Source organism: Megachile rotundata, unplaced genomic scaffold (genome assembly GCF_050947335.1).
Source record: "Megachile rotundata isolate GNS110a unplaced genomic scaffold, iyMegRotu1 scaffold0730, whole genome shotgun sequence".
NCBI classification, from domain to species: domain Eukaryota; kingdom Metazoa; phylum Arthropoda; class Insecta; order Hymenoptera; family Megachilidae; genus Megachile; species Megachile rotundata.
Window position 1 is genome coordinate 19,839 of NW_027474027.1, and position 72,089 is coordinate 91,927.

Below are 72,089 nucleotides of genomic sequence, written 5' to 3' on the forward strand. Positions count from 1 at the left end.
ATGAGTTAGATTGATAATAATAAGAGTAATAAGTATAGTAATTGTCGTTCTGTCGATCATAGAAGCATAATATGGCTAATAATATGAGTTAGATTGATAATAATAAGAGTAATAAGGATAGTAATTGTCGTTCTATCGATCATATCTGCATAACATGGTTAATAATATGAGTTAGATTGATAATTGTGAGCGTAATAAGTATAGTAATTGTCGTTCTATCGATCATATAAGCATAATATGGCTAATAATATGAGGTAGATTGATAATAAGAAATGTAATAAGTATAGTAATTGTCGTTCTATCGATCATATAAGCATAATATGGCTAATAATATGAGTTAGATTGATAATAATAAGAGTAATAAGTATAGTAGTTGTCGTTCTATCAATCATATATGCACAATATGGCCAATAATATGAGTTAGATTGATAATAATAAGAGTAATAAGTATAGTAATTGTCGTTCTATCGGTCATATAACCATAATATGGCTAATAATATGAGTTAGATTGATAATAATAAATGTAATAAGTATAGTAATTGTCGTTCTATCGAACATGTCTGCATAACATGGTTAATAATATGAGTTTGATTGATAATAATAAGAGTAATGAGTATAGTAATTGTCGTTCTATCGATCATATAAGCATAATATGGCTAATAATATGAGTTAGATTGATAATAATAGGAGTAATAAGTATGGTAATTGTCGTTCTATCGGTCATATAACAATAATAGGGCTAATAATATGAGTTAGATTGATAATAATAAGAGTAATAAGTATAGTAATTGTCGTTCTATCGGTCATATAACCATAATATGGCTAATAATATGAGTTAGATTGATAATAATAAATGTAATAAGTATAGTAATTGTCGTTCTATCGAACATGTCTGCATAACATGGCTAATAATATGAGTTAGATTGATAATAATAGGAGTAATAAGTATGGTAATTGTCGTTCTATCGGTCATATAACCATAATATGGCTAATAATATGAGTTAGATTGATAATAGTGAGTGTAATAAGTATAGTAATTGTCGTTCTATCGGTCATATAACCATAATATGGCTAATAATATGAGTTAGATTGATAACAGTGAGTGTAATAAGTATAGCAATTGTCGTTCTATCGATCATATAAGCATAATATGGCTAATAATATGAGTTAGATTGATAATAATAAGAGTAATAAGTATAGTAATTGTCGTTCTATCGGTCATATAACCACAATATGGCCAATAATATGAGTTAGATTGATAATAATAAATGTAATAAGTATAGTAATTGTCGTTCTATCGATCATATAAGCATAATATGGCTAATAATATGAGTTAGATTGATAATAATAAGAGTAATGAGTATAGTAATTGTCGTTCTATCGATCATATAAGCATAATATGGCTAATAATATGAGTTAGATTGATAATAATAAGAGTAATAAGTATAGTAATTGTCGTTCTATCGGTCATATAACCATAATATGGCTAATAATATGAGTTAGATTGATAATAATAAATGTAATAAGTACAGTAATTGTCGTTCTATCGATCATATAAGCATAATATGGCTAATAATATGAGTTAGATTGATAACAGTGAGTGTAATAAGTATAGTAATTGTCGTTCTATCGATCATATAAGCATAATATGGGTAATAATATCAGTTAGATTGATAACAGTGAGTGTAATAAGTATAGTAATTGTCGTTCTATCGATCATATAAGCATAATATGGCTAATAATGTGAGTTAGATTGATAATAATAAGAGTAATAAGTATAGTAGTTGTCGCTCTATCGATCATATAAGCATAATATGACTAATAATATCAGTTAGATTGATAATAATAAGAGTAATAAGGATAGTAATTGTCGTTCTATCGATCATATCTGCATAACATGGTCAATAATATTAGTTAGATTGATAATTGTGTGTGTAATAAGTATAGTAATTGCCGTTCTATCGATCATATAATCATAATATGGCTAATAATATGAGTTAGGTTGATAATAGTAAAAGTAATGAGTATAGTAATTGTCGTTCTATCGATCATATAAGCATAATATGGCTAATAATATGAGGTAGATTGATAATAATAAATGTAATAAGTATAGTAATTGTCGTTCTATCGGTCATATAACAATAATATGGCTAATAATATGAGTTAGATTGATAATAATAAGAGTAATAAGTATAGTAATTGTCGTTCTATCGGTCATATAACCATAATATGGCTAATAATATGAGTTAGATTGATAATAATAAATGTAATAAGTATAGTAATTGTCGTTCTATCGAACATGTCTGCATAACATCGTTAATAATATGAGTTAGATTGATAATAGTGAGTGTAATAAGTATAGTAATTGTCGTTCTATCGGTCATATAACCATAATATGGCTAATAATATGAGTTAGATTGATAATAGTGAGTGAAATAAGTATAGTAATTGTCGTTCTATCGGTCATATAACCATAATATGGCTAATAATATGAGTTAGATTGATAACAGTGAGTGCAATAAGTATAGCAATTGTCGTTCTATCGATCATATAAGCATAATATGGCTAATAATATGAGTTAGATTGATAATAATAAGAGTAATAAGTATAGTAATTTTCGTTCTATCGGTCATATAACCACAATATGGCCAATAATATGAGTTAGATTGATAATAATAAGAGTAATAAGTATAGTAATTGTCGTTCTATCGATCATATCTGCATAACATGGTTAATAATATGAGTTAGATTGATAATAATAAGAGTAATGAGGATAGCAATTGTCGTTCTATCGATCATATCTGCATAACATGGTTAATAATATGAGTTAGATTGATAATTGTGAGTGTAATAAGTATAGTAATTGTCGTTCTATCGGTCATATAACCATAATATGGCTAATGATACGAGTTAGATTGATAATAGTAAGAGTAATGAGTATAGTAATTGTCGTTCTATCGATCATATAAGCATAATATGGCTAATAATATGAGTTAGATTGATAATAGTAAGCGTAATGAGTATAGTAATTGTCGTTCTATCGATCATATAAGCATAATATGGCTAATAATATGAGTTAGATTGATAATAATAAGAGTGATAAGTATAGTAATTGTCGTTCTATCGATCATATAAGCATAATGTGGCTATTAATATGAGTTAGATTAATAATAATAAGAGTAATAAGTATAGTAATTGTCGTTCTATCGGCCATATAACCATAATAAGGCTAATAATATGAGTTAGATTGCTAATAATAAATGTAATAAGTATAGTAATTGTCGTTCTATCGATCATATATGCATAATATGGCTAATAATATTAGTTAGATTGATAATAATAAGAGTAATAAGTATAGTAATTGTCGTTCTATCGGTCATATAACCACGATATGGCCAATAATATGAGTTAGATTGATAATAATAAGAGTAATAAGTATAGTAATTGTCGTTCTATCGATCATATAAGCATAATATGGCTAATGATATGAGTTAGATTGATAATAATAAGAGTAATGAGTATAGTAATTGTCGTTCTATCGGTCATATAACCACAATATGGCCAATAATATGAGTTAGATTGATAATAATAAGAGTAATGAGTATAGTAATTGTCGTTCTATCGATCATATCTGCATAACATGGTTAATAATATGAGTTAGATTGATAATTGTGAGTGTAATAAGTATAGTAATTGTCGTTCTATCGGTCATATAACCATAATATGGCTAATAATATGAGTTAGATTGATAATAATAAATGTAATAAGTATAGTAATTGTCGTTCTATCGAACATGTCTGCATAACATGGTTAATAATATGAGTTAGATTGATAATAGTGAGTGTAATAAGTATAGTAATTGTCGTTCTATCGGTCATATAACCATAATATGGCTAATAATATGAGTTAGATTGATAATAGTGAGTGTAATAAGTATAGTAATTGTCGTTCTATCGGTCATATAACCATAATATGGCTAATAATATGAGCTAGATTGATAACAGTGAGTGTGATAAGTATAGCAATTGTCGTTCTATCGATCATATAAGCATAATATGGCTAATAATATGAGTTAGATTGATAATAATAAGAGTACTAAGTATAGTAATTGTCGTTCTATCGGTCATATAACCACAATATGGCCAATAATATGAGTTAGATTGATAATAATAAGAGTAATGAGGATAGTAATTGTCGTTCTATCGATCATATCTGCATAACATGGTTAATAATATGAGTTAGATTGATAATTGTGAGTGTAATAAGTATAGTAATTGTCGTTCTATCGATCATATAAGCATAATATGGCTAATAATATGAGTTAGATTGATAATAATAAGAGTGATAAGTATAGTAATTGTCGTTCTATCGATCATATAAGCATAATGTGGCTATTAATATGAGTTAGATTGATAATAATAAGAGTAATAAGTATAGTAATTGTCGTTCTATCGGCCATATAACCATAATAAGGCTAATAATATGAGTTAGATTGCTAATAATAAATGTAATAAGTATAGTAATTGTCGTTCTATCGATCATATAAGCATAATATGGCTAATAATATGAGTTAGATTGATAATAATAAGAGTAATGAGTATAGTAATTGTCGTTCTATCGATCATATAAGCATAATATGGCTAATAATATGAGTTAGATTGATAATAATAAGAGTAATAAGTATAGTAATTGTCGTTCTATCGGTCATATAACCATAATATGGCTAATAATATGAGTTAGATTGATAACAGTGAGTGTAATAAGTATAGTAATTGTCGTTCTATCGATCATATAAGCGTAATATGGCTAATAATATGAGTTAGACTGATAATAATAAGAGTAATAAGTATGGTAGTTGTCGCTCTATCGATCATATAAGCATAATATGGCTAATAATATCAGTTAGATTGATAATAATAAGAGTAATAAGGATAGTAATTGTCGTTCTATCGATCGTATCTGCATAACATGGTCAATAATATTAGTTAGATTGATAATTGTGTGTGTAATAAGTATAGTAATTGCCGTTCTATCGATCATATAATCATAATATGGCTAATAATATGAGTTAGGTTCATAATAGTAAGAGTAATGAGTATAGTAATTGTCGTTCTATCGATCATATAAGCATAATATGGCTAATAATATGAGGTAGATTGATAATAATAAATGTAGTAAGTATAGTAATTGTCGTTCTATCGGTCATATAAGAATAATATGGCTAATAATATGAGTTAGATTGATAATAATAAGAGTAATAAGTATAGTAATTGTCGTTCTATCGGTCATATAACCATAATATGGCTAATAATATGAGTTAGATTGATAATAATAAATGTAATAAGTATAGTAATTGTCGTTCTATCGAACATGTCTGCATAACGTCGTTAATAATATGAGTTAGATTGATAATAGTGAGTGTAATAAGTATAGTAATTGTCGTTCTATCGGTCATATAACCATAATATGGCTAATAATATGAGTTAGATTGATAATAGTGAGTGTAATAAGTATAGTAATTGTCGTTCTATCGGTCATATAACCATAATATGGCTAATAATATGAGTTAGATTGATAACAGTGAGTGTAATAAGTATAGCAATTGTCGTTCTATCGATCATATAAGCATAATATGGCTAATAATATGAGTTAGATTGATAATAATAAGAGTAATAAGTATAGTAATTGTCGTTCTATCGGTCATATAACCACAATATGGCCAATAATATGAGTTAGATTGATAATAATAAGAGTAATAAGTATAGTAATTGTCGTTCTATCGATGATATAAGCATAATATGGCTAATAATATGAGTTAGATTGATAATAATAAGAGTAATAAGTATAGTAATTGTCGTTCTATCGGTCATATAACCATAATATGGCTAATGATACGAGTTAGATTGATAATAATAAGAGTAATGAGGATAGTAATTGTCGTTCTATCGATCATATCTGCATAACATGGTTAATAAAATGAGTTGGATTGATAATTGTGAGTGTAATAAGTATAGTAATTGTCGTTCTATCGATCATATAAGCATAATATGGCTAATAATATGAGTTAGATTGATAATAATAAGAGTAATAAGTATAGTAGTTGTCGTTCTATCGATCATATAAGCATAATATGGCTAATGATATGAGTTAGATTGATAATAATAAGAGAAATGAGTATAGGAATTGTCGTACTATCGATCATATAAGCATAATATGGCTAATAATATGAGTTAGATTGATAATAATAAGAGTAATAAGGATAGTAATTGTCGTTCTATCGATCATATCTGCATAACATGGTTAATAATATGAGTTAGATTGATAATTCAGAGTGTAATAAGTATAGTAATTGTCGTTCTATCGATCATATAAGCATAATATGGCTAAAAATATGAGTTAGATTGATAATAGTAAGAGTAATGAGTATAGTAATTGTCGTTCTATCGATCATATAACCATAATATGGCTAATAATATGAGTTAGATTGGTAATAATAAGAGTAATAAGTATAGTAATTGTCGTTCTATCAGTCATATAAGCATAATGTGGCTATTAACATGAGCTAGATTGATAATAATAAGAGTAATAAGTATAGTAATTGTCGTTCTAACGGTCATATAACCATAATATGGCTAATGATACGAGTTAGATTGATAATAATAAGAGTAATGAGGATAGCAATTGTCGTTCTATCGATCATATCTGCATAACATGGTTAATAATATGAGTTAGATTGATAATTGTGAGTGTAATAAGTATAGTAATTGTCGTTCTATCGATCATATAAGCATAATATGGCTAATAATATGAGTTAGATTGATAATAGTAAGAGTAATGAGTATAGTAATTGTCGTTCTATCGATCATATAAGCATAATATGGCTAATAATATGAGTTAGATTGATAATAATAAGAGTGATAAGTATAGTAATTGTCGTTCTATCGATCATATAAGCATAATGTGGCTATTAATATGAGTTAGATTGATAATAATAAGAGTAATAAGTATAGTAATTGTCGTTCTATCGGCCATATAACCATAATAAGGCTAATAATATGAGTTAGATTGCTAATAATAAATGTAATAAGTATAGTAATTGTTGTTCTATCGATCATATATGCATAATATGGCTAATAATATTAGTTAGATTGATAATAATAAGAGTAATAAGTATAGTAATTGTCGTTCTATCGGTCATATAACCACAATATGGCCAATAATATGAGTTAGATTGATAATAATAAGAGTAATAAGTATAGTAATTGTCGTTCTATCGATCATATAAGCATAATATGGCTAATAATATGAGTTAGATTAATAATAATAAGAGTAATAAGTATAGTAATTGTCGTTCTATCGGTCATATAACCATAATATGGCTAATGATACGAGTTAGATTGATAATAATAAGAGTAATGAGGATAGTAATTGTCGTTCTATCGATCATATCTGCATAACATGGTTAATAATATGAGTTAGATTGATAATTGTGAGTGTAATAAGTATAGTAATTGTCGTTCTATCGATCATATAAGCATAATATGGCTAATAATATGAGTTAGATTGATAATAATAAGAGTAATAAGTATAGTAGTTGTCGTTCTATCGATCATATAAGCATAATATGGCTAATGATATGAGTTAGATTGATAATAATAAGAGAAATGAGTATAGGAATTGTCGTACTATCGATCATATAAGCATAATATGGCTAATAATATGAGTTAGATTGATAATAATAAGAGTAATAAGGATAGTAATTGTCGTTCTATCGATCATATCTGCATAACATGGTTAATAATATGAGTTAGATTGATAATTCAGAGTGTAATAAGTATAGTAATTGTCGTTCTATCGATCATATAAGCATAATATGGCTAAAAATATGAGTTAGATTGATAACAGTAAGAGTAATGAGTATAGTAATTGTCGTTCTATCGATCATATAAGCATAATATGGCTAATAATATGAGTTAGATTGGTAATAATAAGAGTAATAAGTATAGTAATTGTCGTTCTATCGGCCATATAACCATAATAAGGCTAATAATATGAGTTAGATTGCTAATAATAAATGTAATAAGTATAGTAATTGTCGTTCTATCGATCATATAAGCATAATATGGCTAATAATATGAGTTAGATTGATAATAATAAGAGTAATGAGTATAGTAATTGTCGTTCTATCGATCATATAAGCATAATATGGCTAATAATATGAGTTAGATTGATAATAATAAGAGTAATAAGTATAGTAATTGTCGTTCTATCGGTCATATAACCATAATATGGCTAATAATATGAGTTAGATTGATAATAATAAATGTAATAAGTATAGTAATTGTCGTTCTATCGATCATATAAGCATAATATGGCTAATAATATGAGCTAGATTGATAACAGTGAGTGTAATAAGTATAGTAATTGTCGTTCTATCGGTCATATAACCATAATATGGCTAATAATATGAGTTAGATTGATAATAGTGAGTGTAATAAGTATAGTAATTGTCGTTCTATCGGTCATATAACCATAATATGGCTAATAATATGAGTTAGATTGATAACAGTGAGTGTAGTAAGTATAGCAGTTGTCGTTCTATCGATCATATAAGCATAATATGGCTAATAATATGAGTTAGATTGATAATAATAAGAGTAATGAGTATAGTAATTGTCGTTCTATCGGTCATATAACCACAATATGGCCAATAATATGAGTTAGATTGATAATAATAAGAGTAATAAGTATAGTAATTGTCGTTCTATCGATCATATAAGCATAATATGGCTAATAATATGAGTTAGATTGATAATAATAAGAGTAATAAGTATAGTAATTGTCGTTCTATCGGTCATATAACCATAATATGGCTAATGATACGAGTTAGATTGATAATAATAAGAGTAATGAGGATAGTAATTGTCGTTCTATCGATCATATCTGCATAACATGGTTAATAATATGAGTTAGATTGATAATTGTGAGTGTAATAAGTATAGTAATTGTCGTTCTATCGATCATATAAGCATAATATGGCTAATAATATGAGTTAGATTGATAATAATAAGAGTAATAAGTATAGTAGTTGTCGTTCTATCGATCATATAAGCATAATATGGCTAATGATATGAGTTAGATTGATAATAATAAGAGAAATGGGTATAGGAATTGTCGTACTATCGATCATATAAGCATAATATGGCTAATAATATGAGTTAGATTGATAATAATAAGAGTAATAAGGATAGTAATTGTCGTTCTATCGATCATATCTGCATAACATGGTTAATAATATGAGTTAGATTGATAATTCAGAGTGTAATAAGTATAGTAATTGTCGTTCTATCGATCATATAAGCATAATATGGCTAAAAATATGAGTTAGATTGATAATAGTAAGAGTAATGAGTATAGTAATTGTCGTTCTATCGATCATATAAGCATAATATGGCTAATAATATGAGTTAGATTGGTAATAATAAGAGTAATAAGTATAGTAATTGTCGTTCTATCGATCATATAAGCATAATGTGGCTATTAATATGAGTTAGATTGATAATAATAAGAGTAATAAGTATAGTAATTGTCGTTCTAACGGTCATATAACCATAATATGGCTAATGATACGAGTTAGATTGATAATAATAAGAGTAATGAGGATAGCAATTGGCGTTCTATCGATCATATCTGCATAACATGGTTAATAATATGAGTTAGATTGATAATTGTGAGTGTAATAAGTATAGTAATTGTCGTTCTATCGATCATATAAGCATAATATGGCTAATAATATGAGTTAGATTGATAATAGTAAGAGTAATGAGTATAGTAATTGTCGTTCTATCGATCATATAAGCATAATATGGCTAATAATATGAGTTAGATTGATAATAATAAGAGTGATAAGTATAGTAATTGTCGTTCTATCGATCATATAAGCATAATGTGGCTATTAATATGAGTTAGATTGATAATAATAAGAGTAATAAGTATAGTAATTGTCGTTCTATCGGCCATATAACCATAATAAGGCTAATAATATGAGTTAGATTGCTAATAATAAATGTAATAAGTATAGTAATTGCCGTTCTATCGATCATATATGCATAATATGGCTAATAATATGAGTTAGATTGATAATAATAAGAGTAATAAGTATAGTAATTGTCGTTCTATCGGTCATATAACCATAATATGGCTTATAATATGAGTTAGATTGATAACAGTGAGTCTAATAAGTATAGTAATTGTCGTTCTATCGATCATATAAGCATAATATGGCTAATGATATGAGTTAGATTGATAATAATAAGAGTAATGAGTATAGTAATTGACGTTCTATCGATCATATAAGCATAATATGGCTAATAATATGAGTTAGATTGATAATAATAAGAGTAATAAGTATAGTAATTGTCGTTCTATCGGTCATATAACCATAATATGGCTAATGATACGAGTTAGATTGATAATAATAAGAGTAATGAGGATAGTAATTGTCGTTCTATCGATCATATCTGCATAACATGGTTAATAATATGAGTTAGATTGATAATTGTGAGTGTAATAAGTATAGTAATTGTCGTTCTATCGATCATATAAGCATAATATGGCTAATAATATGAGTTAGATTGATAATAATAAGAGTAATAAGTATAGTAGTTGTCGTTCTATCGATCATATAAGCATAATATGGCTAATGATATGAGTTAGATTGATAATAATAAGAGAAATGGGTATAGGAATTGTCGTACTATCGATCATATAAGCATAATATGGCTAATAATATGAGTTAGATTGATAATAATAAGAGTAATAAGGATAGTAATTGTCGTTCTATCGATCATATCTGCATAACATGGTTAATAATATGAGTTAGATTGATAATTCAGAGTGTAATAAGTATAGTAATTGTCGTTCTATCGATCATATAAGCATAATATGGCTAAAAATATGAGTTAGATTGATAATAGTAAGAGTACTGAGTATAGTAATTGTCGTTCTATCGATCATATAAGCATAATATGGCTAATAATATGAGTTAGATTGGTAATAATAAGAGTAATAAGTATAGTAATTGTCGTTCTATCGATCATATAAGCATAATGTGGCTATTAATATGAGTTAGATTGATAATAATAAGAGTAATAAGTATAGTAATTGTCGTTCTAACGGTCATATAACCATAATATGGCTAATGATACGAGTTAGATTGATAATAATAAGAGTAATGAGGATAGCAATTGTCGTTCTATCGATCATATCTGCATAACATGGTTAATAATATGAGTTAGATTGATAATTGTGAGTGTAATAAGTATAGTAATTGTCGTTCTATCGATCATATAAGCATAATATGGCTAATAATATGAGTTAGATTGATAATAGTAAGAGTAATGAGTATAGTAATTGTCGTTCTATCGATCATATAAGCATAATATGGCTAATAATATGAGTTAGATTGATAATAATAAGAGTGATAAGTATAGTAATTGTCGTTCTATCGATCATATAAGCATAATGTGGCTATTAATATGAGTTAGATTGATAATAGTAAGAGTAATAAGTATAGTAATTGTCGTTCTATCGGCCATATAACCATAATAAGGCTAATAATATGAGTTAGATTGCTAATAATAAATGTAATAAGTATAGTAATTGCCGTTCTATCGATCATATATGCATAATATGGCTAATAATATGAGTTAGATTGATAATAATAAGAGCAATAAGTATAGTAATTGTCGTTCTATCGGTCATATAACCATAATATGGCTTATAATATGAGTTAGATTGATAACAGTGAGTCTAATAAGTATGGTAATTGTCGTTCTATCGATCATATAAGCATAATATGGCTAATGATATGAGTTAGATTGATAATAATAAGAGTAATGAGTATAGTAATTGTCGTTCTATCGATCATATCTGCATAACATGGCTAATAATATGAGTTAGATTGATAATTGTGAGTGTAATAGGTATAGTAATTGTCGTTCTATCGATCATATAATCATAATATGGCTAATAATATGAGTTAGGTTGATAATAGTAAGAGTAATGAGTATAGTAATTGTCGTTCTATCGATCATATAAGCATAATATGGCTAATAATATGAGGTAGATTGATAATAATAAATGTAATAAGTATAGTAATTGTCGTTCTATCGATCATATCTGCATAATATGGTTAATAATATGAGTTTGATTGATAATAGTGAGTGTAATAAGTATAGTAATTGTCGTTCTGTCGATCATATGAGCATAATATGGCTAAGAATATGAGTTAGATTGATAATAATAAGAGTAATAAGTATAGCAGTTGTCGTTCTATCGATCATATAAGCATAATATGGCTAATGATATGAGTTAGATTGATAATAATAAGAGTAATAAGTATAGTAATTGTCGTTCTATCGGTCATATAACCATAATATGGCTAATGATACGAGTTAGATTGATAATAATAGGAGTAATGAGGATAGTAATTGTCGTTCTATCGATCATATCTGCATAACATGGTTAATAATATGAGTTAGATTGATAATTGTGAGTGTAATAAGTATAGTAATTGTCGTTCTATCGATCATATAAGCTTAATATGGCTAATAATATGAGTTAGATTGATAATAATAAGAGTAATAAGTATAGTAGTTGTCGTTCTATCGATCATATAAGCATAATATGGCTAATGATATGAGTTAGATTGATAATAATAAGAGAAATGAGTATAGGAATTGTCGTACTATCGATCATATAAGCATAATATGGCTAATAATATGAGTTAGATTGATAATAATAAGAGTAATAAGGATAGTAATTGTCGTTCTATCGATCATATCTGCATAACATGGTTAATAATATGAGTTAGATTGATAATTTAGAGTGTAATAAGTATAGTAATTGTCGTTCTATCGATCATATAAGCATAATATGGCTAAAAATATAAGTTAGATTGATAATAGTAAGAGTAATGAGTATAGTAATTGTCGTTCTATCGATCATATAAGCATAATATGGCTAATAATATGTGTTAGATTGGTAATAATAAGAGTAATAAGTATAGTAATTGTCGTTCTATCGATCATATAAGCATAATGTGGCTGTTAATATGAGTTAGATTGATAATAATAAGAGTAATAAGTATAGTAATTGTCGTTCTAACGGTCATATAACCATAATATGGCTAATGATACGAGTTAGATTGATAATAATAAGAGTAATGAGGATAGCAATTGTCGTTCTATCGATCATATCTGCATAACATGGTTAATAATATGAGTTAGATTGATAATTGTGAGTGTAATAAGTATAGTAATTGTCGTTCTATCGATCATATAAGCATAATATGGCTAATAATATGAGTTAGATTGATAATAGTAAGAGTAATGAGTATAGTAATTGTCGTTCTATCGATCATATAAGCATAATATGGCTAATAATATGAGTTAGATTGATAATAATAAGAGTGATAAGTATAGTAATTGTCGTTCTATCGATCATATAAGCATAATGTGGCTATTAATATGAGTTAGATTGATAATAATAAGAGTAATAAGTATAGTAATTGTCGTTCTATCGGCCATATGACCATAATAAGGCTAATAATATGAGTTAGATTGCTAATAATAAATGTAATAAGTATAGTAATTGTCGTTCTATCGATCATATATGCATAATATGGCTAATAATATTAGTTAGATTGATAATAATAAGAGTAATAAGTATAGTAATTGTCGTTCTATCGGTCATATAACCACAATATGGCCGATACTATGAGTTAGATTGATAATAATAAGAGTAGTGAGTATAGTAATTCTCGTTCTATCGATCATATAAGCATAATATGGCTAATAATATGAGTTAGATTGATAATAATAAGAGTAATAAGTATAGTAATTGTCGTTCTATCGGTCATATAACCATAATATGGCTAATAATATGAGTCAGATTGATAATAATAATAGTAATAAGTATAGTAATTGTCGTTCTATCGATAATATAAGCATAATATGGCTAATAATATGAGTTAGATTGATAATACTAAGAGTAGTGAGTATAGTAATTCTCGTTCTATCGATCATATAATCATAATATGGCTAATAATATGAGTTAGATTGATAATAATAAGAGTAATGAGTATAGTAATTGTAGTTCTATCGATCATATCTGCATAATATCGTTAATAATATGAGTTAGATTGATAATAGTGAGTGTAATAAGTATAGTAATTGTCGTTCTATCGGTCATATAACCATAATATGGCTAATAATATGAGTTAGATTGATAATAGTGAGTGTAATAAGTATAGTAATTGTCGTTCTATCGGTCATATAACCATAATATGGCTAATAATATGAGCTAGATTGATAACAGTGAGTGTAATAAGTATAGCAATTGTCGTTCTATCGATCATATAAGCATAATATGGCTAATAATATGAGTTAGATTGATAATAATAAGAGTACTAAGTATAGTAATTGTCGTTCTATCGGTCATATAACCACAATATGGCCAATAATATGAGTTAGATTGATAATAATAAGAGTAATGAGGATAGTAATTGTCGTTCTATCGATCATATCTGCATAACATGGTTAATAATATGAGTCAGATTGATAATTGTGAGTGTAATAAGTATAGTAATTGTCGTTCTATCGATCATATAAGCATAATATGGCTAATAATATGAGTTAGATTGATAATAATAAGAGTGATAAGTATAGTAATTGTCGTTCTATCGATCATATAAGCATAATGTGGCTATTAATATGAGTTAGATTGATAATAATAAGAGTAATAAGTATAGTAATTGTCGTTCTATCGGCCATATAACCATAATAAGGCTAATAATATGAGTTAGATTGCTAATAATAAATGTAATAAGTATAGTAATTGTCGTTCTATCGATCATATAGGCATAATATGGCTAATAATATGAGTTAGATTGATAATAATAAGAGTAATGAGTATAGTAATTGTCGTTCTATCGATCATATAAGCATAATATGGCTAATAATATGAGTTAGATTGATAATAATAAGAGTAATAAGTATAGTAATTGTCGTTCTATCGGTCATATAACCATAATATGGCTAATAATATGAGTTAGATTGATAATAATAAATGTAATAAGTATAGTAATTGTCGTTCTATCGATCATATAAGCATAATATGGCTAATGATATGAGTTAGATTGATAATAATAAGAGTAATGAGTATAGTAATTGTCGTTCTATCGATCATATCTGCATAACATGGTTAATAATATGAGTTAGATTGATAATTGTGAGTGTAATAGGTATAGTAATTGTCGTTCTATCGATCATATAATCATAATATGGCTAATAATATGAGTTAGGTTGATAATAGTAAGAGAAATGAGTATAGGAATTGTCGTACTATCGATCATATAAGCATAATATGGCTAATAATATGAGTTAGATTGATAATAGTAAGAGTAATAAGGATAGTAATTGTTGTTCTATCGATCATATCTGCATAACATGGTTAATAATATGAGTTAGATTGATAATTCAGAGTGTAATAAGTATAGTAATTGTCGTTCTATCGATCATATAAGCATAATATGGCTAAAAATATGAGTTAGATTGATAATAGTAAGAGTAATAAGTATAGTAATTGTCGTTCTATCGATCATATAAGCATAATATGGCTAATAATATGAGTTAGATTGATAATAATAAGAGTAATAAGTATAGTAATTGTCGTTCTATCGGTCATATAACCATAATATGGCTAATGATACGAGTTAGATTGATAATAATAAGAGTAATGAGGATAGTAATTGTCGTTCTATCGATCATATCTGCATAACATGGTTAATAATATGAGTTAGATTGATAATTGTGAGTGTAATAAGTATAGTAATTGTCGTTCTATCGATCATATAAGCATAATATGGCTAATAATATGAGTTAGATTGGTAATAATAAGAGTAATAAGTATAGTAATTGTCGTTCTATCGATCATATAAGCATAATGTGGCTGTTAATATGAGTTAGATTGATAATAATAAGAGTAATAAGTATAGTAATTGTCGTTCTAACGGTCATATAACCATAATATGGCTAATGATACGAGTTAGATTGATAATAATAAGAGTAATGAGGATAGCAATTGTCGTTCTATCGATCATATCTGCATAACATGGTTAATAATATGAGTTAGATTGATAATTGTGAGTGTAATAAGTATAGTAATTGTCGTTCTATCGATCATATAAGCATAATATGGCTAATAATATGAGTTAGATTGATAATAGTAAGAGTAATGAGTATAGTAATTGTCGTTCTATCGATCATATAAGCATAATATGGCTAATAATATGAGTTAGATTGATAATAATAAGAGTGATAAGTATAGTAATTGTCGTTCTATCGATCATATAAGCATAATGTGGCTATTAATATGAGTTAGATTGATAATAATAAGAGTAATAAGTATAGTAATTGTCGTTCTATCGGCCATATAACCATAATAAGGCTAATAATATGAGTTAGATTGCTAATAATAAATATAATAAGTATAGTAATTGTCGTTCTATCGATCATATATGCATAATATGGCTAATAATATTAGTTAGATTGATAATAATAAGAGTAATAAGTATAGTAATTGTCGTTCTATCGGTCATATAACCACAATATGGCCGATAATATGAGTTAGATTGATAATAATAAGAGTAGTGAGTATAGTAATTCTCGTTCTATCGATCATATAAGCATAATATGGCTAATAATATGAGTTAGATTGATAATAATAAGAGTAATAAGTATAGTAATTGTCGTTCTATCGGTCATATAACCATAATATGGCTAATAATATGAGTCAGATTGATAATAATAATAGTAATAAGTATAGTAATTGTCGTTCTATCGATAATATAAGCATAATATGGCTAATAATATGAGTTAGATTGATAATACTAAGAGTAGTGAGTATAGTAATTCTCGTTCTATCGATCATATAATCATAATATGGCTAATAATATGAGTTAGATTGATAATAATAAGAGTAATGAGTATAGTAATTGTAGTTCTATCGATCATATCTGCATAATATGGTTAATAATATGAGTTTGATTGATAATAGTGAGTGTAATAAGTATAGTAATTGTCGTTCTATCGGTCATATAACCATAATATGGCTAATAATATGAGTTAGATTGATAATAGTGAGTGTAATAAGTATAGTAATTGTCGTTCTATCGGTCATATAACCATAATATGGCTAATAATATGAGCTAGATTGATAACAGTGAGTGTAATAAGTATAGCAATTGTCGTTCTATCGATCATATAAGCATAATATGGCTAATAATATGAGTTAGATTGATAATAATAAGAGTACTAAGTATAGTAATTGTCGTTCTATCGGTCATATAACCACAATATGGCCAATAATATGAGTTAGATTGATAATAATAAGAGTAATGAGGATAGTAATTGTCGTTCTATCGATCATATCTGCATAACATGGTTAATAATATGAGTTAGATTGATAATTGTGAGTGTAATAAGTATAGTAATTGTCGTTCTATCGATCATATAAGCATAATATGGCTAATAATATGAGTTAGATTGATAATAATAAGAGTGATAAGTATAGTAATTGTCGTTCTATCGATCATATAAGCATAATGTGGCTATTAATATGAGTTAGATTGATAATAATAAGAGTAATAAGTATAGTAATTGTCGTTCTATCGGCCATATAACCATAATAAGGCTAATAATATGAGTTAGATTGCTAATAATAAATGTAATAAGTATAGTAATTGTCGTTCTATCGATCATATAAGCATAATATGGCTAATAATATGAGTTAGATTGATAATAATAAGAGTAATGAGTATAGTAATTGTCGTTCTATCGATCATATAAGCATAATATGGCTAATAATATGAGTTAGATTGATAATAATAAGAGTAATAAGTATAGTAATTGTCGTTCTATCGGTCATATAACCATAATATGGCTAATAATATGAGTTAGATTGATAATAATAAATGTAATAAGTATAGTAATTGTCGTTCTATCGATCATATAAGCATAATATGGCTAATGATATGAGTTAGATTGATAATAATAAGAGTAATGAGTACAGTAATTGTCGTTCTATCGATCAAATCTGCATAACATGGTTAATAATATGAGTTAGATTGATAATTGTGAGTGTAATAGGTATAGTAATTGTCGTTCTATCGATCATATAATCATAATATGGCTAATAATATGAGTTAGGTTGATAATAGTAAGAGAAATGAGTATAGGAATTGTCGTACTATCGATCATATAAGCATAATATGGCTAATAATATGAGTTAGATTGATAATAGTAAGAGTAATAAGGATAGTAATTGTCGTTCTATCGATCATATCTGCATAACATGGTTAATAATATGAGTTAGATTGATAATTCAGAGTGTAATAAGTATAGTAATTGTCGTTCTATCGATCATATAAGCATAATATGGCTAAAAATATGAGTTAGATTGATAATAGTAAGAGTAATAAGTATAGTAATTGTCGTTCTATCGATCATATAAGCATAATATGGCTAATAATATGAGTTAGATTGATAATAATAAGAGTAATAAGTATAGTAATTGTCGTTCTATCGGTCATATAACCATAATATGGCTAATGATACGAGTTAGATTGATAATAATAAGAGTAATGAGGATAGTAATTGTCGTTCTATCGATCATATCTGCATAACATGGTTAATAATATGAGTTAGATTGATAATTGTGAGTGTAATAAGTATAGTAATTGTCGTTCTATCGATCATATAAGCATAATATGGCTAATAATATGAGTTAGATTGATAATAATAAGAGTAATAAGTATAGTAGTTGTCGTTCTATCGATCATATAAGCATAATATGGCTAAAGATATGAGTTAGATTGATAATAATAAGAGAAATGAGTATAGGAATTGCCGTACTATCGATCATATAAGCATAATATGGCTAATAATATGAGTTAGATTGATAATAATAAGAGTAATAAGGATAGTAATTGTCGTTCTATCGATCATATCTGCATAACATGGTTAATAATATGAGTTAGATTGATAATTCAGAGTGTAATAAGTATAGTAATTGTCGTTCTATCGATCATATAAGCATAATATGGCTAAAAATATGAGTTAGATTGATAATAGTAAGAGTAATGAGTATAGTAATTGTCGTTCTATCGATCATATAAGCATAATATGGCTAATAATATGAGGTAGATTGATAATAATAAATGTAATAAGTATAGTAATTGTCGTTCTATCGATCATATCTGCATAATATGGTTAATAATATGAGTTTGATTGATAATAATAAGAGTAATAAGTATAGTAATTGTCGTTCTATCGGCCATATAACCATAATAAGGCTAATAATATGAGTTAGATTGCTAATAATAAATGTAATAAGTATAGTAATTGGCGTTCTATCGATCATATATGCATAATATGGCTAATAATATTAGTTAGATTGATAATAATAAGAGTAATAAGTATAGTAATTGTCGTTCTATCGGTCATATAACCACAACATGGCCAATAATATGAGTTAGATTGATAATAATAAGAGTAATAAGTATAGTAATTGTCGTTCTATCGATCATATAAGCATAATATGGCTAATAATATGAGTTAGATTGATAATAATAAGAGTAATAAGTATAGTAATTGTCGTTCTATCGGTCATATAACCATAATATGGCTTATAATATGAGTTAGATTGATAACAGTGAGTCTAATAAGTATAGTAATTGTCGTTCTATCGATCATATAAGCATAATATGGCTAATGATATGAGTTAGATTGATAATAATAAGAGTAATGAGTATAGTAATTGTCGTTCTATCGATCATATAAGCATAATATGGCTAATAATATGAGGTAGATTGATAATAATAAATGTAATAAGTATAGTAATTGTCGTTCTATCGATCATATCTGCATAATATGGTTAATAATATGAGTTTGATTGATAATAGTGAGTGTAATAAGTATAGTAATTGTCGTTCTGTCGATCATATGAGCATAATATGGCTAATAATATGAGTTAGATTGATAATAATAAGAGTAATAAGTATAGTAATAGTCGTTATATCGATCACATAAGCATAATATGGCTAATAATATGAGTTAGATTGATAATAATAAGAGTAATGAGTATAGTAATTGTCGTTCTGTCGATCATATAAGCATAATATGGCTAATAATATGAGTTAGATTGATAATAATAAGAGTAATAAGTATAGTAATTGTCGTTCTATCGATCATATAAGCATAATATGGCTAATAATATGAGTTAGATTGATAATAATAAGAGCAATGAGTATAGTAATTGTCGTTCTATCGATCATATAAGCATAATATGGCTAATAATATGAGTTAGATTGATAATAATAAGAGTAATAAGTATAGTAATTGTCGTTCTATCGAACATGTCTGCATAACATGGTTAATAATATGAGTTAGATTGATAATAGTGAGTGTAATAAATATAGTAATTGTCGTTCTATCGATCATATAAGCATAATATGGCTAATAATATGAGTTAGATTGATAATAATAAGAGTAATAAGGATAGTAATTGTCATTATATCGATCATATCTGCATAACATGGTTAATAATATGAGTTAGATTGATAATTGTGAGTGTAATAAGTATAGTAATTGTCGTTCTATCGATCATATAAGCATAATATGGCTAATAATATGAGGTAGATTGATAATAATAAATGTAATAAGTATAGTAATTGTCGTTCTATCGATCATATAGGCATAATATGGCTAATAATATTAGTTAGATTGATAATAATAAGAGTAATAAGTATAGTAATTGTCGTTCTATCGGTCATATAACCACAATATGGCCAATAATATGAGTTAGATTGATAATAATAAGAGTAATAAGTATAGTAATTGTCGTTCTATCGATCATATAAGCATAATATGGCTAATAATATGAGTTAGATTGATAATAATAAGAGTAATAAGTATAGTAATTGTCGTTCTATCGGTCATATAACCATAATATGGCTTATAATATGAGTTAGATTGATAACAGTGAGTCTAATAAGTATAGTAATTGTCGTTCTATCGATCATATAAGCATAATATGGCTAATGATATGAGTTAGATTGATAATAATAAGAGAAATGAGTATAGGAATTGTCGTACTATCGATCATATAAGCATAATATGGCTAATAATATGAGTTAGATTGATAATAATAAGAGTAATAAGGATAGTAATTGTCGTTCTATCGATCATATCTGCATAACATGGTTAATAATATGAGTTAGATTGATAATTCTGAGTGTAATAAGTATAGTAATTGTCGTTCTATCGATCATATAAGCATAATATGGCTAATAATATGAGTTAGATTGATAATAGTAAGAGTAATGGGTATAGTAATTGTCGTTCTATCGATCATATAAGCATAATATGGCTAATAATATGAGTTAGATTGATAATAATAAGAGTGATAAGTATAGTAATTGTCGTTCTATCGATCATATAAGCATAATGTGGCTATTAATATGAGTAAGATTGATAATAATAAGAGTACTAAGTATAGTAATTGTCGTTCTATCGGCCATATAACCATAATAAGGCTAATAATATGAGTTAGATTGCTAATAATAAATGTAATAAGTATGGTAATTGTCGTTCTATCGATCATATAAGCATAATATGGCTAATAATATTAGTTAGATTGATAATAATAAGAGTAATAAGTATAGTAATTGTCGTTCTATCGGTCACATAACCACAATATGGCCAATAATATGAGTTAGATTGATAATAATAAGAGTAATAAGTATAGTAGTTGTCGTTCTATCGATCATATAAGCATAATATGGCTAATAATATGAGTTAGATTGATAATAATAAGAGTGATAAGTATAGTAATTGTCGTTCTATCGATCATATAAGCATAATGTGGCTATTAATATGAGTAAGATTGATAATAATAAGAGTACTAAGTATAGTAATTGTCGTTCTATCGGCCATATAACCATAATAAGGCTAATAATATGAGTTAGATTGCTAATAATAAATGTAATAAGTATAGTAATTGTCGTTCTATCGATCATATAAGCATAATATGGCTAATAATATTAGTTAGATTGATAATAATAAGAGTAATAAGTATAGTAATTGTCGTTCTATCGGTCACATAACCACAATATGGCCAATAATATGAGTTAGATTGATAATAATAAGAGTAATAAGTATAGTAGTTGTCGTTCTATCGATCATATCTGCATAACATGGTTAATAATATGAGTTAGATTGATAATTGTGAGTGTAATAGGTATAGTAATTGTCGTTCTATCGATCATATAATCATAATATGGCTAATAATATGAGTTAGGTTGATAATAGTAAGAGAAATGAGTATAGGAATTGTCGTACTATCGATCATATAAGCATAATATGGCTAATAATATGAGTTAGATTGATAATAGTAAGAGTAATAAGGATAGTAATTGTCGTTCTATCGATCATATCTGCATAACATGGTTAATAATATGAGTTAGATTGATAATTCAGAGTGTAATAAGTATAGTAATTGTCGTTCTATCGATCATATAAGCATAATATGGCTAAAAATATGAGTTAGATTGATAATAGTAAGAGTAATAAGTATAGTAATTGTCGTTCTATCGATCATATAAGCATAATGTGGCTATTAATATGAGTTAGATTGATAATAATAAGAGTAATAAGTATAGTAATTGTCGTTCTAACGGTCATATAACCATAATATGGCTAATGATACGAGTTAGATTGATAATAATAAGAGTAATGAGGATAGCAATTGTCGTTCTATCGATCATATCTGCATAACATGGTTAATAATATGAGTTAGATTGATAATTGTGAGTGTAATAAGTATAGTAATTGTCGTTCTATCGATCATATAAGCATAATATGGCTAATAATATGAGTTAGATTGATAATAGTAAGAGTAATGAGTATAGTAATTGTCGTTCTATCGATCATATAAGCATAATATGGCTAATAATATGAGTTAGATTGATAATAATAAGAGTGATAAGTATAGTAATTGTCGTTCTATCGATCATATAAGCATAATGTGGCTAATAATATGAGTTAGATTGATAATAATAAGAGTAATAAGGATAGTAATTGTCATTATATCGATCATATCTGCATAACATGGTTAATAATATGAGTTAGATTGATAATTGTGAGTGTAATAAGTATAGTAATTGTCGTTCTATCGATCATATAAGCATAATATGGCTAATAATATGAGGTAGATTGATAATAATAAATGTAATAAGTATAGTAATTGTCGTTCTATCGATCATATAGGCATAATATGGCTAATAATATTAGTTAGATTGATAATAATAAGAGTAATAAGTATAGTACTTGTCGTTCTATCGGTCATATAACCACAATATGGCCAATAATATGAGTTAGATTGATAATAATAAGAGTAATAAGTATAGTAATTGTCGTTCTATCGATCATATAAGCATAATATGGCTAATAATATGAGTTAGATTGATAATAATAAGAGTAATAAGTATAGTAATTGTCGTTCTATCGGTCATATAACCATAATATGGCTTATAATATGAGTTAGATTGATAACAGTGAGTCTAATAAGTATAGTAATTGTCGTTCTATCGATCATATAAGCATAATATGGCTAATGATATGAGTTAGATTGATAATAATAAGAGAAATGAGTATAGGAATTGTCGTACTATCGATCATATAAGCATAATATGGCTAATAATATGAGTTAGATTGATAATAATAAGAGTAATAAGGATAGTAATTGTCGTTCTATCGATCATATCTGCATAACATGGTTAATAATATGAGTTAGATTGATAATTCTGAGTGTAATAAGTATAGTAATTGTCGTTCTATCGATCATATAAGCATAATATGGCTAATAATATGAGTTAGATTGATAATAGTAAGAGTAATGAGTATAGTAATTGTCGTTCTATCGATCATATAAGCATAATATGGCTAATAATACGAGTTAGATTGATAATAATAAGAGTAATGAGGATAGCAATTGTCGTTCTATCGATCATATCTGCATAACATGGTTAATAATATGAGTTAGATTGATAATTGTGAGTGTAATAAGTATAGTAATTGTCGTTCTATCGATCATATAAGCATAATATGGCTAATAATATGAGTTAGATTGATAATAGTAAGAGTAATGAGTATAGTAATTGTCGTTCTATCGATCATATAAGCATAATATGGCTAATAATATGAGTTAGATTGATAATAATAAGAGTGATAAGTATAGTAATTGTCGTTCTATCGATCATATAAGCATAATGTGGCTATTAATATGAGTTAGATTGATAATAATAAGAGTAATAAGTATAGTAATTGTCGTTCTATCGGCCATATAACCATAATAAGGCTAATAATATGAGTTAGATTGCTAATAATAAATGTAATAAGTATAGTAATTGTCGTTCTATCGATCATATATGCATAATATGGCTAATAATATTAGTTAGATTGATAATAATAAGAGTAATAAGTATAGTAATTGTCGTTCTATCGGTCATATAACCACAACATGGCCAATAATATGAGTTAGATTGATAATAATAAGAGTAATAAGTATAGTAATTGTCGTTCTATCGATCATATAAGCATAATATGGCTAATAATATGAGTTAGATTGATAATAATAAGAGTAATAAGTATAGTAATTGTCGTTCTATCGGTCATATAACCATAATATGGCTTATAATATGAGTTAGATTGATAACAGTGAGTCTAATAAGTATAGTAATTGTCGTTCTATCGATCATATAAGCATAATATGGCTAATGATATGAGTTAGATTGATAATAATAAGAGTAATGAGTATAGTAATTGTCGTTCTATCGATCATATCTGCATAACATGGTTAATAATATGAGTTAGATTGATAATTGTGAGTGTAATAGGTATAGTAATTGTCGTTCTATCGATCATATGATCATAATATGGCTAATAATATGAGTTAGGTTGATAATAGTAAGAGTAATGAGTATAGTAATTGTCGTTCTATCGATCATATAAGCATAATATGGCTAATAATATGAGGTAGATTGATAATAATAAATGTAATAAGTATAGTAATTGTCGTTCTATCGATCATATCTGCATAATATGGTTAATAATATGAGTTTGATTGATAATAGTGAGTGTAATAAGTATAGTAATTGTCGTTCTGTCGATCATATGAGCATAATATGGCTAATAATATGAGTTAGATTGATAATAATAAGAGTAATAAGTATAGTAATAGTCGTTATATCGATCACATAAGCATAATATGGCTAATAATATGAGTTAGATTGATAATAATAAGAGTAATGAGTATAGTAATTGTCGTTCTGTCGATCATATAAGCATAATATGGCTAATAATATGAGTTAGATTGATAATAATAAGAGTAATAAGGATAGTAATTGTCATTATATCGATCATATCTGCATAACATGGTTAATAATATGAGTTAGATTGATAATTGTGAGTGTAATAAGTATAGTAATTGTCGTTCTATCGATCATATAAGCATAATATGGCTAATAATATGAGGTAGATTGATAATAATAAATGTAATAAGTATAGTAATTGTCGTTCTATCGATCATATAGGCATAATATGGCTAATAATATTAGTTAGATTGATAATAATAAGAGCAATAAGTATAGTAATTGTCGTTCTATCGGTCATATAACCACAATATGGCCAATAATATGAGTTAGATTGATAATAATAAGAGTAATAAGTATAGTAATTGTCGTTCTATCGGTCACATAACCACAATATGGCCAATAATATGAGTTAGATTGATAATAATAAGAGTAATAAGTATAGTAGTTGTCGTTCTATCGATCATATAAGCATAATATGGCTAATAATATGAGTTAGATTGATAATAATAAGAGTGATAAGTATAGTAATTGTCGTTCTATCGATCATATAAGCATAATGTGGCTATTAATATGAGTAAGATTGATAATAATAAGAGTACTAAGTATAGTAATTGTCGTTCTATCGGCCATATAACCATAATAAGGCTAATAATATGAGTTAGATTGATAATAGTAAGAGTAATGGGTATAGTAATTGTCGTTCTATCGATCATATAAGCATAATATGGCTAATAATATGAGTTAGATTGATAATAATAAGAGTGATAAGTATAGTAATTGTCGTTCTATCGATCATATCTGCATAATATGGTTAATAATATGAGTTTGATTGATAATAGTGAGTGTAATAAGTATAGTAATTGTCGTTCTGTCGATCATATGAGCATCATATGGCTAATAATATGAGTTAGATTGATAATAATAAGAGTAATAAGTATAGTAATTGTCGTTCTATCGATCATATCTGCATAACATGGTTAATAATATGAGTTAGATTGATAATTGTGAGTGTAATAAGTATAGTAATTGTCGTTCTATCGATCATATAATTATAATATAGCTAATAATATGAGTTAGGTTGATAATAGTAAGAGTAATGAGTATAGTAATTGTCGTTCTATCGATCATATAAGCATAATATGGCTAATAATATGAGGTAGATTGATAATAATAAATGTAATAAGTATAGTAATTGTCGTTCTATCGATCATATAGGCATAATATGGCTAATAATATTAGTTAGATTGATAATAATAAGAGTAATAAGTATAGTAATTGTCGTTCTATCGGTCATATAACCACAATATGGCCAATAATATGAGTTAGATTGATAATAATAAGAGTAATAAGTATAGTAATTGTCGTTCTATCGATCATATAAGCATAATATGGCTAATAATATGAGTTAGATTGATAATAATAAGAGTAATAAGTATAGTAATTGTCGTTCTATCGGTCATATAAGCATAATATGGCTAATAATATGAGTTAGATTGATAATAATAAGAGTAATAAGGATAGTAATTGTCGTTCTATCGATCATATCTGCATAACATGGTTAATAATATGAGTTAGATTGATAATTGTGAGTGTAATAAGTATAGTAATTGTCGTTCTATCGATCATATAATTATAATATAGCTAATAATATGAGTTAGGTTGATAATAGTAAGAGTAATGAGTATAGTAATTGTCGTTCTATCGATCATATAAGCATAATATGGCTAATAATATGAGGTAGATTGATAATAATAAATGTAATAAGTATAGTAATTGTCGTTCTATCGATCATATCTGCATAATATGGTTAATAATATGAGTTTGATTGATAATAGTGAGTGTAATAAGTATAGTAATTGTCGTTCTGTCGATCATATGAGCATCATATGGCTAATAATATGAGTTAGATTGATAATAATAAGAGTAATAAGTATAGTAATTGTCGTTCTATCGGCCATATAACCATAATAAGGCTAATAATATGGGTTAGATTGCTAATAATAAATGTAATAAGTATAGTAATTGTCGTTCCATCGATCATATATGCATAATATGGCTAATAATATTAGTTAGATTGGTAATAATAAGAGTAATAAGTATAGTAATTGTCGTTCTATCGATCATATAAGCATAATATGGCTGATAATATGAGTTAGATTGATAATAATAAGAGTAATAAGTATAGTAATTGTCGTTCTATCGATCATATAAGCATAATATGGCTAATAATATTAGTTAGATTGATAATAATAAGAGTAATAAGTATAGTAATTGTCGTTCTATCGGTCATATAACCACAATATGGCCAATAATATGAGTTAGATTGATAATAATAAGAGTAATAAGTATAGTAATTGTCGTTCTATCGATCATATAAGCATAATATGGCTAATAATATGAGTTAGATTGATAATAGTGAGTGTAATAAGTATAGTAATTGTCGTTCTATCGGTCATATAACCATAATATGGCTAATAATATGAGTTAGATTGATAATAGTGAGTGTAATACGTATAGTAATTGTCGTTCTATCGGTCATATAACCATAATATGGCTAATAATATGAGCTAGATTGATAACAGTGAGTGTAATAAGTATAGCAATTGTCGTTCTATCGATCATATAAGCATAATATGGCTAATAATATGAGTTAGATTGATAATAATAAGAGTACTAAGTATAGTAATTGTCGTTCTATCGGTCATATAACCACAATATGGCCAATAATATGAGTTAGATTGATAATAATAAGAGTAATGAGGATAGTAATTGTCGTTCTATCGATCATATCTGCATAACATGGTTAATAATATGAGTTAGATTGATAATTGTGAGTGTAATAAGTATAGTAATTGTCGTTCTATCGATCATATAAGCATAATATGGCTAATGATATGAGTTAGATTGATAATAATAAGAGTAATGAGTATAGTAATTGTCGTTCTATCGATCATATCTGCATAACATGGTTAATAATATGAGTTAGATTGATAATTGTGAGTGTAATAGTTATAGTAATTGTCGTTCTATCGATCATATGATCATAATATGGCTAATAATATGAGTTAGGTTGATAATAATAAGAGTAATAAGTATAGTAATTGTCGTTCTATCGATCATATAAGCATAATATGGCTAATAATATGAGTTAGATTGATAATAATAAGAGTAATGAGTATAGTAATTGTCGTTCTATCGATCATATAAGCATAATATGGCTAATAATATGAGTTAGATTGATAATAATAAGAGTAATAAGTATAGTAATTGTCGTTCTATCGAACATGTCTGCATAACATGGTTAATAATATGAGTTAGATTGATAATAGTGAGTGTAATAAATATAGTAATTGTCGTTCTATCGATCATATAAGCATAATATGGCTAATAATATGAGTTAGATTGATAATAATAAGAGTAATAAGTATAGTAATTGTCGTTCTATCGATCATATAAGCATAATATGGCTAATGATATGAGTTAGATTGATAATAATAAGAGAAATGAGTATAGGAATTGTCGTACTATCGATCATATAAGCATAATATGGCTAATAATATGAGTTAGATTGATAATAATAAGAGTAATAAGGATAGTAATTGTCATTATATCGATCATATCTGCATAACATGGTTAATAATATGAGTTAGATTGATAATTGTGAGTGTAATAAGTATAGTAATTGTCGTTCTATCGATCATATAAGCATAATATGGCTAATAATATGAGGTAGATTGATAATAATAAATGTAATAAGTATAGTAATTGTCGTTCTATCGATCATATAGGCATAATATGGCTAATAATATTAGTTAGATTGATAATAATAAGAGTAATAAGTATAGTAATTGTCGTTCTATCGGTCATATAACCACAATATGGCCAATAATATGAGTTAGATTGATAATAATAAGAGTAATAAGTATAGTAATTGTCGTTCTATCGATCATATAAGCATAATATGGCTAATAATATGAGTTAGATTGATAATAATAAGAGTAATAAGTATAGTAATTGTCGTTCTATCGGTCATATAACCATAATATGGCTTATAATATGAGTTAGATTGATAACAGTGAGTCTAATAAGTATAGTAATTGTCGTTCTATCGATCATATAAGCATAATATGGCTAATGATATGAGTTAGATTGATAATAATAAGAGTAATGAGTATAGTAATTGTCGTTCTATCGATCATATCTGCATAACATGGTTAATAATATGAGTTAGATTGATAATTGTGAGTGAAATAAGTATAGTAATTGTCGTTCTATCGATCATATAAGCATAATATGGCTAATAATATGAGTTAGATTGATAATAATAAGAGTAATAAGTATAGTAGTTGTCGTTCTATCGATCATATAAGCATAATATGGCTAATGATATGAGTTAGATTGATAATAATAAGAGAAATGAGTATAGGAATTGTCGTACTATCGATCATATAAGCATAATATGGCTAATAATATGAGTTAGATTGATAATAATAAGAGTAATAAGGATAGTAATTGTCGTTCTATCGATCATATCTGCATAACATGGTTAATAATATGAGTTAGATTGATAATTCTGAGTGTAATAAATATAGTAATTGTCGTTCTATCGATCATATAAGCATAATATGGCTAATAATATGAGTTAGATTGATAATAATAAGAGTAATAAGTATAGTAATTGTCGTTCTATCGATCATATAAGCATAATATGGCTAATGATATGAGTTAGATTGATAATAATAAGAGAAATGAGTATAGGAATTGTCGTACTATCGATCATATAAGCATAATATGGCTAATAATATGAGTTAGATTGATAATAATAAGAGTAATAAGGATAGTAATTGTCATTATATCGATCATATCTGCATAACATGGTTAATAATATGAGTTAGATTGATAATTGTGAGTGTAATAAGTATAGTAATTGTCGTTCTATCGATCATATAAGCATAATATGGCTAATAATATGAGGTAGATTGATAATAATAAATGTAATAAGTATAGTAATTGTCGTTCTATCGATCATATAGGCATAATATGGCTAATAATATTAGTTAGATTGATAATAATAAGAGTAATAAGTATAGTAATTGTCGTTCTATCGGTCATATAACCACAATATGGCCAATAATATGAGTTAGATTGATAATAATAAGAGTAATAAGTATAGTAATTGTCGTTCTATCGATCATATAAGCATAATATGGCTAATAATATGAGTTAGATTGATAATAATAAGTGTAATAAGTATAGTAATTGTCGTTCTATCGGTCATATAACCATAATATGGCTTATAATATGAGTTAGATTGATAACAGTGAGTCTAATAAGTATAGTAATTGTCGTTCTATCGATCATATAAGCATAATATGGCTAATGATATGAGTTAGATTGATAATAATAAGAGAAATGAGTATAGGAATTGTCGTACTATCGATCATATAAGCATAATATGGCTAATAATATGAGTTAGATTGATAATAATAAGAGTAATAAGGATAGTAATTGTCGTTCTATCGATCATATCTGCATAACATGGTTAATAATATGAGTTAGATTGATAATTCTGAGTGTAATAAGTATAGTAATTGTCGTTCTATCGATCATATAAGCATAATATGGCTAATAATATGAGTTAGATTGATAATAATAAGAGTGATAAGTATAGTAATTGTCGTTCTATCGGCCATATAACCATAATAAGGCTAATAATATTAGTTAGATTGATAATAATAAGAGTAATAAGTATAGTAATTGTCGTTCTATCGGTCATATAACCACAATATGGCCAATAATATGAGTTAGATTGATAATAATAAGAGTAATAAGTATAGTAATTGTCGTTCTATCGATCATATAAGCATAATATGGCTAATAATATGAGTTAGATTGATAATAATAAGAGTAATAAGTATAGTAATTGTCGTTCTATCGGTCATATAACCATAATATGGCTTATAATATGAGTTAGATTGATAACAGTGAGTCTAATAAGTATAGTAATTGTCGTTCTATCGATCATATAAGCATAATATGGCTAATGATATGAGTTAGATTGATAATAATAAGAGTAATGAGTATAGTAATTGTCGTTCTATCGATCATATCTGCATAACATGGTTAATAATATGAGTTAGATTGATAATTGTGAGTGTAATAGTTATAGTAATTGTCGTTCTATCGATCATATGATCATAATATGGCTAATAATATGAGTTAGGTTGATAATAATAAGAGTAATAAGTATAGTAATTGTCGTTCTATCGATCATATAAGCATAATATGGCTAATAATATGAGTTAGATTGATAATAATAAGAGTAATGAGTATAGTAATTGTCGTTCTATCGATCATATAAGCATAATATGGCTAATAATATGAGTTAGATTGATAATAATAAGAGTAATAAGTATAGTAATTGTCGTTCTATCGAACATGTCTGCATAACATGGTTAATAATATGAGTTAGATTGATAATTGTGAGTGAAATAAGTATAGTAATTGTCGTTCTATCGATCATATAAGCATAATATGGCTAATAATATGAGTTAGATTGATAATAATAAGAGTAATAAGTATAGTAGTTGTCGTTCTATCGATCATATAAGCATAATATGGCTAATGATATGAGTTAGATCGATAATAATAAGAGAAATGAGTATAGGAATTGTCGTACTATCGATCATATAAGCATAATATGGCTAATAATATGAGTTAGATTGATAATAATAAGAGTAATAAGGATAGTAATTGTCGTTCTATCGATCATATCTGCATAACATGGTTAATAATATGAGTTAGATTGATAATTCTGAGTGTAATAAATATAGTAATTGTCGTTCTATCGATCATATAAGCATAATATGGCTAATAATATGAGTTAGATTGATAATAATAAGAGTAATAAGTATAGTAATTGTCGTTCTATCGATCATATAAGCATAATATGGCTAATGATATGAGTTAGATTGATAATAATAAGAGAAATGAGTATAGGAATTGTCGTACTATCGATCATATAAGCATAATATGGCTAATAATATGAGTTAGATTGATAATAATAAGAGTAATAAGGATAGTAATTGTCATTATATCGATCATATCTGCATAACATGGTTAATAATATGAGTTAGATTGATAATTGTGAGTGTAATAAGTATAGTAATTGTCGTTCTATCGATCATATAAGCATAATATGGCTAATAATATGAGGTAGATTGATAATAATAAATGTAATAAGTATAGTAATTGTCGTTCTATCGATCATATAGGCATAATATGGCTAATAATATTAGTTAGATTGATAATAATAAGAGTAATAAGTATAGTAATTGTCGTTCTATCGGTCATATAACCACAATATGGCCAATAATATGAGTTAGATTGATAATAATAAGAGTAATAAGTATAGTAATTGTCGTTCTATCGATCATATAAGCATAATATGGCTAATAATATGAGTTAGATTGATAATAATAAGTGTAATAAGTATAGTAATTGTCGTTCTATCGGTCATATAACCATAATATGGCTTATAATATGAGTTAGATTGATAACAGTGAGTCTAATAAGTATAGTAATTGTCGTTCTATCGATCATATAAGCATAATATGGCTAATGATATGAGTTAGATTGATAATAATAAGAGAAATGAGTATAGGAATTGTCGTACTATCGATCATATAAGCATAATATGGCTAATAATATGAGTTAGATTGATAATAATAAGAGTAATAAGGATAGTAATTGTCGTTCTATCGATCATATCTGCATAACATGGTTAATAATATGAGTTAGATTGATAATTCTGAGTGTAATAAGTATAGTAATTGTCGTTCTATCGATCATATAAGCATAATATGGCTAATAATATGAGTTAGATTGATAATAATAAGAGTGATAAGTATAGTAATTGTCGTTCTATCGGCCATATAACCATAATAAGGCTAATAATATTAGTTAGATTGATAATAATAAGAGTAATAAGTATAGTAATTGTCGTTCTATCGGTCATATAACCACAATATGGCCAATAATATGAGTTAGATTGATAATAATAAGAGTAATAAGTATAGTAATTGTCGTTCTATCGATCATATAAGCATAATATGGCTAATAATATGAGTTAGATTGATAATAATAAGAGTAATAAGTATAGTAATTGTCGTTCTATCGGTCATATAACCATAATATGGCTTATAATATGAGTTAGATTGATAACAGTGAGTCTAATAAGTATAGTAATTGTCGTTCTATCGATCATATAAGCATAATATGGCTAATGATATGAGTTAGATTGATAATAATAAGAGTAATGAGTATAGTAATTGTCGTTCTATCGATCATATCTGCATAACATGGTTAATAATATGAGTTAGATTGATAATTGTGAGTGTAATAAGTATAGTAATTGTCGTTCTATCGATCATATAATCATAATATGGCTAATAATATGAGTTAGGTTGATAATAGTAAGAGTAATGAGTATAGTAATTGTCGTTCTATCGATCATATCTGCATAATATGGTTAATAATATGAGTTTGATTGATAATAGTGAGTGTAATAAGTATAGTAATTGTCGTTCTGTCGATCATATGAGCATAATATGGCTAATAATATGAGTTAGATTGATAATAATAAGAGTAATAAGTATAGTAATAGTCGTTATATCGATCACATAAGCATAATATGGCTAATAATATGAGTTAGATTGATAATAATAAGAGTAATGAGTATAGTAATTGTCGTTCTATCGATCATATAAGCATAATATGGCTAATAATATGAGTTAGATTGATAATAATAAGAGCAATAAGTATAGTAATTGTCGTTCTATCGATCATATAAGCATAATATGGCTAATAATATGAGTTAGATTGATAATAATAACAGTAATTGGTATAGTAATTGTCGTTCTATCGATCATATAAGCATAATATGGCTAATAATATGAGTTAGATTGATAATAATAAGAGTAATGAGTATAGTAATTGACGTTCTATCGATCATGTAAGCATAATATGGCTAATAATATGAGTTAGATTGATAATAATAAGAGTAATAAGGATAGTAATTGTCGTTCTATCGATCTTATCTGCATAACATGGTTAATAATATGAGTTAGATTGATAATTGTGAGTGTAATAAGTATAGTAATTGTCGTTCTATCGATTATATAAGCATAATATGGCTAATAATATGAGGTAGATTGATAATAATAAATGTAATAAGTATAGTAATTGTCGTTCTATCGATCATATAAGCATAATATGGCTAATAATATTAGTTAGATTGATAATAATAAGAGTAATAAGTATAGTAATTGTAGTACTATCGGTCATATAACCATAATATGGCTAATATTATGAGTTAGATTGATAATAATAAATGTAATAAGTATAGTAATTGTCGTTCTATCGAACATGTCTGAATAACATGGTTAATAATATGAGTTAGATTGATAATAGTGAGTGTAATAAGTATAGTAATTGTCGTTCTATCGATCATATAAGCATAATATGGCCAATAATATGAGTTAGATTGATAATAATAAGAGTAATAAGTATAGTAATTGTCGTTCTATCGATCATATAAGCATAATATGGCTAATGATATGAGTTAGATTGATAATAATAAGAGACATGAGTATAGGAATTGTCGTACTATCGATCATATAAGCATAATATGGCTAATAATATGAGTTAGATTGATAATAATAAGAGTAATAAGGATAGTAATTGTCATTATATCGATCATATCTGCATAACATGGTTAATAATATGAGTTAGATTGATAATTGTGAGTGTAATAAGTATAGTAATTGTCGTTCTATCGATCATATAAGCATAATATGGCTAATAATATGAGTTAGATTGATAATAATAAGAGTAATAAGTATAGTAGTTGTCGTTCTATCGATCATATAAGCATAATATGGCTAATGATATGAGTTAGATTGATAATAATAAGAGAAATGAGTATAGGAATTGTCGTACTATCGATCATATAAGCATAATATGGCTAATAATATGAGTTAGATTGATAATAATAAGAGTAATAAGGATAGTAATTGTCGTTCTATCGATCATATCTGCATAACATGGTTAATAATATGAGTTAGATTGATAATTGTGGGTGTAATAAGTATAGTAATTGTCGTTCTATCGATCATATAAGCATAATATGGCTAATAATATGAGGTAGATTGATAATAATAAATGTAATAAGTATAGTAATTGTCGTTCTATCGATCATATAGGCATAATATGGCTAATAATATTAGTTAGATTGATAATAATAAGAGTAATAAGTATAGTAATTGTCGTTCTATCGGTCATATAACCACAATATGGCCAATAATATGAGTTAGATTGATAATAATAAGAGTAATAAGTATAGTAATTGTCGTTCTATCGATCATATAAGCATAATATGGCTAATAATATGAGTTAGATTGATAATAATAAGAGTAATAAGTATAGTAATTGTCGTTCTATCGGTCATATAACCATAATATGGCTTATAATATGAGTTAGATTGATAACAGTGAGTCTAATAAGTATAGTAATTGTCGTTCTATCGATCATATAAGCATAATATGGCTAATGATATGAGTTAGATTGATAATAATAAGAGTAATGAGTATAGTAATTGTCGTTCTATCGATCATATCTGCATAACATGGTTAATAATATGAGTTAGATTGATAATTGTGAGTGAAATAAGTATAGTAATTGTCGTTCTATCGATCATATAAGCATAATATGGCTAATAATATGAGTTAGATTGATAATAATAAGAGTAATAAGTATAGTAGTTGTCGTTCTATCGATCATATAAGCATAATATGGCTAATGATATGAGTTAGATTGATAATAATAAGAGAAATGAGTATAGGAATTGTCGTACTATCGATCATATAAGCATAATATGGCTAATAATATGAGTTAGATTGATAATAATAAGAGTAATAAGGATAGTAATTGTCGTTCTATCGATCATATCTGCATAACATGGTTAATAATATGAGTTAGATTGATAATTCTGAGTGTAATAAGTATAGTAATTGTCGTTCTATCGATCATATAAGCATAATATGGCTAATAATATGAGTTAGATTGATAATAATAAGAGTGATAAGTATAGTAATTGTCGTTCTATCGGCCATATAACCAAAATAAGGCTAATAATATTAGTTAGATTGATAATAATAAGAGTAATAAGTATAGTAATTGTCGTTCTATCGGTCATATAACCACAATATGGCCAATAATATGAGTTAGATTGATAATAATAAGAGTAATAAGTATAGTAATTGTCGTTCTATCGATCATATAAGCATAATATGGCTAATAATATGAGTTAGATTGATAATAATAAGAGTAATAAGTATAGTAATTGTCGTTCTATCGGTCATATAACCATAATATGGCTTATAATATGAGTTAGATTGATAACAGTGAGTCTAATAAGTATAGTAATTGTCGTTCTATCGATCATATAAGCATAATATGGCTAATGATATGAGTTAGATTGATAATAATAAGAGTAATGAGTATAGTAATTGTCGTTCTATCGATCATATCTGCATAACATGGTTAATAATATGAGTTAGATTGATAATTGTGAGTGTAATAAGTATAGTAATTGTCGTTCTATCGATCATATGAGCATAATATGGCTAATAATATGAGTTAGATTGATAATAATAAGAGTAATAAGTATAGTAATAGTCGTTATATCGATCACATAAGCATAATATGGCTAATAATATGAGTTAGATTGATAATAATAAGAGTAATGAGTATAGTAATTGTCGTTCTATCGATCATATAAGCATAATATGGCTAATAATATGAGTTAGATTGATAATAATAAGAGTAATAAGTATAGTAATTGTCGTTCTATCGATAATATAAGCATAATATGGCTAATAATATGAGTTAGATTGATAATAATAACAGTAATTGGTATAGTAATTGTCGTTCTATCGATCATATAAGCATAATATGGCTAATAATATGAGTTAGATTGATAATAATAAGAGTAATGAGTATAGTAATTGACGTTCTATCGATCATGTAAGCATAATATGGCTAATAATATGAGTTAGATTGATAATAATAAGAGTAATAAGGATAGTAATTGTCGTTCTATCGATCTTATCTGCATAACATGGTTAATAATATGAGTTAGATTGATAATTGTGAGTGTAATAAGTATAGTAATTGTCGTTCTATCGATTATATAAGCATAATATGGCTAATAATATGAGGTAGATTGATAATAATAAATGTAATGAGTATAGTAATTGTCGTTCTATCGATCATATAAGCATAATATGGCTAATAATATGAGGTAGATTGATAATAATAAATGTAATAAGTATAGTAATTGTCGTTCTATCGATCATATAGGCATAATATGGCTAATAATATTAGTTAGATTGATAATAATAAGAGTAATAAGTATAGTAATTGTCGTTCTATCGGTCATATAACCACAATATGGCCAATAATATGAGTTAGATTGATAATAATAAGAGTAATAAGTATAGTAATTGTCGTTCTATCGATCATATAAGCATAATATGGCTAATAATATGAGTTAGATTGATAATAATAAGTGTAATAAGTATAGTAATTGTCGTTCTATCGGTCATATAACCATAATATGGCTTATAATATGAGTTAGATTGATAACAGTGAGTCTAATAAGTATAGTAATTGTCGTTCTATCGATCATATAAGCATAATATGGCTAATGATATGAGTTAGATTGATAATAATAAGAGAAATGAGTATAGGAATTGTCGTACTATCGATCATATAAGCATAATATGGCTAATAATATGAGTTAGATTGATAATAATAAGAGTAATAAGGATAGTAATTGTCGTTCTATCGATCATATCTGCATAACATGGTTAATAATATGAGTTAGATTGATAATTCTGAGTGTAATAAGTATAGTAATTGTCGTTCTATCGATCATATAAGCATAATATGGCTAATAATATGAGTTAGATTGATAATAATAAGAGTGATAAGTATAGTAATTGTCGTTCTATCGGCCATATAACCATAATAAGGCTAATAATATTAGTTAGATTGATAATAATAAGAGTAATAAGTATAGTAATTGTCGTTCTATCGGTCATATAACCACAATATGGCCAATAATATGAGTTAGATTGATAATAATAAGAGTAATAAGTATAGTAATTGTCGTTCTATCGATCATATAAGCATAATATGGCTAATAATATGAGTTAGATTGATAATAATAAGAGTAATAAGTATAGTAATTGTCGTTCTATCGGTCATATAACCATAATATGGCTTATAATATGAGTTAGATTGATAACAGTGAGTCTAATAAGTATAGTAATTGTCGTTCTATCGATCATATAAGCATAATATGGCTAATGATATGAGTTAGATTGATAATAATAAGAGTAATGAGTATAGTAATTGTCGTTCTATCGATCATATCTGCATAACATGGTTAATAATATGAGTTAGATTGATAATTGTGAGTGTAATAAGTATAGTAATTGTCGTTCTATCGATCATATAATCATAATATGGCTAATAATATGAGTTAGGTTGATAATAGTAAGAGTAATGAGTATAGTAATTGTCGTTCTATCGATCATATCTGCATAATATGGTTAATAATATGAGTTTGATTGATAATAGTGAGTGTAATAAGTATAGTAATTGTCGTTCTGTCGATCATATGAGCATAATATGGCTAATAATATGAGTTAGATTGATAATAATAAGAGTAATAAGTATAGTAATAGTCGTTATATCGATCACATAAGCATAATATGGCTAATAATATGAGTTAGATTGATAATAATAAGAGTAATGAGTATAGTAATTGTCGTTCTATCGATCATATAAGCATAATATGGCTAATAATATGAGTTAGATTGATAATAATAAGAGCAATAAGTATAGTAATTGTCGTTCTATCGATCATATAAGCATAATATGGCTAATAATATGAGTTAGATTGATAATAATAACAGTAATTGGTATAGTAATTGTCGTTCTATCGATCATATAAGCATAATATGGCTAATAATATGAGTTAGATTGATAATAATAAGAGTAATGAGTATAGTAATTGACGTTCTATCGATCATGTAAGCATAATATGGCTAATAATATGAGTTAGATTGATAATAATAAGAGTAATAAGGATAGTAATTGTCGTTCTATCGATCTTATCTGCATAACATGGTTAATAATATGAGTTAGATTGATAATTGTGAGTGTAATAAGTATAGTAATTGTCGTTCTATCGATTATATAAGCATAATATGGCTAATAATATGAGGTAGATTGATAATAATAAATGTAATAAGTATAGTAATTGTCGTTCTATCGATCATATAAGCATAATATGGCTAATAATATTAGTTAGATTGATAATAATAAGAGTAATAAGTATAGTAATTGTAGTACTATCGGTCATATAACCATAATATGGCTAATATTATGAGTTAGATTGATAATAATAAATGTAATAAGTATAGTAATTGTCGTTCTATCGAACATGTCTGAATAACATGGTTAATAATATGAGTTAGATTGATAATAGTGAGTGTAATAAGTATAGTAATTGTCGTTCTATCGATCATATAAGCATAATATGGCCAATAATATGAGTTAGATTGATAATAATAAGAGTAATAAGTATAGTAATTGTCGTTCTATCGATCATATAAGCATAATATGGCTAATGATATGAGTTAGATTGATAATAATAAGAGACATGAGTATAGGAATTGTCGTACTATCGATCATATAAGCATAATATGGCTAATAATATGAGTTAGATTGATAATAATAAGAGTAATAAGGATAGTAATTGTCATTATATCGATCATATCTGCATAACATGGTTAATAATATGAGTTAGATTGATAATTGTGAGTGTAATAAGTATAGTAATTGTCGTTCTATCGATCATATAAGCATAATATGGCTAATAATATGAGTTAGATTGATAATAATAAGAGTAATAAGTATAGTAGTTGTCGTTCTATCGATCATATAAGCATAATATGGCTAATGATATGAGTTAGATTGATAATAATAAGAGAAATGAGTATAGGAATTGTCGTACTATGGATCATATAAGCATAATATGGCTAATAATATGAGTTAGATTGATAATAATAAGAGTAATAAGGATAGTAATTGTCGTTCTATCGATCATATCTGCATAACATGGTTAATAATATGAGTTAGATTGATAATTGTGGGTGTAATAAGTATAGTAATTGTCGTTCTATCGATCATATAAGCATAATATGGCTAATAATATGAGGTAGATTGATAATAAATAAATGTAATAAGTATAGTAATTGTCGTTCTATCGATCATATAGGCATAATATGGCTAATAATATTAGTTAGATTGATAATAATAAGAGTAATAAGTATAGTAATTGTCGTTCTATCGGTCATATAACCACAATATGGCCAATAATATGAGTTAGATTGATAATAATAAGAGTAATAAGTATAGTAATTGTCGTTCTATCGATCATATAAGCATAATATGGCTAATAATATGAGTTAGATTGATAATAATAAGAGTAATAAGTATAGTAATTGTCGTTCTATCGGTCATATAACCATAATATGGCTTATAATATGAGTTAGATTGATAACAGTGAGTCTAATAAGTATAGTAATTGTCGTTCTATCGATCATATAAGCATAATATGGCTAATGATATGAGTTAGATTGATAATAATAAGAGTAATGAGTATAGTAATTGTCGTTCTATCGATCATATCTGCATAACATGGTTAATAATATGAGTTAGATTGATAATTGTGAGTGAAATAAGTATAGTAATTGTCGTTCTATCGATCATATAAGCATAATATGGCTAATAATATGAGTTAGATTGATAATAATAAGAGTAATAAGTATAGTAGTTGTCGTTCTATCGATCATATAAGCATAATATGGCTAATGATATGAGTTAGATTGATAATAATAAGAGAAATGAGTATAGGAATTGTCGTACTATCGATCATATAAGCATAATATGGCTAATAATATGAGTTAGATTGATAATAATAAGAGTAATAAGGATAGTAATTGTCGTTCTATCGATCATATCTGCATAACATGGTTAATAATATGAGTTAGATTGATAATTCTGAGTGTAATAAGTATAGTAATTGTCGTTCTATCGATCATATAAGCATAATATGGCTAATAATATGAGTTAGATTGATAATAATAAGAGTGATAAGTATAGTAATTGTCGTTCTATCGGCCATATAACCAAAATAAGGCTAATAATATTAGTTAGATTGATAATAATAAGAGTAATAAGTATAGTAATTGTCGTTCTATCGGTCATATAACCACAATATGGCCAATAATATGAGTTAGATTGATAATAATAAGAGTAATGAGTATAGTAATTGTCGTTCTATCGATCATATAAGCATAATATGGCTAATAATATGAGTTAGATTGATAATAATAAGAGTAATAAGTATAGTAATTGTCGTTCTATCGATAATATAAGCATAATATGGCTAATAATATGAGTTAGATTGATAATAATAACAGTAATTGGTATAGTAATTGTCGTTCTATCGATCATATAAGCATAATATGGCTAATAATATGAGTTAGATTGATAATAATAAGAGTAATGAGTATAGTAATTGACGTTCTATCGATCATGTAAGCATAATATGGCTAATAATATGAGTTAGATTGATAATAATAAGAGTAATAAGGATAGTAATTGTCGTTCTATCGATCTTATCTGCATAACATGGTTAATAATATGAGTTAGATTGATAATTGTGAGTGTAATAAGTATAGTAATTGTCGTTCTATCGATTATATAAGCATAATATGGCTAATAATATGAGGTAGATTGATAATAATAAATGTAATGAGTATAGTAATTGTCGTTCTATCGATCATATAAGCATAATATGGCTAATAATATTAGTTAGATTGATAATAATAAGAGTAATAAGTATAGTAATTGTAGTACTATCGGTCATATAACCATAATATGGCTAATATTATGAGTTAGATTGATAATAATAAATGTAATAAGTATAGTAATTGTCGTTCTATCGAACATGTCTGCATAACATGGTTAATAATATGAGTTAGATTGATAATAGTGAGTGTAATAAGTATAGTAATTGTCGTTCTATCGATCATATAAGCATAATATGGCCAATAATATGAGTTAGATTGTGTGACGGATCGGTGGGGGGAAAGCCCGAAGGGGGTTCCCTGGAGTGGGGGCAGTTAGGGAAAACGGCCCTCCACGCACCGATGCTCACACCCACGGACGATTTCTTTAATGGGGCGCCAGTGCTAATGCACTCGTCCGGAGTAATCGCCCTTCCGGCTGCTCTGTCGGGAGCGGGAATCAGAGGGGGTCAGAAAAAAAAAATTAGTAAAGGACCCGCGAGTTCGTATCCAATAGAAAATGCTTTTATTCGGGCCTCCAAGTAGGCCACTCAAGCAAAACAGAAAAAATGAATTCGCGTGGGCCCCACGCGTTACAAGCAACGGTCGAGGAAAAGGGGTCGACTCGCCAGTTGCGAGGGAGGCTTTCGCGGCGCGGGGGCTCACGGTACGCGCGAGTACAAAGATTGGAAATACAAGAAGAACGCTGTGGTATTCGCCCGCGAAGGAACACGCCCTCTTAGGGGTCGTGGACAATAAGGGGACGTTGGTCCTAAATACCAAAATACAGCGAAACGAAAAAGAACTAAAGTAGAGGGGACAGTGTCGTGTAGACTGTCCGCGGCCTCTAGGGTCCTCGTCACTGGGGCCAGGGGTCCTATCGCCCTCGCCCACGCGCAAATGAATAACAATAAACAGGGTACGGAGATGACTCCTACCTTTTTGCGCTGGTGGACTCCACAAAAAAAAATTCCACACAGGGGCGGCGGCGACACACACTCCACGCAGGCACACACAAAAAATGACACACAGTATAAAAACGGAACGCACTACTCAGATTCGGAAAACAACGGAGACGTACAACACACGAAATAGGGAAGAAAAAAAAGAGAAACGGCTTTCGCGAAAGGATCCGGCTATCTCTCGCGGCGGCTCGCTGGCTTCTCTTCTCCATCCTCTTCTTCCCCGGTTCGCGGTATCCCCCCACCCCGGGGATTTCGGCGTCGAGGATGGGCCATTCCACTGCGACGTCTGGTGGCCAGGTCCTGGGGCCCTCTCGAGGTGGCAGTCGGGGGTGGCTCGTCCCCAGGCCTGGCGTTTCCCGGTGGTGGGCTGCCGGTCGCCCCCGCGGAGGGTGACGGGGTGGCACCGCGACCGGACAGCCGGGGTCTTCTTTGGTGGGCCCATCCCGCGCCTCCGTCACTCAGGGAGAGGTTCCTCCGCGACCAGGGACAACGGTGGCTCCGGTGGTGGTTGGAGGCAGCAAAGGGGGGGAAAGAAAAGCGTGGCTTCCGAAATAAATAGAAAATAAAAAAAACACACGAAAAAGAAAAGAAAAACACACACACACGCTCACTCATACTTGCCCCAGCGGCGAGGTGGTCCGCTTGGGCGGAGGAGTGGGGCTGGCAATTCGGGAGGATCATCGTAACGAGGCATAACCCAAAAAAAAAACGAGGCAATCAACCCAATGAAAATATGCCTCGTTACACACCCCCCCCCCAAAAATTGTCCTACCCCCCTCCTCGCTTTCGCGCCCGCTCCTAGAGGCCGCACAACGAGGCGAGCGAGCGGCCGGCTTGAAAAAAAAACTGCGGTCCTGAAACAGACTTTCATGCCATTAGGAAGGGGAATCAAAAGTAATTTTCCCCTATCACAGACAAGGAGGCAGAAAAAAAACAAAGAAGATGGAAAGATAAACTGGAGGACCACAAACAACAAAACAAAAAAAAAAAAAAAAACGCGAAGGGACAAAACGATGGGTCCCATCCAGGAAGGGGGACCCTTGCTTCCTCAGACCCAGCGCGCCTGATTCCGTTGTCGGCCGCGGGGAGGAAGCAGAACAAAAACCTCGCATACCGACGAGCGACGGGCCACGGAATAAGAACTGGCGCAAGAAGTCGTCGCGCCGTCTTAATCCGGGCGCGATAAGCCTTCCTCAATCAACCTAATTGGCTTAGCCAAATTAGATGAGAGGCCGGGCTTTTTTTCATCGTCGTCGGCCTACATTCAGTATTCTCCAGACAATATTTACTCACACTCGCTGATCAGCTGTTTCGGAATGCGAGTCAATCAACGCCCCGTAAATCGGCGGAGACTCAGCATTAAAATCCGAAACCCCAAATTTCGCTCGACATCAGGGGTGGCGATGTCGCGCGATAGGGCGATCCGCGTAGCTGCCTTCTATCTCTAAAAAAATCTGTCCCCCACAACGGAACGGAGAGAGAGGCGGTGAGTCGAACAAAACAAAACCAAAAAAAAACTTCAATGGAAGTAAAGAATCAGAAGGTGAGAATACTGTTGCGAGGTAACACACTCAACACAACACACCCCAAAAAAAAAGACATATAAACGAAAATAAAAATGTAACAAAATATAAGAAATTAAATTGCCGCCTAAGTGGCTGGCACACAAACAAAACAAAAGAATAAATGAAAAGAAAAAAAACAAAATTTTGGGGGGATAACGAAAACAAAAAAAGAAACTCAAAAATATAATTACCAAATAAAGGGGGGGAAGAACTGAAAATAAAATAGGGAGAAAAGAAAAATAATAAAAGACGGCACAAACCCCTAAAATTCCACCACCACACATAAACATATATATTTTTTTTTTTTCATTTTTTTAATTTTATAATTTTTTTTTCTTTTTTTTTTTTTTTTTTTTTTTTAAATTTTTTTTTTCCTACGTACTAAACTAAATTACCCACCACCAAGACAAAGGACAAACAAACAAAAGCGGTCACCCGCAGGCTTCCTACCGCCTTCGGTGTGGGGCCGCCCCTCTCTTTGCGGGACCTGCCCGCGCACAATGCGGGCAGGACCGCAGGGTCACCCCTGGCCGCCCACACCTAAAGCAGTAGGGGCCGGCGGGGGAATATGGGCACTGTAGCTGCTCGTGCCCCCTCCGCCGGCACCGAAAACATACTCCTGCGGGTGCCGGGCCCGCCACCGCCGGCAGTGCCGGTCCATGCGACGGCGCATTTCCCATTATTCCTGTCATCAGAGACAGGAACTGCGCCGTCGCGTCCAAAATTCGGCCCTCGGGGCCACTAGGCCCGGGGCCGACGACCGCGAGGCCGGCCGCGCTTGGCGCCTCCACCGCGAGGCGGGGGCGCTTCACCGGCCGGCGGACCGTTGCCCGATGGGCCGGGGGTCGCGGTCGAGGAGTGGGGGGGAGTGCCGCTCCCTTTTCGGGGGCGCTCACCCCCCGGGACCTTTTCCGCCTCCTTGGCGTGGAGGCGGGCGCTGCGGCGGGTTGCGGGGCCTTGCGTGAGCGGCGCCTCCTCTTCCGCCCCTTTCGTCCCTCGCTGGCCCCGGGGGTGTCGACGACGGACCGGACAGCTGCTGTCCGGGTGTCCTCCGCGGTCCGCCGTGGCTCCAAACACGCCCCCGGAGGCAGGGGGTCGAACTCCTCCTCGGGACGGTGGGGCGCCGCTGCCATGCGGGATGTCGCCCGCCCTCCCCTCCTTCCCTGACGCAGCATCCTTAAACAAAACTTCGTTAGGAGGGGTCAGTGGTGGGCCGTCGTCGGGGTCATCACCGACAAACGGCTTCAAGTCGGAGACGTGAACCTTCGGAACCATACGGGTTCCGGTCGTCTCCAACTCGTACACGACGGGCGATAGGACCTTTTTGATCTTGAAGGGACCAATATAAGCGGCCGCCAGCTTCGCGGCCACATTTTCTGCGGCGGACGAGAGGACCCTATTCCGACGCCAAACTAAATCGCCTACCCGGTATTTAATGTCTCGATGACGCGCATTATAATACTTCGCTTGTCGCTTGTGAGCGCGTTCCAATTGTTGTCGCACTAAGTCGTGCAATAACAACAAGCGACGCGATCGCTGTGCCCAGGCTTGCGGGTCTCTGCGGGAGAGCAGGGGTTCTCCTTCCACGGCGCGTCGAATACTGCCGACGGATCGTGGGGCTCTTCCAAAGTTGAGCACCGCTGGAGACTCGCCAGCTGAGGAATGCACAGCAGTATTAACAGCGAATCGGAATTCGTGCAAGTGCACGTTCCATTCACGGTGGTCCTTTTCAATAAACGATGAAATCATCGTTTTTAGGACACGATTAACTCGTTCCACCGGATTCGCTTGCGCGTGATACGGGGGAATCGTGTAATGCGTGATTCCCCATTCTTCTAAAGCCGAATCAATCTCTTTGTTGCAAAACTCGGTACCGTTGTCAGTGAGGAGTATTTCGGGGGCTCCCCAACGAAATAGCACGAGGTCCTCAAAAGCTGTTAAAATAGCCGACCCCGTAGCTTTTCGGAGCGCCTTACACTCCACCCACTTTGTAAAATTGTCCAAGAAGACTACAACGTACCGAGCTTGACCACGCCCGAGCGGAAAAGGGCCCATTACGTCGGCGGATACCACGGCCCATGGCCGTTCGGGGATTCGCCGGCCCATGTGTCCAGCGGGAGCAAGCTGCTCGACCTTGTGCTGTTGACACACGGGACATCGCTGCACAAAACGGCGGATGTCTCGGAACATCCCCGGCCAATAAAATTCTTGGCTCACCCTTTGGTATGTTTTATCAATACCGGGGTGACCAGCGGCCGGGGGATCATGAGCATTTCGAATGGCCTTTTCCCGAAGATCCTCGGGGAGAACCAACTTCCACGCATCGTCATCCTCTCCGATGATTTCTTGCGTAGGAGACGGACGGTGATAATACAGACGTCCGTCTTCAACTCGCCAATCGGGGTACGACGCGGGGTGCGATTCTACTTTTTTCAAGCGGTCAGCGTACCAATTACTCTCAATGTCCTTGAGAGCCGCTAAAAAGTCGTGAACAGGTGGTTCTTCAGTGACGACGTCGTTCGGGGGTACTATCGCACGTGAAAGTGCATCCGGGACGTGGTGGAGGGCTCCTTTACGATGCTCAATAGAGAAAGAGTATTGTTGCATATCAAGGGCCCATCTCGCCAATCGTCCCGTGGGATCTTTTAAATTATGCAGCCATTTGAGGCTGCTGTGATCCGTAATAACGGTAAAAGAGTACCCCTCGAGATACGGACGGAGTTTTTTAATGGCCCATAAAACTGCCAAACACTCTTTTTCGGTCACTGTATATTTTTGCTCGGCAGCGGTCAAGACTCTATTCACGTACACAATGGGGTGTTCCTCCCCATTTTGTTTTTGTGTGAGGACCGCGCCGATTGCATAGTGACTCGCGTCAGTCTGAAGAACGAACGGCAACGAAAAATCAGGACGCGCTAAAACGGGGGTGGTGCTCAGGGCTTTTTTCAAATTTTGAAAAGCCGTTTCTTGAGCTTTACCCCAATGCCAGGGCTCGTCTTTCTTAAGCAACTGCACCAAGGGGACTTTGTCACGCGCATGGTTCGGCAAAAATCGTGCGTACCAACCAACCATGCCGAGGAAACTCCGCAGTTGCTTGACCGTCGTGGGCGCCGGATACGACAAAACCGGCGCAACCTTTTCGGGATCGGGTTCGAGGCCCTTTTGGCTTATTAAATATCCCAAATACCGGACCTCTTGGCGACAAAATTCGCTCTTTTCCCGATTGATTTCGAGCCCTGCTTCGTTTAATATTCCAATGACCTTTTCGATCCATTCAAGATGGTCATCGAAGGTCTCATTGACGATAACAATATCGTCAAGATACGCGAAGGCGTGAGGTTCAAGCTCAGGACCAATCAAGCGATCCATCAGCCTTTGAAAAGTGGCCGGGGCGTTGGTCAGCCCGTACGGCATACGCGTAAATTGGAATAACCCTTTCCCTGGGACTACGAACGCCGTAATTTCTCGACTGGACTCTTCCAGAGGAATTTGGAAGTACGCCTGACTCAAATCGATAGTCGAAATGTATCGTGCAGTGCGTAATTTGTCCAGGATCGCGTCCATATGCGGAAGAGGGTATGCGTCCTTCTTAGTGACATTGTTTACATCGCGATAGTCAATACAAAAGCGATATTTCCCGTTCGCTTTTGCGACTATCACGGGACAACTCGCCCAAGCGCTTGACGAGCGCTCAATAATTCCATCCGCGAGCATCTTGTCAACCTCCGCGTGCGCGACTTCGTAAATTTTCGGAGATACGCGTCGCGCGCGGTGTTTAATCGGTTCGTGTCCTTGCACGTCGATTTTATGCTGAACAAGAGTAGTCGCGGGAGGTTTTTCCGCAGGAGGGGGAATTATCCGATCCAACAGCTGATTTAAGCGCTCGCTTTGTTTCGGAGTAATCTCAACGATAGCGGCGCAATCGGCGTGGATAATTTCCCTCGAATCCTGCAAACCTGGAACAACAAAGGAATGAACGGGACCATTCCGAATTTTCCAAGTCGCGTTCGATGTGTCTAGGGAGATTTCAAAAGCCTCCAGAAAATCTATCCCCAGCACGCAATCGTAATCTAAATTGTTCGCGACTCGGATTGGCAATGCAATCTTTCGCCCGTCGATTTCGATCTCTATCACCGCTTCGCCTAAGATATGGTCCTGCACGCCATTGGCCATCCGCATTTCCCCTGAAAAAGTGGGATCTATACGCGACCCTAACCATGCAATCGCGTCTGGTCCCAAGTAGGAACGCGCGGCCCCGCTATCAATTAAAGCCCAGAGCGGATGTCCAGCGACCAGTAGGCGGACATAATAGCGGCGGTCAACATATCCCGGCGGAAAATCGCGGCGAAATTTAATCGATTCGCGAGCCATTCCGACCACCTGACTGTCCCCTGGTCCAACCGGCAAATTGGCCGTCCCATGGACAAAGTAGGGATCAGTGGAGGTGATTACGGCCCTGTTCTCCAAAAGTGGAGGCGCGGGTAATGTACTCGCGGAATCGGGACCTTCACCTCGCTTTCCCCTGGTCCAACCAGCCTTTTGGCCGTCACATAGACAAATTAGGGATCGAGAGGTGACCCCCTCCTCGGTCTCCCTAAGTGGAGGCGCGGGAGGAAGTTCCGTGGGATGAAGGCCCTCTTTTCCCGGTCCCCTGGTCCAACCGGCCCTCGGGCCGTCACATGTACAAAGTAGGGATCGGGGATTGGCCTCCTCCCTCTCCTCCTCCAGTGGAGGAACGGAAAAAGGTCTCTTGAGGTCGAAATCGTCACCTCTTTGCCCCCTGGTACAACCGAGTAAGCGTCCGTCACATGTACAAAGTAGGGGCTCGGAAGTGACCTCCTCCTTTGTCTCCTGGGGTGGAGGCGACGGAAGAGGTACCGCAGGATAAAAGTTATCCCCTCTCGGTCCCCTGGTCCAACCAGCCCTCGGGCCGTCACATAGACAAATTAGGGATCGAGAGGCGATCTCCTCCTTGGCCTCTTTAAGAGGAGGCGCCGGAAGAGGTTCCGCGTGATGGAGGCTATCCCCTCCTTGTCCCCTGGTCCAACCAGCCCTCGAGCCGTCACATAGACAAATTAGGGACATGGAGGTAACCTCCTCCTTAGTCTCTGTAAGTGGAGGTGCCGGAAGAGGTTCCGCGGAACAACAGTTATCACCTCCCTTTCCCCTGGTCCAACCAGCCCTCAGGCCGTCACATAGACAAATTAGGGATCGGGAGGTGGCCTCCTCCTTCCTTTCCAAAAGTGGAGTGGAGGGTGGCCCCACGGTTTTTGGCGAAAGAGACGGGAGGGTCAATTCAGGGAGAATTTTGAGGGTTTCCGGAAATTCCGCACAAATGTTCGGATCCGTTGGCCCTTCCTCCACCTGAATCGTGCCTATCTGTGAGGCCTCCACGTCTTCACGCGGGTGGTCGCAGGCCTCTAGCGACTTCCCCGCGGTGCATTTCCCGACCGCCTAGCGAGGCAATCGGGGCAGGTCAGTATCGTCACCCCTTCTCTATTGCATCCGTAGCATACCCGGATCCTACGGGGAAGGGGGCAGTCGGCAGCCCAATGTCCGGGCTGTCCGCAATTATAGCACTCCCCCCCCCTAGAGGCCAACGGGGTGGATGCTGCGAGCGGGGGTGCCGTTGCAGCCGGCATCGCGGGGCTCCTCCGCTCTACCTGCGACCTTGAAGGTCGCGGCGGGGTGCGCGTCCGCGGTGGCTGGCGCGGAACACTCGCCTTCGGTGCCGCCGCCGGAGTTCTCGCGGTCGCGGGGGTCGAGGCGTGCGGTCTTTCCGCTTCGACCTCGACCGCGGGCCTTGAAGAGCCCGTTTTCTTGTCCCGCGATCTCGCGGATTCTCCTTGTTTCCAAGCATCGGCAGGCGGCTCGTAGTCGTACGGCGAGTCCGTCGCGGCTAAACTACTAAAAGCTCCTCGCGGAGGCGGCCTATACGCGGTTTCCGCCAACGCGAGATCTGCTGCGCTAGGGGGTGGGCGATGCCCGGCTCTTTCTCTAGCCGCACCTTCCTCCACCTCCCTACCCAATTCGCGCAGCTCCTTAAACGTACTAAATTCCGAACGTCGGAATCTTCGGCGGTAATATGGCAACAAGTTGTCATATGCCGTATTCAACCGCTCTACGTACAAAGGAGGGGGATTCATGTGCGAGAAGATCAGCTCTAAACTATCTAGAAACATGCTGATCGTTTCTCGCTCTCCCTGCGTGCGATTCTTGGCATCATTCTTGAGCTGTTGTTGGAAGTCGCGCGCGCCGAAGCGTTCCCGGAAATTTCGGGCAAATTCGCTCCAGCTCCGACACGACACTCCACAGATACGATGCCAGTTCGCAGCCGCTCCTTGTAAAACAGCAGGCAGCGCGGCCAGCATGTCCGGTACAGGCATCTTCGAGCTGTCCAGACATCGTTCGAGGCGGTCCAGAAAAGTTTCTGCCCCCTCCTCGAACTCGCTGGAGTACGAGATGCGCCATTTCGTCAGCACATCGATCGCCTGATCTCCCCGGAAATGACCGACAGGAGATTGTCGTCGATGCACCGTGGCGTCTCTCTCGTATTCCGTGTCCACTTCCCGGTGTCGCAGCACACGGCGGGAGCGGGGGGAGCCTGGCTCGCCCGAAAATGGACGAGCTTCTTCCTCCCCTCTCCTTGTCGCCAGTGTGCGGTCACGGGGCGCCTCCACCGACGCCCTCGGGGCAAGGTCACGGTCCTCCGCGCGGCGATACGTGTCCGAACGGTAGTCCACGCGCTCTAAGTAACCGTCCCCGGATGGGGAGGGAGCACGGGGATAACTCCGGGACGCCAGGTTGTCCACGGGGTCGCGAGTCTCTCTCCTCCTCTCGCGCCGTTCGTCACGCTGCAAAACAGTGTCGTAATCGCGCTCGACACCTCCGCGCTCTAAGTAACCAGCCCCGGTTGGGGAGGGAACGCGGGGGTGGCCCCGGAACGCCAGGTTGTCCACGGGGTCGCGAAAACGTAAACGATCACGAGGAGAAAGGTCACGAGTTCGTTCCCTTCTCTCGCGTCGTTCTTCTCTGGGCAAAACAGAAACGTACTCGCGTTCTACACCTCCGCGCTCTGAAGGACCAACCCCGGATGGGGAGGGAACGCGGGGATGGCCCCGGGACGCCAGGTTGTCCACGGGGTCGCGAGGACGGGGGCGATCACGAGGGGAGAGATCACGAGTTCGTTCCCTCCACTCGTGACGCTCCTTACTGGTCATGACTGAAACGCGTTCGCGCTCGACACCTTCGCGTTCTGTGTAACCTACCCCGGGTGGGGAGGGAACGCGAGGGTGGCCCCGGGACGCCAGGTTGTCCACGGAGTCGCGAACACGTAGACGATCGCGTTCATCCCCTATTCTTTCGCGTCGTCCTTCGCGTCGTTCTTCGCGTTGCGGTTCACGACGGCTAACGCGAGATTCGGTGACAGCGGGTAGGGGAACTTCTCCGTCGCTCCCGCTGCTGTCGTACCGAATCTGTTGGCGGGAGAGTGGGGGGTCTGGTTGACGGTGCCCGTACCGACCCGTCGCTCGCTCTCTTACCGGCCGCGACGCGGCAGGAATCCCCTCCCTTTCGGAACGCGTAGCTCGGCGATCGCTACCGATCGGTTCGAATTGGGGAAGGGGAGCCGAAGAACCTCGCGTCTCCAGCGGTGGGGAAGCGTGACGCGCTTCGCGATCACCCCTTTGTCCGGTAAATCCGGACTCCGCGAGACGCGACTCCCTAACTAGCGGCGTGCTTGCGGTTGCTAGGGGGCGGTGGGGAGTAGTATCCGCCGGCTGGGACGTTTCCACCCCTTCAGAGTGAAGACTAAGGGGGTCCCGATAACGACCGACGGACTGACCAGTGGGCAGCCACTGGCGGTCCTCCACCCATCCGCGCGGTAATTCGGGGGTGTTGGGATCTTCCGGTTGATCCAGCGCGGACGCGTCTTCTTCCGCTGGCCGCTCCGTAACCGGACGCGAAGGTTCGGCCACGGTCAAGGTCGGGGCGGCGGCGGGAATCAAATCAAAACTAGCGCGCGCTCCGAGTGGGTACCCGGGCCCGCGAAGGGGGGAGAGACGGAGGATGGACTCGTATCGGGCGAACAAGTCCCTTCCTCGGCTGCCGGCCACCAGGGTCTCAAGTGAGGCGTTGGTCTACGCGCCGGCCACCTCGTCTACTGCAGGGTCCCACCCGGCCGCGTTGGGTCCGAATTCGAGGCGGAAATGGTAACGCCTGAATCGGTCAGCCAACGCGGTCCACGTACCGACGGTACTGAATCCCAACATCTCCATCAGCATAATTACATCTACGGCATTGTGTCGGTCCACTAATGAGGAGCACATCTCCCGCAGCTCAGCTCTCTGTTCGCGAAGGGCGAAACGGCGAGCGCGGTCAGTCTCAGTGGTCTCGGAGCCGGACATAATAAAGAATTTTTTCTAACTTTAACCCGGAGTTAAGCTGACGATGAAGAAGCGATAATATACGCTCAAGAAAAAAAAGAACAACAACCGACAGCTCAAACCGTCACGGGTGCCGACTCTTAACACAAACAAAGGCTCGGTATAATCGGCCTTGTATGCCGTTAGAAATCAAGGAAAGTAACAAACAATAAGAATCCGTTACAGAGTTTCGCTCTAGAGACAATCGCGGCAATAATATCGGATACCCACCTGTACACACGGGGTACAGGTAGATGTCAACGAAGCAAAAACGATCGCCTATTGCTAGATACGAAAACAAAGACTCGTCGTTGAAATCAACGGTACGAGTAACGGAAATTTCAAACCAACTAGAACAAAGAAAATCTTTAAGGGTGGATACTCGCGTCCCTGTGGTCAACTTTACTCTGGCCCCACGTTGGGCGCCAAATTTGTGACGGATCGGTGGGGGGGAAAGCCCGAAGGGGGTTCCCTGGAGTGGGGGCAGTTAGGGAAAACGGCCCTCCACGCACCGATGCTCACACCCACGGACGATTTCTTTAATGGGGCGCCAGTGCTAATGCACTCGTCCGGAGTAATCGCCCTTCCGGCTGCTCTGTCGGGAGCGGGAATCAGAGGGGGTCAGAAAAAAAAATTAGTAAAGGACCCGCGAGTTCGTATCCAATAGAAAATGCTTTTATTCGGGCCTCCAAGTAGGCCACTCAAGCAAAACAGAAAAAATGAATTCGCGTGGGCCCCACGCGTTACAAGCAACGGTCGAGGAAAAGGGGTCGACTCGCCAGTTGCGAGGGAGGCTTTCGCGGCGCGGGGGCTCACGGTACGCGCGAGTACAGAAAATATAGAAATGTAAAAAGAACGCTGAGGTATTCGCCCGCGAAGGAACACGCCCTCTTAGGGGTCGTGGACAATAAGGGGACGTTGGTCCTAAATACCAAAATACAGCGAAACGAAGAAGAACTAAATTAGAGGGGACAGTGTCGTGTAGACTGTCCGCGGCCTCTAGGGTCCTCGTCACTGGGGCCAGGGGTCCTATCGCCCTCGCCCACGCGCAAATGAATAACAATAAACAGGGTACGGAGATGACTCCTACCTTTTTGCGCTGGTGTACTCCCAAAAATTCCACACAGGGGCGGCGGCGACACACACTCCACGCAGGCACACACGAAAAGAGAGAAGAACAGCACAAAAAACGGAACGCACCACTCAGATTCGGAAAACAACGGAGACGTACAACACACGAAATAGGGAAGAAAAAAAAGAGAAACGGCTTTCGCGAAAGGATCCGGCTATCTCTCGCGGCGGCTCGCTGGCTTCTCTCGATCTTCTCCCCCGGTTCACGGTCTTCCCCCACCCCGAGGATTTCGGCGTCGAGGATGGGCCATTCCACGGTGGGGTTTGGTGGCCAGGTCCTGGGGCCCTCTCGAGGTGGCAGTTGGGGGTGGCTTGTCCCCAGGCCTGGCGTTTCCCGGTGGTCGGCTGCCGGTCGCCCCCGCGGAGGATGACGGGGTGGCGCCGCGACCGGACAGCCGGTGCTCCTTCGGTGGACCCATCCCGCGCCTCCGTCGCTCAGGGAGAGGTTCCTCCGCGACCGGGGACGACGACGGCTCCTTCGGTGCTGGTTGGAGGCAGCCAAAAAAAAAAAAAAAAAAGGGGGGGAAAAGGGTGGCGTCCGAAACAGATAGAAAATAAAAAAAACACACGAAAAGGAAAAGAAAAACACACACACACGCTCACTCATACTTGCCCCAGCGGCGAGGTGGTCCGCTTGGGCGGAGGAGTGGGGCTGGCAATTCGGGAGGATCATCGTAACGAGGCATAACCCAAAAAAAAAAGGAGGCAATCAACCCAATGAAAATATGCCTCGTTACATTATATAAGCATAATATGGCGAATAATATTAGTTACATTGATAATAATAAGAGTAATGGACATAGTAATTGTCGTTCTAACGATCATACCTGCATAATATGGTTAATAATATGAGTTAGATTGAAAACAGTGAGGGTAATAAGAATAGTAATTTTCGTTCTGTCGATCATATAAGCATAAAATGGCTAATAATATGAGTTAGATTGATAACAGTGAGTGTAATAAGAGTAGTAATTGTCGTTCTGTCGACCATATAAGCATAATATGGGTAATAATATGAGTTAGATTGATAATAATAAGAGTAATGAGTATAGTAATTGTCGTTCTATCGATCATTTAAGCATAATATGGCTAATAATATGGGTTAGGTTGATAAAAATAAGAATAATAAGTATAGTAATTGTCGTTCTATCGATCATATTAGCATAATATGGTGAAAGCATGAGTTAGATTGATAATAATAAGAGTAATAAGTATAGTAATTGTCTTTCTATCGATCATATAAGCATTATATGGCTAATAATATGAGTTAGATTGATAACAGTGAGTGTAATAAGAATAGTAATTGTCGTTCTGTCGATCATATAAGCATAATATGGCTAATAATATGAGTTAGATTGATAATAATAAGAGTCATGAGTATAGTAATTGTCGTTCTATCGATCCTATAAGCATAATATGGCTAATAATATGAGTTAGGTTGATAATAATAAGAGTAATAAGTATAGTAATTGTCGTTCTATCGATCATATTTGCATAATATGGTTAATAATATGAGTTAGATTGATAACAGTGAGTGTAATAAGAATAGTAATTGTCGATCTGTCGATCATATAAGCATAAAATGGCTAATAATATGAGTTAGATTGATAATAATAAGAGAAATAAGTATAGTAATTCTCGTTCTATCGATCATATAAGCATAATATGGCTAATAATATGAGTTAGGTTGAAAATAATAAGAGTAATGAGTATAGTAATTGTCGTTCTATCGATCATATAAGCATAATCTGGTTAATAATATGAGTTAGATTGATAATAATAAGAGTAATAAGTATAGTAATTGTCGTCCTATCGATCATATAAGCATAATATGGCGAATAATATTAGTTACATTGATAATAATAAGAGTAATGAGTATAGTAATTGACGTTCTATCGATCATATTAGCATAATATGGTTAAAGCATGAGTTAGATTGATAATAATAAGAGTAATAAGTATAGTAATTGTCTTTCTATCGATCATATAAGCATTATATGGCTAATAATATGAGTCAGATTTATAATAATGAGAGTAATGAGTATAGTAATTGGCGTTCTATCGATCACATAAGCATAATGTGGCTAATAATATGAGTTAGATTGATAATAGTGAGTGTAATAAGTATAGTAATTGACGTTCTATCGATCATATAAGCATAATATGGCTAATAATATGAGTTAGATTGATAATAGTAAGAGTCATGAGTATAGTAATTGTCGTTCTATCGATCCTATAAGCATAATATGGCTAATAATATGAGTTAGGTTGATAATAATAAGAGTAATACGTATAGTAATTGTCGTTCTATCGATCATATTTGCATAATATGGTTAATAATATGAGTTAGATTGATAACAGTGAGTGTAATAAGAATAGTAATTGTCGATCTGTCGATCATATAAGCATAAAATGGCTAATAATATGAGTTAGATTGATAATAATAAGAGAAATAAGTATAGTAATTCTCGTTCTATCGATCATATAAGCATAATATGGCTAATAATATGAGTTAGGTTGATAATAATAAGAGGAATGAGTATAGTAATTGTCGTTCTATCGATCATATAAGCATAATATGGTTAATAATATGAGTTAGATTGATAATAATAAGAGTAATAAGTATAGTAATTGTCGTCCTATCGATCATATAAGCATAATATGGCTAATAATATTAGTTACATTGATAATAATAAGAGTAATGAGTATAGTAATTGACGTTCTATCGATCATACCTGCATAATATGGTTAATAATATGAGTTAGATTGAAAACAGTGAGTGCAATAAGAATAGTAATTGTCGTTCTGTCGATCATATGCGCATAATATGGCTAATAATATGAGTTAGATTGATAATAATAAGAGTAGTGAGTATAGTGATTGTCGTTATGTCGATCATATAAGCATAATATGGCTAATAATATGAGTTAGGTTGATAATAATAAGAGTAATAAGTATAGTAATTGTCGTTCTATCGATCATATTTGCATAATATGGCGAATAATATTAGTTACATTTATAATAATAAGATTAATGAGTATAGTAATTGTCGTTCTATCGGTCACATCTGCATAATATGGTTAATAATATGAGTTAGATTGATAACAGTGAGTGTAATAAGAATAGTCATTGTAGTTCTGTCGATCATATACGCATAATATGGCTAATAATATGAGTTAGATTGATAATAATAAGAGTAATGAGTATAGTAATTGTCGTTCTATCGATCATATAAGCATAATATGGTTAATAATCTTAGTTAGGTTGATAATAATAAGAGTAATGAGTATAGTAATTGTCGTTCTGTCGATCATATAAGCATAATATGGGTAATAATATGAGTTAGATTGATAATAATAAGAGTAATGAGTATAGTAATTGTCGTTCTATCGATCACTTAAGCATAATATGGCTAATAATATGGGTCAGGTTGATAAAAATAAGAATAATAAGTATAGTAATTGTCGTTCTATCGATCATATTAGCATAATATGGTGAAAGCATGAGTTAGATTGATAATAATAAGAGTAATAAGTATAGTAATTGTCTTTCTATCGATCATATAAGCATTATATGGCTAATAATATGAGTTAGATTGATAACAGTGAGTGTAATAAGAATAGTAATTGCCGTTCTATCGATCACATAAGCATAATATGGCTAATAATATGAGTTAGATTGATAATAATAAGAGTAATGAGTATAGTAATTGTCGTCCTATCGATCATATAAGCATAATATGGCTAATAATATGAGTTAGATTGATAATAATAAGAGTAATAAGTATAGTAATTGTCGTTCTATCGATCATATTTGCATAACATGGTTAATAATATGAGTTAGATTGATAACAGTGAGTGTAATCAGAATAGTAATTGTCGATCTGTCGATCATATAAGCATAAAATGGCTAATAATATGAGTTAGATTGATAATAATAAGAGTAATAAGTATAGTAATTCTCGTTCTATCGATCATATAAGCATAATATGGCTAATAATATGAGTTAGGTTGATAATAATAAGAGTAATGAGTATAGTAATTGTCGTTCTATCGATCATATAAGCATAATATGGTTAATAATATGAGTTAGATTGATAATAATAAGAGTAATAAGTATAGTAATTGTCGTCCTATCGATCATATAAGCATAATATGTCTAATGATATGAGTTAGATTGATAATAATAAGAGTAATAAGTATAGTAATTGTCGTCCTATCGATTATATAAGCATAATATGGCGAATAATATTAGTTACATTGATAATAATAAGAGTAATGAGTATAGTAATTGTCGTTCTAACGATCATACCTGCATAATATGGTTAATAATATGAGTTAGATTGAAAACAGTGAGGGTAATAAGAATAGTAATTTTCGTTCTGTCGATCATATAAGCATAAAATGGCTAATAATATGAGTTAGATTGATAACAGTGAGTGTAATAAGAGTAGTAATTGTCGTTCTGTCGACCATATAAGCATAATATGGGTAATAATATGAGTTAGATTGATAATAATAAGAGTAATGAGTATAGTAATTGTCGTTCTATCGATCATTTAAGCATAATATGGCTAATAATATGGGTTAGGTTGATAAAAATAAGAATAATAAGTATAGTAATTGTCGTTCTATCGATCATATTAGCATAATATGGTGAAAGCATGAGTTAGATTGATAATAATAAGAGTAATAAGTATAGTAATTGTCTTTCTATCGATCATATAAGCATTATATGGCTAATAATATGAGTTAGATTGATAACAGTGAGTGTAATAAGAATAGTAATTGTCGTTCTGTCGATCATATAAGCATAATATGGCTAATAATATGAGTTAGATTGATAATAATAAGAGTCATGAGTATAGTAATTGTCGTTCTATCGATCCTATAAGCATAATATGGCTAATAATATGAGTTAGGTTGATAATAATAAGAGTAATAAGTATAGTAATTGTCGTTCTATCGATCATATTTGCATAATATGGTTAATAATATGAGTTAGATTGATAACAGTGAGTGTAATAAGAATAGTAATTGTCGATCTGTCGATCATATAAGCATAAAATGGCTAATAATATGAGTTAGATTGATAATAATAAGAGAAATAAGTATAGTAATTCTCGTTCTATCGATCATATAAGCATAATATGGCTAATAATATGAGTTAGGTTGAAAATAATAAGAGTAATAAGTATAGTAATTGTCGTCCTATCGATCATATAAGCATAATATGGCGAATAATATTAGTTACATTGATAATAATAAGAGTAATGAGTATAGTAATTGACGTTCTATCGATCATACCTGCATAATATGGTTAATAATATGAGTTAGATTGAAAACAGTGAGTGCAATAAGAATAGTAATTGTCGTTCTGTCGATCATATGCGCATAATATGGCTAATAATATGAGTTAGATTGATAATAATAAGAGTAGTGAGTATAGTGATTGTCGTTATGTCGATCATATAAGCATAATATGGCTAATAATATGAGTTAGGTTGATAATAATAAGAGTAATAAGTATAGTAATTGTCGTTCTATCGATCATATTTGCATAATACGGTTAATAATATGAGTTAGATTGATAACAGTGAGTGTAATAAGAATAGTAATTGTCGTTCTGTCGATCATATAAGCATAAAATGGCTAATAATATGAGTTAGATTGATAATAATAAGAGTAATAAGTATAGTAATTCTCGTTCTATCGATCATATAAGCATAATATGGCTAATAATATTAGTTAGGTTGATAATAATAAGAGTAATGAGTATAGTAATTGTCCTTCTATCGATCATATAAGCATAATATGGTTAATAATATTAGTTAGGTTGATAATAATAAGAGTAATGAGTATAGTAATTGTCGTTCTGTCGATCATATAAGCATAATATGGGTAATAATATGAGTTAGATTGATAATAATAAGAGTAATGAGTATAGTAATTGTCGTTCTATCGATCACTTAAGCATAATATGGCTAATAATATGGGTCAGGTTGATAAAAATAAGAATAATAAGTATAGTAATTGTCGTTCTATCGATCATATTAGCATAATATGGTGAAAGCATGAGTTAGATTGATAATAATAAGAGTAATAAGTATAGTAATTGTCTTTCTATCGATCATATAAGCATTATATGGCTAATAATATGAGTTAGATTGATAACAGTGAGTGTAATAAGAATAGTAATTGCCGTTCTATCGATCACATAAGCATAATATGGCTAATAATATGAGTTAGATTGATAATAATAAGAGTAATGAGTATAGTAATTGTCGTCCTATCGATCATATAAGCATAATATGGCTAATAATATGAGTTAGATTGATAATAATAAGAGTAATAAGTATAGTAATTGTCGTTCTATCGATCATATTTGCATAACATGGTTAATAATATGAGTTAGATTGATAACAGTGAGTGTAATCAGAATAGTAATTGTCGATCTGTCGATCATATAAGCATAAAATGGCTAATAATATGAGTTAGATTGATAATAATAAGAGTAATAAGTATAGTAATTCTCGTTCTATCGATCATATAAGCATAATATGGCTAATAATATGAGTTAGGTTGATAATAATAAGAGTAATGAGTATAGTAATTGTCGTTCTATCGATCATATAAGCATAATATGGTTAATAATATGAGTTAGATTGATAATAATAAGAGTAATAAGTATAGTAATTGTCGTGCTATCGATCATATAAGCATAATATGTCTAATGATATGAGTTAGATTGATAATAATAAGAGTAATAAGTATAGTAATTGTCGTCCTATCGATTATATAAGCATAATATGGCGAATAATATTAGTTACATTGATAATAATAAGAGTAATGAGTATAGTAATTGTCGTTCTATCGATCATACCTGCATAATATGGTTAATAACATGAGTTAGATTGAAAACAGTGAGTGTAATAAGAATAGTAATTGTCGTTCTGTCGATCATATGCGCATACTATGGCTAATAATATGAGTTAGATTGATAATAATAAGAGTAGTGAGTATAGTAATTGTCGTTATGTCGATCATATAAGCATAATATGGCTAATAATATGAGTTAGATTGATAATAGTGAGTGTAGTAAGTATAGTAATTGTCGTTATGTCGATCATATAAGCATAATATGGCTAATAATATGAGTTAGATTGATAATAATAAGAGTAATAAGTATAGTAATTGTCGTTCTATCGATCACATAAGCATAATATGGCTAATAATATGAGTTAGATTGATAATAATAAGAGTAATGAGTATAGTAAATGTCGTTCTATCGATCACATAAGCATAATATGGCTAATAATATGAGTTAGGTTGATAATAATAAGAGTAATGAGTATAGTAATTGTCGTTCTATCGATCATATAAGCATAATATGGTTAATAATATGAGTTAGATTGATAATAATAAGAGTAATAAGTATAGTAATTGTCGTCCTATCGATCATATAAGCATAATATGGCTAATAATATGAGTTAGATCGATAATAATAAGAGTAATAAATATACTAATTGTCGTCCTATCGATCATATAAGCATAATATGGCGAATAATATTAGTTACATTGATAATAATAAGAGTAATGAGTATAGTAATTGTCGTTCTATCGATCATATCTGCATAATATGGTTAATAATATGAGTTAGATTGATAACAGTGAGTGTAATAAGAATAGTAATTGTCGTTCTGTCGATCATATGCGCATAATATGGCTAATAATATGAGTTAGATTGATAATAATAAGAGTAGTGAGTATAGCAATTGTCGTTATGTCGATCATATAAGCATATTATGGCTAATAATGTGAGTTAGATTGATAATAATAAGAGTAATAAGTATAGTAATTGTCGTTCTATCGATCACATAAGCATAATATGGCTAATAATATGAGTTAGATTGATAATAGTAAGAGTAATAAGTATAGTAATTGTCGTTCTATCGATCATATTTGCATAATATCGTTAATATGATGAGTTAGATTGATAATAGTGAGTGTAATAAGTATAGTAATTGTCGTTATGTCGATCATATAAGCATAATATGGCTAATAATATGAGTTAGATTGATAATAATAAGAGTAATAAATATAGTAATTGTCGTTCTATCGATCACATAAGCATAATATGGCTAATAATATGAGTTAGATTGATAATAATAAGAGTAATGAGTATAGTAATTGTCGTCCTATCGATCATATAAGCATAATATGGTTAATAATATGAGTTAGATTGATAACAGTGAGTGTAATAAGAATAGTAATTGTCGTTCTGTCGATCATATACGCATAATATGGCTAATAATATGAGTTAGGTTGATAATAATAAGAGAAATAAGTATAGTAATTCTCGTTCTATCGATCATATAAGCATAATATGGCTAATAATATGAGTTAGGTTGATAATAATAAGAGTAATGAGTATAGTAATTGTCGTTCTATCGATCATATAAGCATAATATGGTTAATAATATGAGTTAGATTGATAATAATAAGAGTAATAAGTATAGTAATTGTCGTCCTATCGATCATATAAGCATAATATGGCTAATAATATGAGTTAGATTGATAATAATAAGAGTAATAAGTATAGTAATTGTTGTCCTATCGATTATATAAGCATAATATGGCGAATAATATTAGTTACATTGATAATAATAAGAGTAATGAGTATAGTAATTGTCGTTCTAACGATCATACCTGCATAATATGGTTAATAATATGAGTTAGATTGAAAACAGTGAGGGTAATAAGAATAGTAATTTTCGTTCTGTCGATCATATAAGCATAAAATGGCTAATAATATGAGTTAGATTGATAACAGTGAGTGTAATAAGAGTAGTAATTGTCGTTCTGTCGACCATATAAGCATAATATGGGTAATAATATGAGTTAGATTGATAATAATAAGAGTAATGAGTATAGTAATTGTCGTTCTATCGATCATTTAAGCATAATATGGCTAATAATATGGGTTAGGTTGATAAAAATAAGAATAATAAGTATAGTAATTGTCGTTCTATCGATCATATTAGCATAATATGGTGAAAGCATGAGTTAGATTGATAATAATAAGAGTAATAAGTATAGTAATTGTCTTTCTATCGATCATATAAGCATTATATGGCTAATAATATGAGTTAGATTGATAACAGTGAGTGTAATAAGAATAGTAATTGTCGTTCTGTCGATCATATAAGCATAATATGGCTAATAATATGAGTTAGATTGATAATAATAAGAGTCATGAGTATAGTAATTGTCGTTCTATCGATCCTATAAGCATAATATGGCTAATAATATGAGTTAGGTTGATAATAATAAGAGTAATAAGTATAGTAATTGTCGTTCTATCGATCATATTTGCATAATATGGTTAATAATATGAGTTAGATTGATAACAGTGAGTGTAATAAGAATAGTAATTGTCGATCTGTCGATCATATAAGCATAAAATGGCTAATAATATGAGTTAGATTGATAATAATAAGAGAAATAAGTATAGTAATTCTCGTTCTATCGATCATATAAGCATAATATGGCTAATAATATGAGTTAGGTTGAAAATAATAAGAGTAATGAGTATAGTAATTGTCGTTCTATCGATCATATAAGCATAATCTGGTTAATAATAGAGTTAGATTGATAAGAGTGAGTGTAATAAGTATAGTAATTGTCGTCCTATCGATCATATAAGCATAATATGGCTAATAATATGAGTTAGATTGATAACAGTGAGTGTAATAAGAATAGTCATTGTCGTTCTGTCGATCATATACGCATAATATGGCTAATAATATGAGTTAGATTGATAATAATAAGAGTAGTGAGTATAGTAATTGTCGTTCTATCGATCATATAAGCATAATATGGCTAATAATATGAGTTAGGTTGATAATAATAAGAGTAATGAGTACAGTAATTGTCGTTCTATCGATCACATAAGCATAATATGGCTAATAATATGAGTTAGATTGATAATAGTAAGAGTAATAAGTATAGTAATTGTCGTTCTATCGATCATATTTGCATAATATCGTTAATATGATGAGTTAGATTGATAATAGTGAGTGTAATAAGTATAGTAATTGTCGTTATGTCGATCATATAAGCATAATATGGCTAATAATATGAGTTAGATTGATAATAGTAAGAGTAATAAGTATAGTAATTGTCGTTCTATCGATCATATTTGCATAATATGGCTAATAATATGAGTTAGGTTGATAATAATAAGAGTAATGAGTACAGTAATTGTCGTTCTATCGATCATATAAGCATAATATGGCTAATAATATGAGTTAGATTGATAATAGTAAGAGTAATAAGTATAGTAATTGTCGTTCTGTCGATCATATAAGCATAATATGGGTAATAATATGAGTTAGATTGATAATAATAAGAGTAATGAGTATAGTAATTGTCGTTCTATCGATCACTTAAGCATAATATGGCTAATAATATGGGTCAGGTTGATAAAAATAAGAATAATAAGTATAGTAATTGTCGTTCTATCGATCATATTAGCATAATATGGTGAAAGCATGAGTTAGATTGAATAATAATAAGAGTAATAAGTATAGTAATTGTCTTTCTATCGATCATATAAGCATTATATGGCTAATAATATGAGTTAGATTGATAACAGTGAGTGTAATAAGAATAGTAATTGCCGTTCTATCGATCACATAAGCATAATATGGCTAATAATATGAGTTAGATTGATAATAATAAGAGTAATGAGTATAGTAATTGTCGTCCTATCGATCATATAAGCATAATATGGCTAATAATATGAGTTAGATTGATAATAATAAGAGTAATAAGTATAGTAATTGTCGTTCTATCGATCATATTTGCATAACATGGTTAATAATATGAGTTAGATTGATAACAGTGAGTGTAATCAGAATAGTAATTGTCGATCTGTCGATCATATAAGCATAAAATGGCTAATAATATGAGTTAGATTGATAATAATAAGAGTAATAAGTATAGTAATTCTCGTTCTATCGATCATATAAGCATAATATGGCTAATAATATGAGTTAGGTTGATAATAATAAGAGTAATGAGTATAGTAATTGTCGTTCTATCGATCATATAAGCATAATATGGTTAATAATATGAGTTAGATTGATAATAATAAGAGTAATAAGTATAGTAATTGTCGTCCTATCGATCATATAAGCATAATATGTCTAATGATATGAGTTAGATTGATAATAATAAGAGTAATAAGTATAGTAATTGTCGTCCTATCGATTATATAAGCATAATATGGCGAATAATATTAGTTACATTGATAATAATAAGAGTAATGAGTATAGTAATTGTCGTTCTATCGATCATACCTGCATAATATGGTTAATAACATGAGTTAGATTGAAAACAGTGAGTGTAATAAGAATAGTAATTGTCGTTCTGTCGATCATATGCGCATACTATGGCTAATAATATGAGTTAGATTGATAATTAATAAGAGTAGTGAGTATAGTAATTGTCGTTATGTCGATCATATAAGCATAATATGGCTAATAATATGAGTTAGATTGATAATAGTGAGTGTAGTAAGTATAGTAATTGTCGTTATGTCGATCATATAAGCATAATATGGCTAATAATATGAGTTAGATTGATAATAATAAGAGTAATAAGTATAGTAATTGTCGTTCTATCGATCACATAAGCATAATATGGCTAATAATATGAGTTAGATTGATAATAATAAGAGTAATGAGTATAGTAAATGTCGTTCTATCGATCACATAAGCATAATGTGGCTAATAATATGAGTTAGGTTGATAATAATAAGAGTAATGAGTATAGTAATTGTCGTTCTATCGATCATATAAGCATAATATGGTTAATAATATGAGTTAGATTGATAATAATAAGAGTAATAAGTATAGTAATTGTCGTCCTATCGATCATATAAGCATAATATGGCTAATAATATGAGTTAGATCGATAATAATAAGAGTAATAAATATACTAATTGTCGTCCTATCGATCATATAAGCATAATATGGCGAATAATATTAGTTACATTGATAATAATAAGAGTAATGAGTATAGTAATTGTCGTTCTATCGATCATATCTGCATAATATGGTTAATAATATGAGTTAGATTGATAACAGTGAGTGTAATAAGAATAGTAATTGTCGTTCTGTCGATCATATGCGCATAATATGGCTAATAATATGAGTTAGATTGATAATAATAAGAGTAGTGAGTATAGCAATTGTCGTTATGTCGATCATATAAGCATAATATGGCTAATAATGTGAGTTAGATTGATAATAATAAGAGTAATAAGTATAGTAATTGTCGTTCTATCGATCACATAAGCATAATATGGCTAATAATATGAGTTAGATTGATAATAGTAAGAGTAATAAGTATAGTAATTGTCGTTCTATCGATCATATTTGCATAATATCGTTAATATGATGAGTTAGATTGATAATAGTGAGTGTAATAAGTATAGTAATTGTCGTTATGTCGATCATATAAGCATAATATGGCTAATAATATGAGTTAGATTGATAATAATAAGAGTAATAAATATAGTAATTGTCGTTCTATCGATCACATAAGCATAATATGGCTAATAATATGAGTTAGATTGATAATAATAAGAGTAATGAGTATAGTAATTGTCGTCCTATCGATCATATAAGCATAATATGGTTAATAATATGAGTTAGATTGATAACAGTGAGTGTAATAAGAATAGTAATTGTCGTTCTGTCGATCATATACGCATAATATGGCTAATAATATGAGTTAGATTGATAATAATAAGAGTAATGAGTATAGTAAATGTCGTTCTATCGATCATATAAGCATAATATGGCTAATAATATGAGTTAGATTGATAATGATAAGAGTAATAAGTATAGTAATTGTCGTCCTATCGATCACATAAGCATAATATGGCTAATAATATCAGTTAGATTGATAATAGTATGAGTAATAGGTATAGTAATTGTCGCTCTATCGATCATATGTGCATAATATGGTTAATAATATGAGTTAGATTGATAATAGTGAGTGTAATAAGTATAGTAATTGTCGTTCCATCGATCATATAAGCATAATATGGTTAATAATATGAGTTAGATTGATAATAGTGAGTGTAATAATTATAGTAATTGTCGGTATGTCGATCATATAAGCATAATATGGCTAATAATATGAGTTAGATTGATAATAATAAGAGTAATAAGTATAGTAATTGTCGTTCTAACGATCATATTTGCATAATATGGTTAATAATATGAGTTAGATTGATAATAGTGAGTGTAATAAGTATAGTAATTGTCGTTATGTCGATCATATAAGCATAATATGGCTAATAATATGAGTTAGATTGATAATAATAAGAGTAATAAGTATAGTAATTGTCGTTCTATCGATCACATAAGCATAATATGGTTAATAATATGAGTTAGATTGATAAGAGTGAGTGTAATAAGTATAGTAATTGTCGTTATGTCGATCATATAAGCATAATATGGCTAATAATATGAGTTAGATTGATAATAATAAGAGTAATAAGTATAGTAATTGTCGTCCTATCGATCATATAAGCATAATATGGCTAAGAATATGAGTTAGATTGAAAATAATAAGAGTAATGAGTATAGTAATTGTCGTCCTATCGATCATATAAGCATAATATGGCGAATAATATTAGTTACATTGATAATAATAAGAGTAATGAGTATAGTAATTGTCGTTCTATCGATCATATCTGCATAATATGGTTAATAATATGAGTTAGATTGATAACAGTGAGTGTAATAAGAATAGTAATTGTCGTTCTGTCGATCGTATACGCATAATATGGCTAATAATATGAGTTAGATTGATAATAGTAAGAGTAATAAGTATAGTAATTGTCGTTCCATCGATCATATTTGCATAATATCGTTAATATGATGAGTTAGATTGATAATAGTGAGTGTAATAAGTATAGTAATTGTCGTTATGTCGATCATATAAGCATAATATGGCTAATAATATGAGTTAGATTGATAATAATAAGAGTAATAAGTATAGTAATTGTCGTCCTATCGATTATATAAGCATAATATGGCGAATAATATTAGTTACATTGATAATAATAAGAGTAATAGGTATAGTAATTGTCGTCCTATCGATCATATAAGCATAATATGGCTAATAATATGAGTTAGATTGATAATAATAAGAGTAATAAGTATAGTAATTGTCGTCCTATCGATCATATAAGCATAATATGGCTAATAATATGAGTTAGATTGATAATAATAAGAGTAATAAGTATAGTAATTGTCGTCCTATCGATCATATAAGCATAATATGGCGAATAATATTAGTTACATTTATAATAATAAGATTAATGAGTATAGTAATTGTCGTTCTATCGGTCACATCTGCATAATATGGTTAATAATATGAGTTAGATTGATAACAGTGAGTGTAATAAGAATAGTCATTGTAGTTCTGTCGATCATATACGCATAATATGGCTAATAATATGAGTTAGATTGATAATAATAAGAGTAGTGAGTATAGTAATTGTCGTTCTATCGATCATATAAGCATAATATGGCTAATAATATGAGTTAGGTTGATAATAATAAGAGTAATGAGTACAGTAATTGTCGTTCTATCGATCATATAAGCATAATATGGCTAATAATATGAGTTAGATTGATAATAGTAAGAGTAATAAGTATAGTAATTGTCGTTCTATCGATCATATTTGCATAATATGGCTAATAATATGAGTTAGGTTGATAATAATAAGAGTAATGAGTATAGTAATTGTCGTTCTATCGATAATATAAGCATAATATGGTTAATAATATGAGTTAGATTGATAATAATAAGAGTAATAAGTATAGTAATTCTCGTTCTATCGATCATATAAGCATAATATGGCTAATAATATTAGTTAGGTTGATAATAATAAGAGTAATGTGTATAGTAATTGTCGTTCTATCGATCATATAAGCATAATATGGCTAATAATATGAGCTGGATTGATAATAATAAGAGTAATAAGTATAGTAATTGTCGTCCTATCGATTATATAAGCATAATATGGCGAATAATATTAGTTACATTGATAATAATAAGAGTAATGAGTATAGTAATTGTCGTACTATCGATCATACCTGCATAATATGGTTAATAATATGAGTTAGATTGATAACAGTGAGTGTAATAAGAATAGTAATTGTCGTTCTGTCGATCGTATACGCATAATATGGCTAATAATATGAGTTAGATTGATAATAATAAGAGTAATAAGTATAGTAATTGTCGTTCTATCGATCACATAAGCATAATATGGTTAATAATATGAGTTAGATTGATAAGAGTGAGTGTAATAAGTATAGTAATTGTCGTCCTATCGATCATATAAGCATAATATGGCTAATAATATGAGTTAGATTGATAACAGTGAGTGTAATAAGAATAGTCATTGTCGTTCTGTCGATCATATACGCATAATATGGCTAATAATATGAGTTAGATTGATAATAATAAGAGTAGTGAGTATAGTAATTGTCGTTCTATCGATCATATAAGCATAATATGGCTAATAATATGAGTTAGGTTGATAATAATAAGAGTAATGAGTACAGTAATTGTCGTTCTATCGATCACATAAGCATAATATGGCTAATAATATGAGTTAGATTGATAATAGTAAGAGTAATAAGTATAGTAATTGTCGTTCTATCGATCATATTTGCATAATATCGTTAATATGATGAGTTAGATTGATAATAGTGAGTGTAATAAGTATAGTAATTGTCGTTATGTCGATCATATAAGCATAATATGGCTAATAATATGAGTTAGATTGATAATAATAAGAGTAATAAATATAGTAATTGTCGTTCTATCGATCACATAAGCATAATATGGCTAATAATATGAGTTAGATTGATAATAATAAGAGTAATGAGTATAGTAATTGTCGTCCTATCGATCATATAAGCATAATATGGCTAATAATATGAGTTAGATTGATAATAATAAGAGTAATAAGTATAGTAATTGTCGTTCTATCGATCATATTTGCATAACATGGTTAATAATATGAGTTAGATTGATAACAGTGAGTGTAATAAGAATAGTAATTGTCGATCTGTCGATCATATAAGCATAAAATGGCTAATAATATGAGCTAGAATGATAATAATAAGAGTAATAAATATAGTAATTCTCGTTCTATCGATCATATAAGCATAATATGGCTAATAATATGAGTTAGGTTGATAATAATAAGAGTAATGAGTATAGTAATTGTCGTTCTATCGATCATATAAGCATAATATGGTTAATAATATGAGTTAGATTGATAATAATAAGAGTAATAAGTATAGTAATTGTCGTCCTATCGATCATATAAGCATAATATGGCTAATAATATGAGTTAGATTGATAATAATAAGAGTAATGAGTATAGTAATTGTCGTCCTATCGATTATATAAGCATAATATGGCGAATAATATTAGTTACATTGATAATAATAAGAGTAATGAGTATAGTAATTGTCGTTCTATCGATCATACCTGCATAATATGGTTAATAATATGAGTTAGATTGAAAACAGTGAGTGTAATAAGAATAGTAATTGTCGTTCTGTCGATCATATGCGCATAATATGGCTAATAATATGAGTTAGATTGATAATAATAAGAGTAGTGAGTATAGTAATTGTCGTTATTTCGATCATATAAGCATAATATGGCTAATAATATGAGTTAGGTTGATAATAATAAGAGTAATAAGTATAGTAATTGTCGTTCTATCGATCATATTTGCATAATATGGTTAATAATATGAGTTAGATTGATAACAGTGAGTGTAATAAGAATAGTAATTGTCGTTCTGTCGATCATATAAGCATAAAATGGCTAATAATATGAGTTAGATTGATAATAATAAGAGTAATAAGTATAGTAGTTCTCGTTCTATCGATCATATAAGCATAATATGGCTAATAATATGAGTTAGGTTGATAATAATAAGAGTAATGAGTATAGTAATTGTCGTTCTATCGATCATATAAGCATAATATGGTTAATAATATGAGTTAGATTGATAATAATAAGAGTAATAAGTATAGTAATTCTCGTTCTATCGATCATATAAGCATAATATGGCTAATAATATTAGTTAGGTTGATAATAATAAGAGTAATGAGTGTAGTAATTGTTGTTCTATCGATCATATAAGCATAATATGGCTAATAATATGAGCTAGATTGATAATAATAAGAGTAATAAGTATAGTAATTGGCGTCCTATCGATCACATAAGCATAATATGGCTAATAATATCAGTTAGATTGATAATAGTATGAGTAATAAGTATAGTAATTGTCGCCCTATCGATCATATGTGCATAATATGGTTAATAATATGAGTTAGATTGATAACAGTGAGTGTAATAAGAATAGTAATTGTCGTTCTGTCGATCATATACGCATAATATGGCTAATAATATG

General features: G+C 31.6%; 1 protein-coding gene across 1 annotated transcript; it reads right to left on the reverse strand.

Annotated features, from left to right (window-relative positions):
* Positions 1–45,369: 45,369 nt before the first annotated feature.
* On the reverse strand, positions 45,370–55,291 carry LOC143266438 (uncharacterized). The gene is made up of 2 exons (XM_076541965.1): positions 54,521–55,291; positions 45,370–46,183 (listed from the first exon to the last, which is right to left on the reverse strand). The coding sequence occupies exons 1-2, from the start codon at positions 55,232–55,234 to the stop codon at positions 45,749–45,751; spliced, it is 1,149 nt and encodes a 382-aa protein (XP_076398080.1). The 5' UTR covers positions 55,235–55,291; the 3' UTR covers positions 45,370–45,748.
* Between the last annotated feature and the right edge of the window lie 16,798 nt (positions 55,292–72,089).

Coding starts and splice junctions, on each gene's coding strand:
- LOC143266438 (XM_076541965.1), bottom strand. CDS start 55,234: ATGATCCTCCCGAATTGCCAGCCCCACTCCTCCGCCCAAGCGGACCAC. Junction 46,184..54,520: donor GAGTACACCAGCGCAAAAAG/GTAGGAGTCATC, acceptor GTTTTGTTTAAG/GATGCTGCGTCAGGGAAGGA.